This window comes from Gastrolobium bilobum, unplaced genomic scaffold (assembly GCF_033153095.1).
Source record: "Gastrolobium bilobum isolate Gb01-03AN ecotype WA unplaced genomic scaffold, APGP_CSIRO_Gbil_v1 utg2193, whole genome shotgun sequence".
NCBI classification, from domain to species: Eukaryota; Viridiplantae; Streptophyta; class Magnoliopsida; order Fabales; family Fabaceae; genus Gastrolobium; species Gastrolobium bilobum.
In genome coordinates this window covers 293,243-358,811 of record NW_026897609.1, presented here as the reverse complement: position 1 = coordinate 358,811, position 65,569 = coordinate 293,243, and the positions used below count along the sequence as shown (strand labels likewise).

Genomic DNA, 65,569 nt, shown 5'->3' with positions numbered 1-65,569 from the left:
GATTTCAAGAATTTGTCGACAGTAACCCACAAGTAGCCTCATGGATAGATCAGATTCCCAAAGAGAAATGGTGTAGGTCTTATGATGAGGAGGGCCGAAGGTTTGGTCATATGACGACAAACCTATCTGAGTGTATCAATAAGGTCCTACGGGGTGCACGTAATTTGCCAGTAACGGCATTGGTCAAGATGACGCAAAGTAGACTTGTTGAGTATTTTGTGAAGAGGTGTGAAAAGATCCAAAAAGTAAAGGACAAAGGCTGGAGAATTGCAAAAAAGGTTGAGGACTTCTTACAAAAGAATGAACAGTTAACTGTCAGTCTCCGTGTCCGTGTTTTTGATAGAGACTTGCAGTTGTTTGAAGTTGAGGATGCCTACAATCAATCTACGCATGATGCCGGCGACATTATGAGGGTTGACTTGCTAAATCGTAAATGTCAATGTGGACGGTTCACAGCTAGACGATTTCCTTGCAGTCATGTGCTAGCGGTGTGCAAGGTTGAAAAATTGAACCACTATGACTATGTCGATCCTGTGTTCTCAATTACACAAATTGAGAAGGTCTATGCTGCACATTGGTTTCCAATGGGTAATGAGTTGTTGATCCCAGAAATAGATGGTCCAACATTAATCCCAAATGCATCTTTGGTTCGTGCACAAGGAAGACCGAAGTCTTCAAGGATACAGAATGAAATGGATTGGGTTGAGTCCCAACCCACAAGCAGTCAAACTAGATGCAGCACCTGCAAGCAAATTGGTCACAATAAACGTACATGTCCTATGAGGATTAATCCTAGCTGAAGCAATGTTGTGCATGTATTTAAGGTCTTTTGTAAGAGTTCATGTATTTTTTGTAAGACATTGTGATGTTACTTTGTGTTACTGTTTAAGTAATTATGTAATTTGACATTTCATTTCTAAGTCCATTATCTAACATTGGTGATTTACTAATACTAGTATTACCAAAAAATGAAATCACCAAGTTTCGGTCGCATATTGAAAGATATTTTTACCTGAAACTCATAACAGTTCATTTCATAACCATAATATTACATAAGCTACAAATGTAAAATAGGAAGACCGAAGTCAATTACATTACAACATACACTAGAAACGTAAAATAGAAACATAAACCCTAAATCTAATCCTCATCCTCCTCGGATGTCGTCTCCTCGTCATCCTCATCTGACACATCAGCCCCCTGCCCTGCAACATCCTCAATCTGTTGTCCTCGTCCAAGCTCTAGACGAGCAAGCCTATCTTCAACACCCTTGAACCGTCCCTGTATATGTCTAAATCTTTCATTTCCCTTCTGCACGTGACTCTTCCTCCATTTTTTGTGTTTCAGCGCCATTTTTCCTATTTTCTTCAGCGTGGCATTTATGCCCTTCATGACATCACGTAATAAAAACCCACCCTCAGGCTCAGCTATCTCCTGCTGGTCACCCTCATCATCATCGTCATCATCATCCTCCACCTCGGGGTCAACCATGTCTACAACTGGAGCAACATCAGGAACCTCAACATCAGCCGCACCTGTGAACTGCCACACTCCTGTTTGGGGGTTCTTTGTCATCTTGCACTGCTCCAGTAGACGTTTTCCAAACTTATGATTATACCCTGTGGTCTTCTTCAAGGTCACATTACCCATGGGAACATCAAAATGCTCCAATATCCTCTGAACAAGACAAGCAAATGGAAGTGCACCCTTGTGTTTGGCCTTATACATCATCCAACACACGTAGTGCCTCCAGTTCACCGAAGTACCATGTCGGATAGCCCACATGATGGGAATGTCATGCTCCAACACCCTGGAATGATTGAACGCTCGCGGAAACAAAATGTGGGTGATGACATAGTGTAGTATGCGGGACTCCACAGTAAGCAACCCCACCGTATAGGCAATGTGTTGCCCACGGACTCTCCTCTGCTCCTGCACGGCATCACCGCGTGTATATCCTGGAAGTATGGTCCCGCTGTCTGCGTCATATTCCACAGTCTGCGCAGAATCAAAGTCATACCCCAGTAACTCCAACCATACCGGAGCCGTCATGATGATGTCCACCCCGCAGACCCTAGACCTCAGCTCACCGTGATGGTAGCTGAGATTATGGTAGAAGGCCCGTACATGCAGCTCAGAATATGAACACGACAGTTCAGCCAAGGTCCTAAGATGTGATTCCTCCAACCACCTCACAATGTTAAAACCTTCTTGTTCAAAAAAGGCTGTATCAAGTGATTTGGCCCCACAAATCGGTCGGTTAACAAAGTCACGGACAAAAGATTCATGAACCACCGGGTCATTCTCGAACAAGTATCCGAATGGGAGGTCCACAGCAGCGGGGTCTTCCTCTTGTGGCCTTGACGAAGACGGATGGTCTTGTCGTAGCTTTTGTCGTCTCTCATTTCCAGTGCTAGACGATCTTCTACGGCCAGCCATGGGAACAACTGTACCTACAATGCAAGTGGAAACAAAAATCAATGAACAATAACAATATCAAAAAATTTAAAATTCAATATAAAAAACAAAACCTAATCCTAAAATAAAACAGAAATCAGAAACCCAATCCCTAACCCTAAAACAGAAACAGAAACCCTAACCCTCAACCCTAACCCTAACCCTACACCCTAAAACAAAACACAAAAACCCATTCCTAACCCTAAACACTACAACCCAACCAAAACAGCAACGTAAACCCTAACCCTAACCCTAACCCTAACCCTAACCCTAACCCTAACATAACCCTAACCCTACGCCTAAGGCACCACATCAACCCTAACCCTCACCCTCACAACACACTTAGCACCCTACCCCTAACCTAAATCCACAAAACCGCAAACATAAATCAAATGCATGAAGAAAACCAAAATAAAAACTAAACTTAAAACCAAATGCAAGTCAGAATACGTTACCTAAATGTCGATTTCGCAAGTGTGAACCAAGGAAGCTTCAATCGCACCTTCAAGGGTTGAGATTCGGACTTGGTTGGAGAGAGGGGACGGAATGCAGCATTTTAGTCGATTAGGGTTTGAAAATAACCCCCTTTGCGAAATGGGGGGGTTTTAAAAAACCTGATCTGCGACATTTAGTCGACTAAATAATGTGCTTAGTCGACTAAAAGTGCAAACAATTTAGTCGATTAAGATGAGTTTTTAGTCGACTAAAATTCGCGTTTCATAATTTCTGAGTTTAGCCCATTTAGTCGATTAAAAGTGCAACATAATCGACTAAATGGGGGCAGGATGGTGGATAGTTCTGGGGGACGGGCAAATTGGTTATTAATTATTTAATTAAGGGCAAAAGGGTCAAAAACCCTAATGATGTGCATTAGTTTTCTTATATCGGTGACAGTGATGATAATTCATGGTTCCTACATACATAAAAATACAGGAGCTCCATATTTTTTGTCAAAAAATTAAATAAAATAAAAATGGCACAAGTTTCCATCTATCAATAGAAAAGGGAAATATTTTTTCCTAGTGAATGTTTTCCGATATAATAATAGATGGAAATATTCGATCTTAAAAGGGTAAAGAGTTTTTTCTTGGTTTTTTGTTTTTTGTTTTTTTTTTTGGTGTGGATCATTTTTTGTTTGTTTTTGTTTTTGTTTTTGTTTTGGTTGACGTTTTTCTTGGTTTCTTAAATATTTACTCAAAGTTAATGTTTAAAAGTATTACATTTTTGTTTAAAACAACAGAAGAAATAGTGAAAAGTACTAATAAAATTATTATTTATACGAAAATAAAATAGTGAGAATTAAGTAAATAACTTATATGGGATTTGACTCTTATCGTTTTATTAAAGATACAATAGTAATATGTTATGAGAAATAAAAATCGCATAAAATAATGTTAGCGATTAATATTTTTTATATTATAAGAAATAAAATCATCTTCTATACATATATATAAAAAAATATTAATTCTATATACTTTTATACATATATAAAAAATAAAATTATCTCAGAAATTCTAATCACATTATTATCATATCCATACGTTACATACGTAGATAATGAATTATGAAAATCTGTTTTGCACATCAACCTGTATGTATAATTAATAATATAATAATGAAAAAAGAAAATTGACAAGAAAGAAAACATAAAATCCGCGTGTTCCTATAAAAGAATAAAAAATGGTGGAACGTGCAGCGCGGAAGGAATTTAATAATATAATAGTGCTTCGAAGTACAATAGAACTTCACGAATCTCACGAGACCAATATTATAATGTAATATAATTACATGATGAGTCCTTACCCGTCTCTTTCAATGTCGTACGTGGAAGACGAGCATTCACAATCACAACATTACGTCGCGGATTTCATTGTTTTTTGCATGTGTTTATTTTAATACTTTTACATTTTATTTATGAAAAAAGTGTTTATCTTTTTAAATAACACAACTTATATTCTTTCACTCTCACAAAAAGGTGGGACCCACACTTTTATTTTATTTTTTTATCAATTATCTCTCCTCCTTTATCTATCTCTTTCTCTCTCTTAAAATGACACAATTTTACATCATTTAAAATGACACACACTTTTCCCTAATTTATATAAGGATAATGAAAGGGACATCCAACTATTGCATTAAAAACACCATTAGATAGGGTGTCGTGTGGTTAGGAAAAGGGTAAAGGTCCGTTGTCACCCATTCCCCTATAGAGAGTTGTGACTTGTGAGTGAGTGGAAGAAAATAAAGTTCTGAGAGATCGATATACCCAAAGAAAGGGTCAAGGATATTCTATAGTGATAGATACAGGAAACCAAAGAAGTAAAAACAAGTAACAATTTTAGCAAAGCACTCCATAATAATAAATGGCTGATCTGCGACAACTTTATTCAAGTCCATCTCATTCTTGGTGGCTATTAATTCGAAACATGCATCATTCATTAAATTTTCGAAAGAAAAAAAAGGACTTAATGTTCTATTTGTTTGTATTTAGGAATTAATTTATTTTGAAGTTAAAAAATTATAGAGATAAATAATGAAAAAAATAAATTGTAAATAAACACGAATTGTTTGGTAATTGGCACTTTATCGTCTTGTGCACCAATGCCCATTGTCAAAGACTAAAAGAGTGCAGCCCCCACTGTTCTTGTTTTCCTCTTCTCTTCTTTTTCTGTGATCAGTGTCGGTCACGCACGTAAAATCAATGATGATAAGAAACCCTATCCCTTTGACTTTTACGTTGTTTGACAGAGAAGAAATTATTTTTATAAGAGAAATATAATTATTAAGAAAATAATAAGAAAAGTGGAAAAGTGATTTTTTTTTGAAAAAGTTAAAAAAAAATTATTTGATAGCCTGAAATATTATCAAAAAAAATTTAGTATAAAATTGCTACCAATTTGAATTTGATGGAGAAATCAAAATATCACTATTAAAGTGATATTTCCAAGTGATCATTTTCCTTTATTTTTACACTACAAAAAATTTTCTATCAAAATTTTCTTTACTTTATATCAAATATGGTCATTTATAAATTTCATCAATCGCTTTTCTAGCATTTTCAAAAAAATTCATCTACCAAACAGCCTATTATTGTTCCTTTATTCTGGCGCAAAGGACAATGAACTATATGCCAAGCGCAACTAAATTATGTTCCTTTATTGTTCCTTAATTTTTTTTTCTTTTTTGTGATAAATTATGTAATTCTAAATTAAAATCAAATGGATCCTTTTTCAAGGTAAAGGATTCATTTGCCTTTTTAAAGTAGACAAATAAGTAATTTTGTTATTTAATTTAAAACATTATTATTTTAATTTATTAAAATGTACAATTAAAATATATTTTTTACTTAATTACATATCTACGAACCCGAATAATCACCAATATAAGTACAATTCTTTTAAAACTAATTATATAAGTTTTTGATTAATAAGTATAATACTATTTTTTTTGCAAAAAAATTATCATGCTTAAGTTCAAGTTACCTAACCATCATAAATGATAGGGATGAACTGTCTATCTGATAAACAAACTCAGCACTGCACTAGTAATGTAGTATAGCTTCTCTTCTCAATTAACTCCTAATTAAATCAAGGGTTGTTTACATTGTTGTCAAAAACTAGTGAAAAACATAAAAATTTACATTTTTACTGAAGTGATACTTATTAAAATGCAAGTAAAAACTCTCTCCGATAAAAACTGGTAAAAACTACATGTAAAAACATAAAAACGGTTTTTACGTTTTTACTTAAACTAACAAATTGAACCGAGTCAACATTTATCCCATGACCTAATTTAATTTATTTTTTTAAAAAAAAAACCTTATTTCCATTTCCCCCAAATCAAATACACAATATCTTCTTAAAAAAAAACTTGCGAGAGACCGTTGTATTTCTATTTAGGAGTTGTTAAACTTTATTCTTTTGATGTTTTGAAATTTGGTTATAGAAGTTGTTAAACTCTTTTTGTGTTTTTGGACTTATGTCTTATATAGTTATGCGATTTATATATTTTAAATATAAAGTTGTTCATTGAATTTTGAGTAGTGACTTATGTGATATGTTTTTTTTATATACATACATATATATATATATATATATATATATATATATATATATATATAGGGGTAGGATCGTTTAACACCAGTGTCAAATTTGAATTTGGCACCTCATCTGAGAGCCATTAGATCAAAAAAAGATCAACGACTTTGATTTGTAAGCATGTGACACCATTGATCTTTTTTGATCTAATGGCTCTCAGATGAGATGTCAAATTTCAAATTTGACACTGGTGTCAAATGATCTTGCCTCATATATATATATATATATATATATATATATATATATATATATATATATATATATATATATATATTTTATATCTTGATTTTAGGTAATAGAAACTTTACGTCTCGTGTCGCTTCTACGATTTACGTCTCTATCATTTCCTTCTGTTTCTACGTAAAAACTCGATTTTGACAATATTGATTATCGATGTATTTACAACATAAGATAACTTTCTCCTATTACACGAGAGAATAATTTCCCTTAAATCAATGCGGTGAGGTAACATGGAACTTTTGAGCAAATAATTATTATTTTTTGTAGAGTAAATACTCTTTTTGGTCCTCATCAAATTTCACGATGCTCGTTTTAGTCCCTAACAAATAAAAAGGCTATTTGTGATCCTAAGAAATTCAAAATGGACCTATTTAGTTAAAATCATGGTCCCTCACAAATTCAAAAAAGACTCACATTAGTCCCTCAAAAGGACTAAAATGGGTCGACTTTGAATTTCTTAGGAACCATGAATAACCTTTTTATTTGCTAGGGACTAAAGAGAATATCATAAAATTTGCTGACGAGTGAAAATTATATTTACTGTTTTTCGTAATACCTATTGGTTTACTAAAGGAAAAATAAATTGAACTCATGTGACATTAATTATAGAGAACCGTGTAGAATAGGTCCGTGTAGAATAGGTGAGTCGCTTTTTTCAACTTTAGCATGTGACGTGCTGTGTTTTCAGTCCTCCATGAATATTGAATTTTGTTTTTTTTCCTTTTTCACCAGGAGATGAAGAATGTTCATGAATTTAAATGTGTAAATTGAATGAAAAAATTGCATATTGATTAAGAATGAATTAAGTAAATATCATATAAGTAGAATAATTTATGCACTTAATATTTTAAAATAAGTTTGATTATGATATTTCAGACTCACTTAATATCGTTACTCACTTAACCTATAATTGACTATCTCTTCTCACTACTAGCTCCTCTTGCGCGGCCCAACAGAAGAAGATCTAAAAAGCTTATATTTATTAGTCATGTAATTTATCCAATATTCTAAAATCTTTAGTTGCAATTTATCAAGACAATAAATGAATCAACATGGAAATTAAAAGAAAGGTTAGAGTTAATAGCATGTGCAAGATAACCTTCTTAAAATTAGTTTTTTTTTTTTTGGTTTTCGAGAACAGAAATAGATAGAAAACTCGTTTGGTAAAACGATTTATTTTTTTATTCCCAGGATAAACCGGTTTAAATTTTGTGTAGGGGAACAACAAAAAGAATAAATTTTTTTTTGCTTTTTTGTTCCCAGGTACAAAATGAGAAACATTTGTTTCTTTCAATCACTTTCCACCACTACCATCAACACCACCACCACCACCATCATCTCGACACGACCACCGCCACCATAGTCGTCGTCGCCGTCCTCGTACCATCAGTGTCGTCGTCATTACCACCACGAGGCCACTGCCACCATTACCACAACCTCCACTCATCGCCTTCATCACCACGATGCTACCGCCACCACCACTACCATCACTGTCACCAACCACCATCATCATCGTCGCAGCCACTGCCGTCACCACCACCACCACCACCATACAACCGCTACCACCACCACTCCCAACCACTACCACCATCACTGCCGTCATCACCACCATCATGCTATCATCGCCACCGGCATTATATCATTATTACCACGCCATCACCATCGTCGCCACCAGCCACTGCTGTCACCACCATGCCATCATCACCACCACCATTGTCGCCACTACCACCACCACCACCACCACCTACCACTACCACCATCGTCGCAGTCACCACCACCGCCACCTACCACCACTACCACCGCCACCACCACCATCGCCGCAGTCACTGCCGTCACCACCACTATCATCACCGCAGCCACTGTCGTCGCCGCCGCCACCACCACCACCGCTGCAGTCACTACTGTCACCACTACCACCATGCCATCATCATCACCATCACCATCACCATCACCACGTTATTGCCATATCACTACCACCACCGCTGTCGCCACCACCACACCATATGGAAAGGAAAGTGATGATCTGAAAAAAAATTATGCATAATAGGAATTATTTTTTATTATTTTATTTGTTGTGTTATCAAACGCAATTCTCATTCTCGGAATAAAATTAGAACATGTTATCAAACAAATTTTTTTTCTCAAAAACTGTTCCAAGGCACAGAAATAAAAAAAGAATTATTTCTTTTCAGAAAAAATGTCAGGGAACAGAATGGTTGTCATGTACTTTCATAATCTCTCGGGAACACAACTTCTGCTTAAGTACCAGCTTAATGCTTCAATGTATAAATTACAAGTATCTCATATAGCATACAAGTATTTTTAAATTAAGGTAAAATATAAAAAAGAATATTATGAAGGAGGAAAAACAATTAAAAATATTTTAAATTATAAAGGAGATATGCATTATAGTTCATATGTTACAAAAAACAATATAAATTAAAAAAAATAAAATTATAAAGAAGACATGTATACTTAGTTTAACTTTAGAAAAAATACAAGTTAATGACATGTATCATTCCTTAAAGAAGAATAAACTAAGAGGTTTAATTACTCTCGACTCATAGAGAATATGTTCTAATTTAATATATAGGAATAAATTATTGATGAAGATGAAGTGATCATGTTCGCGCATACAAATTTAAAAAGAAAAAATTTCAACTTTTGCCATTATAGACTCATTGATTCTATTTTTGACATTGATTGGCATATAGTAAAAATATTTATGGTTGCTACACAATCTTCAGAATAACAACTATATGTTATTACTACCTACGCATATAACTGTTTCTCATAGCAATGCTTCAATACCAACAGTCACAAATTACGGTAGAGAGTATTGGGAGGAAATGACTTTTATACACATACATTCGGTAGCCAGGGAAAAAGAGCACAAAGATGTTTCATTTATTTCTTATTATTTATGATGGTTGGTAATTTGGGTTTGTTGAATAAAAAAAATGTTATTGTAATCAGGAAGTGTATTAAGAAAAAACGAAAATCAGTATTGATTAATAACGCCAATTCTTATTATTAAATGTTAACTCAATCTATGATTAATTATCTGTATTAAATCAAAGGTTCAAATGTACCCGCATGTGCTGCGTGCAAAGTAACAGATAAATGTTGAAAGTTCAATCTTCTTACAAACGTGTAAAATGAGATTAATTTATATAACGAATCTTCTATCTGGAGCTGTGTGGAGATCACATGCATGGGTCTTGTCGAGTTAACGTCATTCTTCAGAGAATCAAACAAGAATGAGTATATCCATCCACGTCTTAGTGTAATTATATATCTCATGGTCAAATCTATGGATGCACAACACGTGTTGGTGGGGCTTCTTGCAATGATTTATATATTCTAATTCTCAATGCTTGATGCATCAGAATTTAGAAGGCTCCATCGATCACTTGTGTCATGACTTATGACTCCTTTTACACAATTACATATCCAAAAATAGCCATATATATTATGTATCCATATTAGAATTTTTAGTAATACAAAAGCAAAGGTAACTGAATTTTGTAATAATGCTATAAGAATATTTTTAAAAAAATAATAATAATTAAAGCTATTGAATTGTATATAAATTCGTGTAATTTTTTTTAATTATGTACGCTAGTGTTTATAAATTAACACCAATAATGCTCCTATACACTAATACTGGTAAACAATATTCCTATAAACAATGTACCAAAAAAATACTGGTAAACATGACAGTAGTTAAACACAAACTAGAGATAGTGCTCTTATTAATTACGAACCAGAACCAGAAAGGATTCAAATACAGCACTTAAACACACACGAGATAATTTAAAACACTGATAAAGATGCATGTAGGATTTGGATTCCTACTCTTAATATACAATAGTAAAAGGAAACCAACCACAAGCTCCATTAGATAGAGATGCTATTGGGAATTCCTCTGAAAGTCAATCCTTCCCCACTGGTAGGATGAAGCAGAGTGTATGGCAATTGAACAGGTCCAATTCGGTTCCTCAGACTTGCATCACTGTTCTTCTTTGAGAGTTTTGCTTCAATCTCTGCCAGCTTGTTTCCAAACTTTTTAAAGGCTTCTAATGCCTTCGAATCAGAGGTCCAATATGGACTGTCCCTCTCTCCAAGGTAAACCTCATCAGAAGCATGTCTTGACAAGATTTCTATAACCGTAAGGTCAATAAGGGCCTCTTTCTTCCCAGTAATTGTTCTCAAATAAGCCTTTTGTGGGCTCTTCACCATTTCATCATATTGTGCAGTTCCTTTCTCTGGAAGCAATCTTCTACTAATAGTTGGACGGTTTAGGATCAAACCTCCATAAGGATACTGTCCAAAATTAACAGCTGCATGGAGAGCTGAAGCAGTCCATATGATAATAGTGCATGTTTCAACAAGCTCTTCAATTGTGTGCAACTTAGGCCACCATGGCTTATCTTTCAAATCACCATGACCTACCTCTACAACTTCTTTCCACCAACTTTGAAGTTCAGGGTCACTTTTGACAGCATTATCTGATGCATAGTACAATGAGACATAATCTTGAACCCATGATTTAATAGCAGCCCATATCTCTAGTCCATCAACAGCATAAGGGTAGTCTTCTATCAGAAGACGAATTCCATGTGGGGAAGATGAATCCTTAACAGCCACTCCTCTGAATTAAGCAAAACACAATCATATGTCAAAAATAACAAAGCACTAAAATAAAACTTTACCCCCCCTCCCCTTGATGCTTAATAGTTGACAATCTTTTAATATTTTTTTCTAATGTTATCCTTGTAAAGATTACCTCTTGATAAGATCAGCAGGCAATCCTTGATCAACAAAAACCCAATTCTTATAAACTGCAGAAGACATCTCCACAGAATATGGTCCGGGCAAAAATGATTTCTCTATAATGCCATCTGCTTGAATTAGAGAACTTCGGGCAAGTGCATTGATGTTCATGGTGTCACGGTAATGAGGATACAAAAGCTTATTAATAGGGTGAAGAACACTGAGTTGCCGGTTTGTAGCTATGATGAATGGCTCAACCGCTGCATGAGTATTCAACCTATGAACACACAAAAATAAAAAAATATATATTGAGAATCACTTTAACTTAATAAACTATGGATACACAATATGGATCTTTTGATTCCGGTGTAAGATTTAGAAGTCTTATTTCTCATCCTTACCGTTGATTTCTATCTATTTACGGTTGTCATTTATATGAAATTAATAATGAATTAATTAGTATAACTCAATAAATTATAATTGTTAGATTGATGGAAATCAACGATTAGGATGAAGAGTAAAACTAATACATCTTACACCACCGGAGTTAAAAGATCCCTCACCATAATAATAATTGATTTGTATATGTTGACTGAATGACCAAATTAATATATACCAGTGGCTCATGAGTTGATGATAGCAAGAATCATTTACGACCACATAAGCTTTGGCCAGTAGCCAAACTATACTTTCATCACCTTCATTTGCAGGGAGGATGACTTGACTCACGGCACCATACTTGTCTCCATCAGGATGTGGCAAACTTAATTCGATGGCCCTTGGGGACAATGTCCCGTCATCTTTCAAAAACAGAAATGTCCTTGTGGCATAAGCCTTTCCACTAGTATTATTGTTTATCTTCCTCAGATATGGCATAAATGCATCATGGTGATCTAATATGAATAATCTCTTACTAGTAAGTGCCTGTTTCCACAAAATTAATTTTCATCACCTTGGATTTTATGTAAGCACAAGATATAGGATTTTACTATTAAAAATAAATAAAAAATACCTCATCAACTGTATACCCATCTAGATTGAGGACTTCTGAGGTTATCATACTTGTCTGATCACCATAGACTGATGGATCAAGACTGCTTTTTGGTGGAAACTCCTACCATTCATTATACAATCATCATTAGGAAAGATTATAATCAAGGACTCCCCATTACCCCATTACATCAACACTTGGACTTACTTGAAGACATTGAATCATGACAGGATTTACACCAGCAATAATCTCTCTTGCAAATTCTTCATCAGTCATCCATGCTGACTTACTCACTGCTCAGATAATAAAGAACATCATTGTTAAGATTAATTAAACCCTTCCACAAATGCTTGAGTTTTGCTTTGGTGGAATTAAGATATATTTATTTTATCAAACCTTGAATGACATGAGGTGGTGGAAACTTGAGGACTTGTTCCCCATCAGTACGGAAGATTTCTTTGATCACTGGTAAGGGGCTAATTTGGCTAATTATATTTGTAGGCAACTTAATTCCACCTTCAAAGAGTCCACGCACTTCGTCGAAGCTATCAAACTCGGGTTGCAATATATTCAAATCGAACACAGATTGGAACAAAGGTAAGACAGTTTGAGACAGAGATTTAATTCCATAAATAAGGAAGTCAGAAGACTTCAAGTGACCAAAATTTTCATCTCTTGGAACATAAACTTCGACGGGTGGTGCCTCACATGTTAGATCTGTTCAAGAATAATTAAGGGCAACTTGTATACATTAGCAAAAATAACATAATCTTAATATTCATCATGTTTATTTAAACATCCCTTATTATTATGGTAATGGTATCATTTAACCAACTTAACCAACAATTCTCTGTTATAAATACATCAATCATTTCATTTGAAGTAAAATACACATGCCCATTTTTTCATATGTTGAAATCTGCTGAAAAAATATTATCAAGATAGAACTTATTACCACATCATTTAATTAATAAAAAGACATAAAAGTCTAACCTTTCCTTGTTGCTTTTCTACCAGTTCTTCCCCTACGAGGGTAGGGATGGGAGCTGGACCCTCCAAGAACAGGGCGAGCGTACTTTTCACCGCTATCTGGCTTGCCAAGATCATTGTAGACATCATAATCATAGATCCTATCATATTCTTTGCGCTCTCCTGTTCCATCTCCTCTTAAAGTCTTAAGTTCTTCTTCTCTGTACTTGACAAGTGCAGCTGGTGTTTCACTTGGAAGATACGTCTACATTACATTACATTAAATGAATTTTCTAATTATTAACCATGCAGTTTTAAATATACTTAATTTTATAAACTAGTTCCTAGTTTAATGCAAGGCTTACATTGTTGACAAAGAAAATGCGATCGGTTTTGTAAGTTTTTGAGTTGTAAACCCATGAGTTGCAAACAAAACGGATTGTTCCATGGTTTGGAATGTCTTCAAGTGTTAAACTCTTGAGGTAAAACTCAACTTGCATATAGTTCTTTATATAAAATGCACCGGGAATTCCCATGTCGCTGTCCCATTCAAAATGAATGTTGAATGCTGATTCCCCTGCTCCTAAAGTTGGTAACGATGCAATTATACCTTCCAAAAACGTTTCCTTTCCTGTTTTCCCCTTTCCATGTGCTACAAAAAAAAAAAAAATGCCACACAAATTTCGGAATTAACTTTAAACTATAAAATGTTTATATACTTGAATACTGAATGGCAAAAACAATAATGACCACACTTCACTATACGCATAAAACAATAATAAAAAATCTAGCCGTTGCTGTCAATATTAATAATTCAAAAAATATTTCTTATAATTTTTGTGTAAAGATCAGGATATTTTTAATTTTTTTTATAACTTGGAAGTTGATTTTATTTATATTTAATGACTTAATTTTTTTATTATATGAATAATTTAATACAAGCGAATCAAAAATAAATGTAAGATTTGTTATATATATATTTATGAAAAATAATCAGATTATACCAATACAACTTATTAGAGATTACTACAGAGAAGAATCATACCTCATCACGGATTAATAAATGACTTACTCTCTTTAGACCCATTAAATATAAGTAAGATAAACTATTAATAACAAGTGTAGTTCATATATATATGTATAGAACTATTAATAGCTATCATTCATTTTTGAGTCACAATATTTTAATTACTAAAAATTCTTACTACTAACTTACTACCTACCACATCATCATTGGATCAAAGAGAGAAAATGTTAAAAAGTTTTTGAAGAGAGAGAAAATATTAATCTAATGGTGATAAAATAGGTAGTAAGTTGGTAATGAAAAATTTTAGTAGCTAGAATATTCTTCCTCTTCATTTTTATGTAACTATATATATATTGTCAAATTTTTTTACCCGAATAGTATTTTTTATGATTGCCACATGTCAAAATTTGTTATTATTCGTGGTCAATAATTTCGTGACACGTGATATTATTCGTGTGCTACATAGCGTACCAAGTTCGTTATCACCGGTAGCGAATTTGATCCGATCAACTTTTCTTACAAAAATATGTCAACTATCAGTAATAGCAAATTTTGATGTATGACAATCTGATAAAAAGTACTATTTACGTGATATTTAAGTAAAAAATTTGCCCGTGACACTTTGATCACTGTTTCCTTCGAATTGTTTTATTATTGTATATTTTGTTGATAGGAAGTCATGTAATAGTTTAGAAGGAGGTGAAGAAAAGAGGAGAAAGTGTTGTGTGACTCTGATTGGGGGAAGATGAAGGAGAAGTGAGAAAGAAAGAAAGAACAAACCATCAGCCTTGGTAGCACTAATGAGCTGGAGGCCAATGCTACGGCCCAAGAAGGCAGTGAGGCCGTCAACAGTTGAACCAATGACGTTGAAGCCTGTGCCAATGATTCCCCCAACGTTTCCACTGGTAACAGTACTTGAGATGGTGTTGAAGTCCAACACATTCTTGCGCATCAACACCACTGTCCCTTTGATCTTTTGGCCTCTGTTTATGATCCCTGTTACCCCTGAAAACATCTTTGCTACTAATTATTAGCTCAGCTTCCAAACACTTCTAGATCATATGATGGAGGAAAAGAACTAGTCTGTCACTTGAGGAAACTAAGCAAACCATTCAGGGTATTTATAGAGAAAAAAGATGAAGAAGAATTGGATCACTAAGGAAGGGTTACTCCCATTATTATTTTCTCTTACCCACTTTCTTAATGTGGAAAATTTTTATTGTGCCAGGTATATCTTTTTTCAAAAAAAAAAAAATTCTTATACTTTTATCCATATTAAGTTAGGGTTTATCATTTATCATTTAACATGACCACAAAGATTTTCCTACACACACAACATTTTGTGGGGCCCGCAGCAAAAAAAAAAAAAAAACTCTTGCACGCAAAACGAATCTCTATAACATAACACAATCACTTTTCCTACAACATAACTCTTATAAAACCCATTAAGTTATTTTCATCTAAATCAATTTTTTTAAGTAAATATTCTTTTTTGGTCCTCAGCAAATTTTATGATGTCCGCGTAAATAAAAAGGTCCATTGTGATCTTAAGAAATTCAAAATAGACTCATTTTAGTCCTTTTAAGAACTAATATGGGTCTTTTTTAAATTTGTGAGAGATCACAATTTTAACTAAATGGGTCCATTTTAAATTTTTTAGGAATCACAATAGACCTTTTTATTTGCTAGGGACTAAAACAGATATCGTGAAATTTGTTGATTAACAAAAATGATTTTTTTTTTTTTTTTTTTTTTTTAGTTCTTTTAAACAGATCACAGATGTATGGAGCTGCAACAAGAAAAAAAGCGCTCTTTAACGTGCAATATGTCTTCTTGAGGACTGCAAACGAAAACGACAAAGTTAGGTACAAAGTATTCAGAAAATCTGAAAAGAGGATAAAATATGTAAAATATCAAATTTGATATATCAATAATAAATTTTATATTCAATTTTATTGGTTGAATTTAGTGCATTTAATAATTAAAATTATTAAGATATATTAATTAATTAATTACTAATCTATAATAAATTAATGTATACAAAATACATAAATTATATTTATTAGATAGAAAATGTTATACTTACTGCTATTTTAATCGTATTACTTGTTTAATTACCTTTTGATTAATTTTTTTTAATCATTAATTTCAATTTGATCTAACGGTAATTATATAAATAATAAGAGTAATAAGAGTAGTAAGATTAAAATAATAATAAATATGACCGCCCTCTATTAGAAACACGAAAATCATCAATAAAATTGAAAATAAAATTTATTATTTCTACCTCCGTGTGAGTTGATTTTGCCATTTTTCGTTGTTTTTCTTTTATACATTCATTTTTCGTTGTTATTTTTTTTTTAATAATTATAAAAAAATATCATTTTACTTTATTTTTTTTATTTTAAAATTTTACTAAAAATTATTAATATTTTTATAATTACAAATAAAATATATTAATAAAAAATAAAAAATGAACTAAACACTATGTAAGTATGTGACTGTCCAAAAAAGTTATATAGAAGGACTTACATTTACAAATACGGATAAGATGGAGAAAGGGACAACGCCTTGTTTATTCACCTATACAATAATAATAATAATAATTTAATTTATCAAAGGATTAATCTCGTACTAGCTTGTGAGGAAACTGTTTAAGATTTTAAAAAAGAAAAAGGACAGAGACGCTGGTATCGAACAGTATACTGAATATATTTGATTATTTAATGCGTTTGTTTTTATATCCATGGTATACCAACAAAACTTGTTCCTTTGTGTTATGATAATTTTGATTTTGTTACACTAGGAAATATAAAAATATCGTCTTAATATCTATATGATAGAAAAGGTGCGAGTAGCTGCCTTTTTTCTATATAAATATTATGGCAAATTACCTTGGATTTTGTTTAACAATTTTTATCTGTTTGAAAGTGATCTGGATAAAATATAATAGGCTTATTACGTGTGAAAATCCAAAAGATCAAGGCCCAAATACATAAAGGCTCATATAAATACACAATGTCTTCATCGCGCATCAAGAATCAGAGGACGCAATGGTCTCATCACACATAAATCACCTAAAACCTGACTTCAAGACTAAGGAAGAAATTTATAACACGGCAGGGAACCACCGCATCATGAGCCAATACTCTAAAGACAGCACTAGATTGCCACCCCTCTAGAAAGGTAGCTTGACATATAGAGGTATAGCCAGAAAAACACCAATTGAGAACAAGATAAACTTGCAACTCATAAACGGCCAATTAGAAGACACATCGTCTACCAAAGACGACATCAGATTTGCTATATAAACAAGGGGTACACACCCAGATAGAATAACCTAATTCAATAAGAATACAACATAAGCTTTGCTCTGATACTGACTTAAGCGTCGGAGTGTTTTTGCCGATACACCCCCGGTCAGAGTCATCACGCCAAGAGAGATCATCACCAATTCATCTCATATACGCCATCTCTAGCCCAATAATCATATTGCCCAACTGAAATCCTTCACTTTTCAACTGTGTGTAATTAGGTCCAATACACATTGGCTCGTCCATACTGTACTGGTATGATCAGAAAGCATTTTTAAATTAATTTTGGTATAACAAATTTTAATTAAAATATTACAGGGAATTCTATATTGAAAAATTATAAAACCAAAAATAGACCAAGTTAATTTGTTCTATAAGAAATATGAATAAAATTATTTAAAAGCTTATTTTAATTGCGGTGTTTAGATTTGGGAGATTTTCATAAAGCTGATTATAGTTCTTCTTTTGAAAAATAAACTTGGGAAAGCTAATTATTTTCTCCCCCTTATTTCATACCCAATACCCTGCCTATGTTAATTTCATCAGCTTCGTTGACAAGACAATCAGATGATAATGATTTTTTTATTTAAAAAATAAGGACAAGGAATGAAACAGCCGATGACTTTTTCAACTAAGAAAATTATATTTTAATATCTTGGCTGGCCACGCTCTCCTCGAGCAGCGCTTAAATAAAAAATAAAATAAAAAAATAGTTAAATGTGTTGCGAAATGATTCTTCTTCTTTTTCTCCTAACATTTTAGGAAAATATGTATATTATTAATTATTCCAGCACATTGGTTTTAATTGTGAATTTTTTTTGTCATCTTCTTCGTTTAAATTGTAGTTGTACATTTGTAAGATGGGTTTATTTCTTTATGTTTTATTATTATACACAGTTTCATTGAAAATTATATATAAAATAATAATAATAATAATAACATGTTTATCATATTATATATATATATATATTTAATCATTAATTTGTACCTGTGTAAATTTAAAAAGTTGTATACTTATTATTAGTTATTAATTTTAACCAATACCTCACCAAAAAAAAAAATTAACCAATAAATATCAAACGATTATAAATAAAATTACTTGAATTATTAATATCGAATAAATTATAATTATTAAATACAAATAAAATTATAACTAATAATAAATGTTAGATTTTTTATATTTACACTTGCATAAATTTATTTTCCACTATATTTGGGGCGAGTTAACTGGAGGTGTTAGATAGTGAAAATGAATTAATTTTAGTTATATAATTTTTCTTCAGTGGAATTAATTTTAATTAGATGTATCCAGAATCATTGATGTCCGACAAATGGAAAGGTAAAAGGTAGTGTTATAGGCTGGCAGCTACTGACCATAATACCCTGCGATGGGATGGGATCGTACCGTCTAATTTCACATTTGTACCTACTTTTCCCTCTTTTTTACTTTCTCTTCTTTTATTTTTGGATAATGCATCTACTTTTTGTGCAATGTAAGGTCCGTTCGAAATCCACAATTACATAAATTAAAAATGAAAAAGAAAAAGAGATAAAGAGAGAATAGACACAACGATTTACCTTGATTCATCTAATATAAGCTACGTTCAGCTTGTCTGTACTATATTCACCTCACCGCTACTCGTTACAAGTCACTCGATTTACCAGGAAAATATAAATAGGATTAGAAAACCCTAACAACAGCTATTCATGGGCCTAAGCCCAAATTGTTAAGTAAATTACAATAAAACAGAGACCCATAAAAGTACCTAGCCTCTACGGGCCTGGGGACGCTGTCCCCCAGACCCCGGCCCGCTTACCTGGGAGCAGAACACCAGTTGCCTTTCGACTGACCTCGATAACTAAAACTCTCTTCAGCATGCGAAGTATGAGCCGTACCCAACAAGACAAAAGTCCAGTAATAAAGTTTATATATGTCTATATAACAATATAAACGTTAATAATTATGTTTCGGTAATTTTAAAATGATTTAATTAAGTTTTTACTATTGGACCACCGTCAGAATTTTAAGGAAAAAGTTCGAGAACTCAATATAGTTTCTTCCATAATCATTTACCTTTTATATATATATTTTTTATCATTTATTTTCCCGTAAATTTTTTTTATCTAAATTCATTGTTAAAGCTGTTGACTATTGAGTTAATCGCTTTATTTTACACTTACTATAATTTTAACTTTACTTAATTAGTTATTATTGAATTAATTTAAAATTAACAGTTAAAAAATTAAAAAAATTAATTATTATTGATTTTAAATTAATCTAACTATAACTAATCAGGTAATAAGAGCAGTAAAGTTAAAATGATAATAATTATAATATTTTCATGAAAATATTACTACTACAAATATTAATTGAGGGAGATTATTTTTATAATTTATTTTTTTTACAACTTTTTATAATCACTTTTATGGTCGTTAGATTAAAGTTCAATCAATAATTATAAAATAATATTAAGTGAAAGTCATTAATTTTGTATTTAATCTAACAACCATAAAAATAACTGTAAAATTTTTTAGGAGATAATAAGTTATAGGGAAAAATTACTCTTATGCTACATGTGATAACTTTCTCTACTACACTTCCTTCGATAACTGTACCACCTTTTTCTTTTCTTTTCTTTTTATTTTTCAGATGGTGGAGTCCACAAATTTATCTCTATGACATGAGATAACTTATCTCCTTTAACATGAGATTAATAAAACCCAAGTTATAAATATAACCTATCTTATATTAAATTTAAAAAACCTATGCAATGTGAATAAGTTGACAAGTATCACTTCAGTTTTGGGAAGTAGACAGCGAAAGGCTCAAAGGTCACAATAATGGGAAATGGTCAGCATCTATTAATGGAACGGGTGGAAAAAACGTGGGTCGTACGGAAAATTCTATATCTTTACTGTATTATTTTCTTTTTTAACTTGTTATACTATTTTTAAATAAAAGAAAAAGAAAGAGGAAAAAAATCACACACATTTATTATTTGGTATGTTGGAAAGTTGAATGAATATAAAAGCGATTGAGAATTGTTTCTTAAATTTTAATTTGTAAAAACCAACTGGGTATAGATTGAGCGACCCAAAATCCCAAATGCTAAGCAAGGCCACCAAATTATTTTTTTAATAAAAAAGTACAATAGAAAGAAACCAAAGAGACTACAGGATCTTCGTCACCCGTTTATATCTAGTCCGTCACGAATTGGGCCAGCGCAAATTCGAATTGGGTCGTTAAATCTATTCATAGAATAAATATTATTTTTTAAATATAGTCATAAGTCATAAATATATATAATTTAAAATATCATATAATAGTAGAACAGTCAGGATAATATGAAATGTAATTTAAGCCCAACCTAGAAATATATATATAATGTATTTAATTTTTAGAACCTATGCCATATTTAGTTAATTTCAAGTTAAATCATATTATTAGGATAAATGAGTCTAGAAAGAGCAATACTAGGGAAATTTCTTGTACATAATGGAAGTACTGAGTTTGGTATTTCTTTTTATTTAAAAATAATTTTTATTTTCTTTTAACATTAATTTCTTTTTTATAATTCCCTTCATATCCCAATTTTTTTTTCTTTTCGATATTGCTTCGACACCGACACGGGACACGAGATAAGACACGACACAACATTCTCACGCGTTAATTCTAAAAAATGTTAAATTTTAACATGTTAGAACACTTTTTGATATTATATAATATTCTTTAATTTATGTAGTATATATTATATTTAATATTCAATAATTTAATAAAAATAAAGCTAAACTTATAATACCCATCAATTTTGCAAAGAAACATAAGATGTAAAACTAGTTGTGTCTCATGTGTAACGTGTGTCAATTGGTTTAAATAAAAGAGATTTTATGGTAATTGACGTTTCGCATTAATGATAATTGACGTTTTAACGTTTTGCATTATGGTAACGTTTCGCATTAATGGTAATTGACGTTTTGACGTTTCGCATTAAGGAAAGTTAATTAGAAATAACTGTGATAGGCCAGTTATATAATAGTTTATATGGTCAGTTTTCACATAAGGGTATCTGATAGAAAACAAGCGTCCTTCCGAGTCTGCCTAGAAAAGTTGTATTTTATCCTTATCAAAGAAGATAAAAGAACGGTAAAAGGGTTAAGGCTTAGAGAAAGCATTCTACTGTTAAAGATCTTCCGCAATTATGGACAAAGGTATGTTTATGTGAAACTCATGAATTTTAAAGATCCTGTGTCATGTTCTTGATTGATTACTGTTGAACATGAATCATGAATTACTGATTTATTGATTAAATTGCTTACATGTGGTATGAGAGCATGTGTTTAAGAATTTGTGTTTTTCCATAAATAATTATGAATGAATTCCTGATTCATAAAAAGTTACGGCTTTTTAAAATAAAAATATCAAAGCACTTCTCGATTTTACAACCGAAAATCAATTATGTAAAGCATCAAGGAACTGAAAAGAATAAAGGTAAGAAGCATGAAAAGAAAGGAGGAGGAGGAGGAGGACCCCTTAAAGTGAATGAGACCTCTTCTTCTAAAATCCACAAAAAAGAAAGTAATGCAAAGATGAGGTGTCATTTCTGTAAGAAGGAAGGGCATTTCAAAAAGGACTGCCTGAAACGTAAGGTTTGGTTCGAAAAGAAAGGTAAGCCTAGTGCTTATGTATGTTATGAATCAAACCTGGCTGAAGTTCCTTATAATACTTGGTGGATTGATTCTGGTTGTACTACTAATGTCTCTAATACAATGCAGGGATTCCTTATGACCCAAATCACAAAGCCAAATGAAAAGTTTGTCCTTATGGGCAATAGAGTGAAAGTTCCGGTGGAAGCTATTGGGACTTACCGTTTGATTCTCGACAGTGGTTTTCATTTGGATTTATGTGAAACTCTTTATGTACCTAGTATATCTAAGAATTTAGTTTCAATTTCCAAACTTGATGTTGCTGGATACTCTTTTAAATTTGGTAGTGGTAGTTTCAGTTTGTACAAGCACAATCATTTGATTGGTAATGGTACTTTATGTGATGGATTATATAAATTATGTCTTGATAATCTTTATGCTGAAACACTTATGACTCTGCATCATAATGTTGGTACTAAACGTACCTTAATTAATGAGTGTTCCGCTTACTTGTGGCACAAACGTTTAGGACATATTTCTAAAGAAAGGATGAAAAGATTGGTAAATAATGAAATCCTTCTGGATTTAGACTTTATTGATTTAAATGTTTGTGTGGATTGTATTAAAGGAAAACAAACAAAACACACAAAGAAAGGAGCCATAAGGAGCACTCAGCTTCTTGAAATTATACACACTGATGTATGTGGTCCGTTTGATGTTAATGCCTTCAATAAAGAAAAATATTTTATCACTTTCATTGATGATTATTCACGTTATGGTTATGTCTATTTGCTGCATGATAAGTCTCAAGCTGCAAATGCTTTGGAGATTTATATTAATGAAGTTGAAATGCAATTAGACAGAAAGGTGAAGATTGTCAGGTCTGATAGGGGTGGTGAATATTATGGAAGGTATGATGAAAGTGGACAGCATCTGGGCCCATTTGCTAAATTTCTGGAAAAGCGTGGTATTTGTGCTCAATACACAATGCCCGGTACACCACAACAGAATGGTGTATCAGAAAGGCGTAATAGGACCTTACTAGATATGGTTAGGAGTATGTTAAGTAATTTTTCTTTACCTGTTTCATTGTGGATTTATGCTCTAAAAACTACCATGTACGTATTGAATAGGGTTCCTAGTAAGTCAGTTCCAAAGACTCCTTTTGAACTTTGGACTGGAAGGAAACCTAGTATAAGACACCTGCATGTTTGGGATTGTCAGGCAGAGATTATATACTACAATCCGCAAGAAAAGAAACTGGATGCAAGAACAATCAGTGGTTATTTCATTGGTTATCCAGAAAAGTCGAAAGGGTATAGATTTTACTGTCCTTATCATTCTACAAGGATTATTGAATCCGGAAATGCAAGGTTCATTGAGAATGGTGAAGTTAGTGGGAGTGAAACACCACGTAAAGTGGATATTCATGAAATGAGAGTACAAGTTCCATTACCTTGTAGCTCTAGTAAAATTATTGTTCCTTATGCTATTGAACCAATCAATAATAATGAAGGACGAGTTGATGATCCCACTACTCATGAAGGAATCATTGTTGATGAACCGAATGAACCCATAGTAGAAGAACTACAACAAATAGCATTAAGAAGATCTCAAAGAGAAAGAAAACCTGCTATTTCTAATGATTATGTGGTATATCTACAAGAGTCTGAATTTGACATGGGTATTCAGGATGATCCAGTAACGTTTTCACAAGCCATGAATGGTGATAAATGGTTAAATGCCATGAAAGATGAGTTGAAATCTATGGAACAGAATAATGTTTGGGATCTTGTTGAGTTACCAGAAGGGTGCAAGAAAGTTGGTTGTAAATGGGTCTTTAAGACCAAACGTGACTCTCATGGTAACTTGGAACGTTACAAGGCCAGACTAGTTGCAAAGGGATTCACTCAGAAAGATGGCATTGACTATAAAGAAACCTTTTCACCAGTTTCAAAGAAGGATTCTTTAAGAGTTATTATGGCATTGGTGGCTCATTATGATCTAGAGTTACACCAAATGGATGTGAAAACCGCCTTTCTAAATGGAAATTTAGATGAAGATGTGTACATGGACAACCAATGGGGTTCATAGAAAAGGGTAAAGAGCACATGATGTGCAAACTTAAGAAGTCAATATACGGACTTAAACAAGCTTCACGGCAATGGTATCTTAAGTTTAATGATACTGTTGTTTCCTTTGGATTTAAAGAAAACATCGTTGATCGATGTATATATCTGAAGATCAGTGGGAGAAAGTTCATCTTATTGGTTCTGTATGTTGATGATATTTTGCTTGCAACTAACGATCTTGGTCTTTTAACTGAGACTAAGAAGTTTCTCTCTAGTAACTTTGAAATGAAAGATATGGGTGAGGCAGCTTATGTGATAGGAATAGAAATATTCCGAGATAGATCACAAGGACTGTTAGGTTTGTCTCAGAAAGCATACATTAATAGAGTTCTAGAGAGATTCAGAATGGAAAACTGCTCATCATCTCCAGTTCCAATTCAGAAAAGAGATAAGTTTAGTCTCATGCAATGTCCTAAAAGTGAATTGGAACGAAAAGAAATGGAAGCAATTTCGTATGCATCATTAGTTGGGAGCTTAATGTATGCTCAGACTTGTTCGAGACCAGATATTAGTTTTGCAGTTGGGATGTTGGGTAGATACCAAAGTAATCCCGGTATGAATCATTGGAAAGCTGCAAAGAAAGTTCTGAGATATTTGCAAGGAACTAAAGGCCACATACTTACTTATAGAAGGTCTAGCAACCTTGAAGTTATTGGATACACAGATTCGGATTTTGCAGGATGCGTAGACACAAGAAAGTCTACATGTGGTTACCTGTATTTTTTAGCTGAAGGAGCTATATCATGGAAAAGTGCGAAGCAGATTGTAATAGCTGCGTCCACTATGGAAGCTGAATTTGTGGCATGCTTTGAAGCCACGATTCAGGCTAAATGGCTACGGAACTTTATTTCAGGGCTTGGATTGGTCGACAATATTGAAAAGCCGCTGAAAATTTATTGTGATAATTCTGCAGCAGTCTTCTTTTCTAAAAATGACAAGTATTCCAAAGATGCTAAACATATGGAATTAAAGTACTTTGCCGTTAAAGAAGAGATTCAGAAACATAGAGTGTCTATAGAGCATATTAGCACCGATCTTATGTTAGCTGATCCCTTGACGAAGGGACTACCGCCCAAGACATTTACTGGTCATGTATGTAAAATGGGCATTATGTCAGCTAATGAATGATAAAAAATTATAGTTATGTATTAAGTGTTGACACTCTGAGCTCATTAATGAATATGTGTTTCTGTTATTGTCTTATTTTCAATTTATGTATGCATGCAAGTATATGTGATGATATTGAAAATAATTATGGTCCGTTATGAAGACATTATTGTTGGACATAATGTACACTTCCTATTAAAGTATCATGTTAGGAAGAAGAGTCAATATAGTAGTACATGGAAGGGACTGTGCCGACTTGATAGCATACAACCGCCATGACTCATGTTGATTTTATTTCTAATAATGAATTATGATGACGTCAATGTATGGAACCTCTAGCCTAGTAAATGCGCATTATAGTGAATGTTAATTAAATCATGAAGGGACACCTTATGACATGAGCCAAGTGGGAGAATGTAAAACTAGTTGTGTCTCATGTGTAACGTGTGTCAATTGGTTTAAATAAAAGAGGCCTTATGGTAATTGACGTTTCGCATTAAAGGAAGTTAATTAGAAATAACTGTGATAGGCCAGTTATATAATAGTTTATATGGTCAGTTTTCACATAAGGGTATCTGATAGAAAACAAACGTCCTTCTGAGTCTGCCTAGAAAAGTTGTATCATATACCTATCAAAGAAGATACAAGAACGGTGAAAGGGTTAAGGCTTAGAGAAAGCATTCTACTGTTAAAGATCTTCCGCAATTATGGACAAAGGTATGTTTATGTGAAACTCATGAATTCTAAAGATCCTGTGTCATGTTCTTGATTGATTACTGTTGAACATGAATTATGAATTACTGATTTACTGATTAAATTGCTTATAAAGATATCCTAAATATTTATATTAAACTCAATAAAATAATAACCATAATTCAATGAATCTAATAGTTGAAACTTAAAATGTAACACAACATAATCTTTAAATTTTTTAAAAATCTTTACAATGTCAAAAAGTGTCAAAATATTAATAAGTATTGAATATGACAAGTCAAAATTTTTGAAATATCGATGCGGAAGTATGGTATGTTTTCTCCAATACTAGCTACTCTGCTAGTTTGCTACTGCTACAACAACACTGCTAAGCTGCTACTTATATCCATATTCTTACTAGGACACGTCCTCATCTTCGTACTTTCACTTACGGCATGTCAGCCTAATAATTGCATTAGATGTCAATAAAATTGAAAATAACGCCACCTACGTAACTCACCAGTCACCAATGAGCTATGAGTCTATGACATACGTTAATGCAATATTTTATATATTGTAATTAGTGAATCGATTTTTTTTATGTTAAAATTTTATACATCAAATTTTTATGTTATCTCTCTCTTTATTAATATTAATTGAAACTGATCATTTTAATACATGTAAAAAAAAAATAGATACAAAAGTTTATCATAATCTTCTTTTATTAAATTTTAAAACGAGAACATCCATTCCAATTGAAACCATTCATTTAGGATATGTTTGGTGTATAATATAAATTAATGTCTAATAGTATAAGATCTTATTAAATTTTAATATTATTCAGCATTTGATATAGTATTGTATAAGATAGTATTGTCCAATATTTAGTAATGCACTGTAATAGATAGGATACAAATAAATATTTTTAACAAAAATGTCTTTAATAAAAATTTATATAATTCTTTCAAATATGTCATATAATATTAATTTTTATAAAAATCTATTGATCAGTGTTTCTAAGAAATATATTACTTTTTATAAAAATAAAATTTCCATTATTTTAAAAATTAATATATTAAAAAATTAATTTTTATTTTAATATACTAATATTAAAATAATATATTAATTATTGAGAATTGCATTGTTAGTAATTTTAATACATCAACCTCTTATCAGACCTAATCTCACACCCTTAGGGCCTGTTTTATGAGATGTATAAGGCCTGATAGTATAAGCTTATACTATACGTTGTGGCATTTTTAGTTGTTTGGTGTGACCATGGTATAGTATAAGCTTATATAGCAAGATCTTTTTATACATCAAAATGATGTATAACTTAATCAGGCCTAGGAGGGTTGGACTAGGCCTGATAAATGTTGATGTATTAATCAATACAATTATTTTAACATTAATATATTAAAATAAAAAATAATTTTTCAATATTAATTTTTTAAATATTGAAGATTTTTATTTTTATAAAAATTAATATATTTTTTAGACACACTGATAAACAGAATTTTATAAAAATTAAAATCATCTAATATATTTGGAAGAATTATATAAATTCATTATTAAAAGGTATTTTTGTCAAAAATATTTATTTCTATCCTATCTAGTATTATACAGTGGATTACCAAATATTGGATGATATTATCTTATACAATATATTATCTTATATAATATCATATCAAACGCTGGATAGTATTAAAATTTAATCAGATCTTATATAATTAAATCTTATACTATTAGGCCTTATCCTATAATGTATATCAAACATGTCTTAAGAACTGATTAAGTTATACGTCTTTTTGATGTATTAAAGAGTTATCCTATATAAGCTTATAAAATAGTCACGCTAAACAACTAAAAATGTTATAATATATAATATAAACTTACAGTATCAACCTTATACGACTTATTAGTTCAATTCCCAACATGCCAGATGAGCCACTAGTTTATTGTCATTCAGTGATTATGAAGTATCATGCATCCTCTTCCTAGTGAAGACAACAGCCTTTCCAGTACAATTATTAAGAATCTATCTGCAAGCACTGTACTACTGCCTCGTGATTCAGTTACTCTGAAGTGTCATGCATCATCTTCAACAATCTAAATGCTTGTGGAGTAAAAGTAACGATAAACATGGCAGGAGCCAATTAAACGCAAACTAATACTATTACTGTTAATCCTCATATTTATTTGCAAACCAGAACCAGATTGAGGACTTAAATACAGCACTTAAACACACATATGATTATTGAAACATGTAGGATTTGGATATGTAGTCTTGCATCTCTTTTATTCTAATGTACAATAGTAAAGGAAATCACACGATCCTTTAGATAGAGATGCTATTAGGAATTCCTCTGCAAGTTAACCCTTCCTTACTGGTAGGATGAAGCAAAGTGTAAGGCAATTCAACCGGCCCAAGTCGATTGCTGAGACTCGCATCATTGTTCTTCTTTGCAAATTTTTGCTCAATTTCTTTCAGCTTGTTTCCAAACTTTTGAAAAGCTTGTAATGCCCTTGAATCGGAGGTCCAATATGGATTGTCCCTCTCTCCAAGGTAAACCTCATCAGAAGCATGCCTTGACAAGATCTCTATCACTGAAAGGTCAATAAGAGTCTGAAACTTTGGTGTAATTGTTCTCAAATAAGCCTTTTGTGGGGTCTTCACCATTTCATCATATTGTACAGTTCCTTTCTCAGGAAGCAATCTTCTACTAATAGTTGGACGGTTCAGGATCAAACCTCCATAAGGATACTGTCCAAAATTAACAGCTGCATGGAGAGCTGAAGCAGTCCATATGATAATAGTGCATGTTTCAATAAGCTCTTCAACTGTCTGCAACTTAGGCCACCATGGCTTATCTTTCAAATCACCATGACCTACCTCTACAGCTTCTTTCCACATAAGTTGTAGTTCACAGTCATTTTTGACATCACTATCTGTTGTATAATACAAGGAGACATAATCTTGGACCCATGTCTTAATAGCATTCCATATCTCTAGTCCATCAACAGCATAAGGGTAGTCCTCTATCAAAAGACGAAGTCCATGTGGGCAAGATGAATCCTTAACTGCCACTCCTCTTAATCAAGCAAAAATACATGCATGCATGTAAATTATTAACATCAAAACTCACTTCTAAATTTACAGCACCACTATGGTTTTTAGTTCCATATATGGACAAGTTCATGTTTCAATAATATAACACAAAAATATAAATACATTTCAAACCTTTATTCCCCTTTAGTGCATACTGCTATTTTTTAGTGCTCTAAGTTTTTATGGATTACCTCTTGATAAGATCAGCAGGTAGTGCTTGATCAGGGAAAACCCAATTCTTATAAACCGCTGAAGACATCTCCACAGCATATTTTGAGGGCAAAAAAGATTTCTCTATTATGCCATCAGCATTAATTAGAGATTGCCTTGCAAGTGCATTGATGTTCATGGTGTCACGATAGTGAGGAGTCAGAAGTTTATAAATAGGGTGTAGCGCACTAAGCTGCCTGTTTGTTGCTATGATGAATGGCTCAATCACTGCATGAGTATTTAACCTATGAACACATGAAAAATAAAATAAAATTGAGACACAATATACATAGTGCATACAATTATATACACATAGGGAGAGATTGAATTTGTTTATGTTGATTGTAATAACAAGATTGATACCAATGGCTCATAAGTTGATGATAGCAAGAGTCATTCACGACCACATAAGCTTTGGCTAATAGCCAAATTGTACTCTCAACACCTTGGTTTGCAGGTAAGATGACTTGACTGACGGCACCTGATTGATCTCCATCAGGATGTGGCAAACTTAATTCAATGGCCACTGGCTTTAAACTCCCATTCTTTTTTAAAAAAAGGATGGTCCTTGTGGCATAAGCCTTGGCATAAGTCTCATTTACTCGTCTCAGATATGGCATGAATACATCATGGTAATCTAAGATAAATAACCTTCGACTAGCAAGTGCCTGTTCCACAAAATTAATTTTAATTACTTGTCACCTTTAATAGAAAGCTATTGTATTTTGTCCTTCAGTGGCTCCAATTAAGACACTAAAATATATTTACCTCGTTCAATGTGCACCCATCTAGCTCAAGGTCTTCTGCGTTTATCTTACTGGTTTGATCACCATAGATAGTGGGATCTAGATTGCTTTTTGGAGGAAACTCCTACCATTCATTAAAGAAGAATATCATGTAGAAAGATGATAAAACGTGACTCTCCATTATATATACCATTCAGTTTATTATTGTTATTAATATCAATAAACCAATTTAATATGGACAACATGATTCTGTTAAGCAATAAACACTTGAACTTACTTGAAGACCACGAATTACACAAGGATTTACACCAGCAAGCATCTCTCTTGCAAATTCATCATCAGTCATCCATGCAGACTTGTTCGCTGCTTAAGTATAATAAAGAAAATCATTACTGAATGGAATGACTTCAAAAATAGCATGAGTTTTGCATTTGTTTCAAATATGATATGATATGAATGATGATCCAAGTTGTCCAAGTATAATTGAACTACAAGTGTTCATTTAATATATATTTATCACACGTACCTTGAATGATGTGAGGTGTTGGAAACTTGAGCACTTGTTCACCATCAGTGCGGAAGAGTTCTTTGATCACTGGTAAGGGGCTAATTGTACTAATTACATCTGTAGGCAGCTTAATTCCACCTTCATAGAGGTCACGCACATCTTGGAAGCTATCAAACTCATTCGGGGTAAAATTCATAGCAGATTCGAAAGCTGGTAAGACTAATTGAGACAAAGATTTTATTCCATATGAAAGAAAGTCCGAGGACTTCAAGTGGCCAAAATTTTCATCTCTTGGAACATAAACTTCTCCTGGTTTCTCACATCTCGGATCTATTAAAAATGAAACAATAGCAATTCAGAATCATAACACAACATTACTAATGTTTCACAAATAACTCTTACCATTTAAGCAATTATATTCACACAATTTATATAATAAAAGGGATTAATGTTTTTTATTTCCTACAAAAATATAAAAAAGTACGGGCCCGTGTGAGGTTATGTGAAGAGAGAGAAAAAAAAAATTATGGATCGTACACATTTTTATATGTGTATAATCTATGAAGCACTGACACTTTAAAAATCTTGACGTGTCGTGTCCGACACTTCCCGACACTCTCGGACACTCCGAGACTCCCCGACACTCCAACACGTGTTATAGAAATTCAAAAAAAGGTTCAAAGGTTGCGTTGAGATTTTAGTTTCAATTATTAGATTCGTTGAATTACGATTACCATTTTATTGACTTTAATATAGATATTTGAGATATCTTATGTTTCTTTTCAAAATTTATGAATATTAGAAGTTTAGATTATTTTTTTTGTTAAATTATTAAATATTACATAAATTAAAATTTTTATGTAATATCAAAACGTGTCCTAACGTGTCGAAATCAAACATTTTTTAGAATTAACGTGTCAGAGTGTCGTGTCGTATCGTGTCACGTGTCTCATGTCCGTATCGGTGCTACATAGTGTATGATAAATAAAATTATCTCCTACAACATGAAAAACACTAATCCCATGATATAGACACAGACACAGAAGACTAACCTTTCCTTGTTGGATATCGACCAGTTCTTCCTCTGCGAGGGTAGGGATAGGTGCTAGACCCCCCAAGAATTGGACGAACATACTTTTCACCAAAATCCGGATTGCCCAAATCATTGTACACATCGTAATCATAGATTCTATCATATTCCTTGCGCTCTCCTGTTCCATCTCCCCTTAAATTCTTCAATTCTTCTTCTCTGTATTTGACAAGTGGAGCTGGTGTTTCACTAGGAAGATATGTCTGCATTATATTAAATGAATTTTTTCATTGATGGCTTAAAGTTCAATAACTCGCATGAATAACCAATATTATTAGTTGGGGACACGTCACTAGAAAAATAATATAGTAATGTTTAATAGATTTGATAAATTGCTTGGTTAGGAAAATATAGATTACCTTGTTGGCAAAGAAAATGCGTTGGCTTTTGTAAAGTTTAGAGTTATAAACCCATGAGTTGCATACAAAATGGATGGTTCCTTGGTTTGGGATGTCTTCAAGAGTTAAACTCTTGAGGAAAAACTCAACTTGCATATAGTTCTTTATGTAAAATGCACCAGGAATTCCCATGCTATCATCCCATTCAAAATGAATGCTGAATGCAGATTCCCCTGCTCCCAAGGTTGGTAACGAGGCAATAATACCTTCCAAAAATGTATCCTTACCAACTTTCCCTTTTCCATTTGCTACAAAAGTTCCACACATGATTTAGTCACCAAAGTCAAACTATATAATATATAAAGTAACAAAATATGTTTAATGTAGAAAGTGAAGTAGAATAAGAAATTAAGAACAAATTAAATTGACCATCAGTGTTGGTAGCACTAATGAGCTGGAGTGAGACGCTACGGCCCAAGAAAGCAGTGAGGGTGTCAACTGTGGAGCCAATAACGTTGATGCCGGTGCCAATTAGTCCTCCAACGTCTCCAGTGGTAACACTAGCGATGGAGTCGAAGTCCAACACATTCTTGCGCATTAGCACCACTGTCCCTTTGATCTTATGGCCTCTGTTGAGGATTCCTGTCACCCCTGAAAACATCTTTTGCTACTTCGCGAAGCTATACCAACAATTCTATTTGCAAAGTGAGAGAGTAAGAAGAAAAATACTATGTGAATTGCAAGCAAACCAAGCAAGCTATGCAGTGTATTTATAGCTATTCGATCTTCTTGTTTTTTTTTTTTGGAAATTATTTATAGCTATTTTTAGTTACTTTTTATTATTCAATGTGTAGTAACTTCATTTTGTAAGTGATAACGGTTGTTTTGATGGATATTGAGATATATAGAAAATTTTAGTACAAGTGTTTCATTCGGAGAATAATTTTATTATTTTTTTTTTGTGTTGTTAGTTATTTGATGATGGATATATAAGATTAAAAGTTTAATAACATTCATGAATGGAATAGAATAACACAAAATTTATTATAATAACCTATATGTATTATACATTATTTGAACTGTAATAAAACTGAGATAATTAGTAAGTCATGGAGTAAAAATAATTTGTAATATGATTTAATAGATAATATAAATATAAAGATTTATATTATTTCTTGAGTTACTTTTTATATACTACTTATATTATTTGAAAAAAATAAAATTATTAGGCTACATAATCTATCATTTCTAACATTTTCATTTTTATAATAAAATGTCATATATTAAATGAGATAATATATTAAGTCAAACTTTTTTAATGTTTATTCTATCTATTCATCTTTAATATTATTAGATCAGACTCTCAAGTAACTTTTTTCATTTTTTACTTCTCTTAAAATTCAGATATAGTGATATTAAAAAAGAGTAGATAAAATAAACATAAAAAAATAGATATAAAATTACGTCCTATATTAAATGGTATAAAATAAATTTTGTCCTTCGAGAATCTTAGAATTCATCAGAAATTTATCCAGATACCGATGAACTCAAGACTCAAAGTGCAAGGTGTCACACAGATACCATGCAAAAAAATACAAGAGGCATAGAATGAGGAGAAGAATAATAAATGTGCATGTGATATTAGTTTGACGCCAAGCGCATGTGTCATTAGGACTGCATGCAAGAAAGACACGTACATCCCAGATACATGAAGGCAATGTAATAATATTTATCATTTTTCATATTTAATATAAAAATAACGTATGAGTGTTTATTTTATTTATTTTTAACAAAATTCTTTTAATAAAATAACTTGCACAGCATCTTGATTTTCTTAGCAGTATTACGCTGTTCATCACCGGTTCAGTCTTGTAAATTTGCTGGAATAAGGGACAGGTTGGAGTGTTGTTTATGTTGTGCGTGTGACAAAGGTTGATTGTTTTTGGATATGCTGATTATCCAATTCCGTTATTACGAGTTTTAACGTCAGAGCGTTAATGACAAGTGGAGAGGGTGGAAAATCGTCCCGTTCAAATTCAAGTATTCAATTGTAAAACCCAAAAGTTGTTGCCCCAACTAGATATAGGATTTGGCATGTGAACTGTTTGGATATGCCGGAGGAGAAATCTTGTACCCGAGCACTTTTTAATCGGTGGGGTGGAGGAGAGGAGAGAGAGACGAGAGAGAATTTTTTTTTTATCCCACGTGACACCTCTCAATGGAACGATTATGGTGGTCCGGATAGGAGTATTTATCAACCGATCCGAACTGTGATGACCGAACTAAAAATTAAAAACTAAATTAAATAAAAATTAAAAAATCAAAGACCGAAAAAAGAGAGGCTGAATTTAATTGGATTGGATCAGTTTTCGATTTGATTGGTCAAAATTGATCTAATTAAACCAATCCAATGATTCCCCAACCCTACCCTCTACCTACTTGGGCATTTTTCCAACCATAACCCAAAAATCATATAGAAAAATTCAAAATGCAAGACCATTAACCCATCATGTTGGAGAAAATGGGTTGTGCTTGATCTATGTTATGCTTTTTTGTATCTTATATTTTTATTGTAGGGGTTACTGTTATACAACAGTTCCTCTATAGGATGAAAATTCAGGATACTCTGTATCTAACGCAATCACATTGTAAATTTTTTATTGGAGAAAAAAGATGATAATTCAACTTTTTGTTGTACTATGTTGAATATTATATTATCATTTACTGATGTTTCTAGATTGCACAATAATCATCATACAAATTTTAGGCTTTTCAAAAAACTGAAAATCGATCCAATCCAAACCGAATAAAATTGGATTAGATTGGATCGAATTTGAAAAAATTTCAAACCGAATAGATAATTACATGATCAAACCGAAGGGATCGGATCAGATGATTTTTGCTTCCAAAACCGATCCAATCCAGATCGCGAACACCCTTAGTCCCAGATCGCTTTAAATGTTTCCCTCCCGAAGCCACGAATATATCATTTGCTGCCAAAGCACTGTTGAGTGTTGAAGCTTCCCAAATGTTGTATATCAAAAGGGGGAGTGGATGTAAATGATAGTGGTGACTCTACCTTTATGCAGAGTAACAGCTCATAAATGAATAGAACAAAAGATGCCCCTTTAATGGGAGGAAGAGGTATTTAGAGAAGAAGTCCCTCTCAAGCGTAGAAGAGAAAACATAGAGATATACCATCTAGCTAGCCTTGTCTCTTAGACCAGGCATGCTGCACTTACTGTCAGTGTACAATGGGCAGCAGTGCTGGGGAAAGAGAATTCCCAGTGGTGAGCCTCTATAGCTTATCATGGGTGCCCTCTAGAAGATTTTAGGTGTGAGCTTTTAAGACTGGACCCAACTGGTTGAGCCTGTAAAGTTGGTAAAGCACCCCAGCTTGGTAGCCTACGAAGTCAGGGTGCCAAGGTGTATGATAACTTAGGCTGGCCATCCGTAGTATGTAGTGTTTCAAGTAGGATAAAATGATCTAACTGGTCGGTAATACGTCGGCTTCAAATATGTAAATGTGTATGTCACACCTGGTTAGCTAGGTCCGAGTGTTGTACGTTGGAGTCTTTAGTTTTTGACTTGTAAATGTATTGAAGTTTTGGTTGGTGAAGCATTATCTTATCGAATAATGTTGCAAGAGAGAAAAGATCGAGATTTTGATGATAAATATGTATCCCTTCTTCCAAAATAAGCATTGTTGGTGGTATGTATATATAATAAATAATGCACCATGACTTCGGTCTTTGATGACCAGTTGCTCTTTACTCACTGATCATTAACTTGCAACAACTAATATAATAACAATTTAATAATAATAAAAACGTGCCTAGTCGTGCTAGGTCTTTAAGAGAGTCTGAATGACGCGCTAACCATTCGGGTCTTTTGCCGAGGGGTTTGCTCGTGGGTTGCACATCCCGATCTTCTGCCAGGGGTTTTCTTGTCCCGATCTTCGTTGCCTAGATGGAGAGTTAGCCATCTAGGACTTGTGTGGTCTTCTACTTGGGGTGGAGACCTGCTCGACCTTCATTGTTACTAAGGGTGAGGACCTGCTCGGGTTTAAGTGTTAGTGTGGGGTGAAGATCAGCTCACACTTTTGGGGAATATTTTTACCCGGTATAAAATGTTACTAGGGGTGAAGACTGATCCAGTCTTTTATTATTTCCAATGGTGGATACCGACTTGATCTTCATTGTTACCGAGAACGAATACCTGCTTGGTTTTCGTTGTTACCGAGGGTGGTTACCTACTCGGTCCTCATTGTATACCGAGGGTGGAGACCTACCCGACCTTCATTGACATGTAAATTATGGTCGAATAAGCAATGTGATGGCTGGTCGGATGGACAGTGTGAAGGCTGGCCATCTTGTTGGCTGGTCAAGTGGGCAGTATGAAGACTGGCCATCCTGTTGGCTGTATGTTCTCGATGGCTAACTCTCCATCTAGGCAACAAAAATCGAGATGAGCAAACCCCTGGAAGAAGACTAGGATATGCAACCCACGAGCAAACCCCCCGGCAAAAGACCTGAATGGTTAGCGTGCCATTCAGGCATTCTTAATGACCTAGCACGACTAGGCACGACATGGCTTTTAACCATGTGGTCGTGGGTTCGATTCCCACAGACGACGCCAATGAACTGTTTAGATTAGCTGGAGCCACAGAGGTATCCCATAGAGGGTAAATTATGTCAATCTAGGGGTGCTCGTAGTTACAACGGTAAAGACCAAGACACTGTTAAAGCTTTCCATAATACTATATATCAAAGGGGTGTGTAAATGGCAATAATGACTTTGCCTTTATGTAGAGTAACATCTCATAAATGAATAAATCAGAAGATGCCCCTTCAACGGGAGAAAGATGTATTTAGAGAATAAGTCCCTCTCAAGCGTGAGAGAGAGAAAGCATAGAGCTATATTATTTAGCGAGCCTCGTCACTTACACCAAGCATACTGCACCCACTGTCAATGTATAGTGAGCAACAGTGTTGGAAAAAGGTAATCCTTAGTGATGAGCCTTTATGGTTCATCATGTGTGCCCTCTAGAAAGTTCTATATATAATCTTTTAAGATTGGATCCAACTAATTGGCCCTACAAAGTTGGCCTGCCAGAACAACATGTATAAAGGATAATGGGTTGGAATTATAAGAATTGTAATTCTTAATCGAATTCATTGAAACTTTGAATACTGTTTAGTATCTATAAAAAAAACATATTTAATTATAAATATTATTTTTTGTTTTTTTGTTTTTTCGTATAGATAGTATTTACTTATTTATTTATGTCTCTAAATTTATATTAGCCTTTAACTTTAAATATCATATTTTTTTGGTGTAATTTCAAGAAAAATTACATTTACAATTTTATTCTTTTAATAAAATTTTCTGGCTTCTCTAATATATTTTTAATATAATTATATCATGTGAAAATTTCATTTATTCTTTCATAAATCATCAGTTAATACTTAGAATACTACATATTCTCCTTTTCATTTTATGAATTTTATCATTTAAATTTGTAACCATTAACTCATCACTAAATTTTTTCATATAATGTGAATAATTGTCTTCTTAGCCAACATACTATATTGAGTGAGTAAAACTCATTTTAATGCCAATCACTCAATATATGATAATCTATGACCCCCACCTTTTTTTTATTGTCTAGGCTTTTTCCCGACCACATTTGTTGTGCTCTGCTTACATTAAAATTGGGGCATTTGGCTTAATTTTTTTCCTATCTTTCCTTTGTACACACATCACACTCATTGCTTGGTTTTAATTGGTCTGTCGACTTTATCCCGCTGAATGAATGGTACTCTTGAAGCACGTTAATAATTTCCCTTTTTCCCTGCCTTTTTGATCTAATGATACTTGACTCAACTTTATAAATAAAATTTCTTAAATCTCATTTGATAAAAATAAAGAGATGATTAACTAGAAAATTTATATTTCTCAGAAGATTACAAGAGTACTATAAAATTTTACGAAGGTAATAAGATCTAGGCCCAATAGCTAAAGCTTAGAAGTTAAGAAAATGCATCTATCCTGCATCTCCATCCTTTCGCAGGAATAGTGACACACGACATTAAAGCCGCATAACATCAGCAACTCAAAGCTTTACAACCACCATAATAATTAATGGCCAAAGGACAAATACTTGGCTCCAGCTAAACCTATAGGGCGTAGCTCGCAAGTAGATATTTCGCACGTGAGATAGTCTGCAACAATTACTTTAGCTGACCATTGAGGTTAAATGCCATCATACCAAGGCAGCATAAGCATGACAATCAACCATTACATAAGACTGGCTTGAAGCCCGTGTATGATCATATAATCCATCTTAACAAAAGCTCATAACTCACGTACTAATTTATGCATTGAAGTGCCTTGTAGGTACCTCTCATTTTTATCCCAGACAATCAACATGTATGTCCAGCCTAAAAGTCTTCGTATTGCATATTATCCCGCAGAATTCTCATCTTACACCCACTCCAAAAAAGACCTAATTAACTATTGAATCAGACTCAACTGTATATGATCTAACCCAATTGTCATTATTGTTATACTAGTCTGTTTGGAAAAGCTTAAAGCAAAACTACCCTTGGAAATTAAAGCATTGTTTCTATTTAACCGTTAGACATCAATTTTAGGAATGTCTTGTTGTTTGTACTTATTAGAAATATAAATATTTTTTTTTAATTGAGATATTCTAGATCTTTCTCATTTCTAGTTTTGCTTTTCTATATAAGAGCCCCATATGTACAAATGAATTAACCAATCAATGAAATCAATATTTTCCATTTTTTTTCTCTCTTTTACTTTCTAACATGGTATCAAGAGCAATTTTTCATCCTCCATGAATGGAGGTTCGTTGCACTCATAATATTTTTTTCCCTTGATTTTTCTCTTCATTGATCTTCCCAGCATCCTTCTCTCTCCCATAGAATTTTGAATTTTCCATATCTAATGGGTTTTCGTCCAAATCTGTGTCTCTTTTCTTTTCTCTTTCTATATCGGGTTTCTCTCTTAACTCGGTGATCATGGTTCGCATCTTTCTCTCTTCTTATGCTCACAACTCCATGAGTCTGTGAACACAAAAACAATGGTGGATCTTCAAACCGTTTGCTGCATGTGCGGTGATGTTGGATTCCTTTGACAAGCTTTTCCATTGTGACAAATGTCACCATCATTTCCAGCACTTTTATATATGCTTTCTATTACATTTGTTCTCCTTTCAGATCTGTTTCATTTTTATTTTTTTGCATTTTTCGTTTTCCATCGTCCCTGTTCTCAGATCTATTTCATTTGTTTTCTCTGCCATTTTTCGTCTACCAGCGTAGTGTTTTTGTCCACCGACGTCGTTAGTCTATGATCCTGTTTGCTGGTGCTCTCTCTCTAGGTGCGCCGCCACATCTCCATAGTCGCTGCACCTGCGCGTCGCTGATCTCATTTGCGCCATCCAACCATCACGCGCTGCCGTTCGTGACCCCTCCCAGATCTCGTACTGCCATCGAACCAGGGTCTTGCCCCTTGCGTTTGTGTTCTTGTTCACACCACCCAATTAACTGATTGTGGTGTTTGCCATTTGTGTCTTCTGCCTCTGCTTCTCACCATTGCCTTCTATGTACCTAGTGTTTGTTCAAAGTCTCTATTGAAGTTATTTGGATGAGTGGTTCTATCTTTTGATTCTGATTTTTTTTCCTGGCTTGTATTTGGCCAAATTAATTTTATTCTCACGTATGTTTGTGGTGTTATTCAAGTCTGATTTGGTTTTGCCATTGTTTGGCTTTATTTTGACCTTCCATTCAGGGAGGAGCATTTATCTCGATTGTTGCCTAGTCCGCGGATTATTCCAGGTACAGTGGCACTGTAGGCTTTTATCCCAGTTGCATCATTGATGTTCAGGCTGATGTCCATCCCAGCCCTTCCTTTGCTGATGTCCATTCCAACACATTATAGCTAATGTCCATTCTAGCACTGTCTCTTTACCAGCTCTCCCGACTGATGATCATTCCAGTTGATTTGATGTTCTATCGATTTCTCCGGTTGATATTTCGTGAAGCTTTTATTTTCTTTCTTCCCAAGATGGAGTGTTCATGTTTTTCACCCCCATCTTGAGGGATAGTATTAGAAATATAAATATTTTATTTTATTTTTAATTGAGATATTCTAGATCTTTATCTTTTCTAGTTATGCTTTTCTATATAAGAGCCCCATATATACAAATAAATTAACCAATCCATGAAATTAATATTTTCCATTTTTTTTCTCTCTTTTACTTTCTAATAGTTAATGACAAGATTTAATATTTTTGTTTTTGCTGTACAAATTTTTTTCTGCCATATTTATATAAAAGTAAATGGGTCTCATCAATCTTTTTTCTCTGTATAATGAAACCCGTTCACTTTTATGCGAATATAGCATAGAAATTTTTTATACAACAAAAACAAAATTATTTTTCTCTTAATGATATTTATCAAATGAAACTAGGGATTTTTTTTAATTATGAGCTAAGTGTCATTTTCATCTCCCTCGATCGAATATTCATGATCCTTAGCTCTCTTTGTTTCGCAGTAGTTACAATAATTTTTTTGTTGATAAACACTAGTTATGATAATTCACTAAGGGGGTGTTTGGTTGAGGAGAAATGTTTAGAATAATAGGGAAATGTGATTGATAGGGAAATGGGGGGAAAGTAAATTTGGTAGGAAAATGTAAAAAAAAGTTGTTTGGTTGTAACAAATTTAACCGGGGAAATCAGGTAACATTTATAAAACCTATATTTGGTTGTAGGTAAAATATAGATGGGGAAAAAATATGATATTACAAAAATATCCCTGTATTAAAAGTTGAAATGAATCCAACAACGAAAAAAGAGTTCAAATAACCCTGTCAGCCCTAACGACCATATGTAAAACAGAGTTGGAACTGGCAACGACCATATTTTATATCCTCCTTATCAGATTTGCTAACAAGTTTCCTCTTTGAAATGGACTTGCAAGCATATTGCAACCCAGTTTCCTCTTTCCCAAGTGTATAGAACAATTTCACATCCTCAAATGGCTTCCTAAGGATTATCTCTTGCTTAACCACATGTGTTGGATTTGGGGCAGGAACAGAAGGCTTCCATGGTACCTGAGGCACTGTTTGAGTAGATGCAGCATGTTTTTCGGGTAATTGGTAAGGTTGATAAGCTTGTCCTCTTGATTGGTTGACCAAGGAGGGTTCATGAGTCTTTTGGTTATGAACACCAGCAGAACCAACATGTCCGTAACCATTGTGTTCTGGCTCTGAATCTTGGGGGTACGCTCGTCAAATGGTAAGTGCATAGTGAAATCACGTAAGTTGATATCTTGCAATACCACCTCTGATTTGGGAATCAATGGCCGGCTATCTCCATGAGAAAGACATGCAAATGGGTTAGATGGTTTAATCACTTAGGTAGATAAATATGTCAAACCACTCGTCCAAACAAGGACATCATGCAAACCCACTTCTCCATTTCCCCATTTATCTCTCCAAAATCCTCCAACCAAACACCCCCTAAAGGAAATGTTATACATATTACCTTTATCACTCTTATTATTTTTTTCGTTGGATCAATTTGAAATCAACGATTAAAAAAGAGAAAAAATTAATTGTCATTAATTTCAAATTGATCCAACGGTAATCAAAACTCCTAGAACTAAAATGATAATAAACATAGAAAAAAGTGACCATCATGTAACTGGAACTAAACCAATTTTTCCTGCTGAAAGAACAATTCGTGTGGGTCCCATTCATGTAATTAAAATAAAAAACAAAAAAGGCTGGTACGAAACCAATGGGTGAGCTGGTAACATTTTTTACCTCATGTTACAGAATACTAGTTTTCCCCGTAAACATAACCTTTCTTTATGAAAAATATAATAAAGAAAAAAATAAAATAAAAGTAGTAGCACACGCACCAAACCCTAAAGGGAATCTAAATCCACCTAACCATCTACAACGATCTTTCAAATTTCAGTTACGTGTTACAACCACCGATCTACTTAGTTTCATTTCATTACTCTTCTTCTTTTGTTTTCCGATAATTTCTTCAGCAATAGCGAAAATGTCTTATGCTTCTCTTATACTCAATCACTCCAAAAAGGTATTCATAGTTACTGAATTGCAGCATAATGTATTTTAGCTTTATTCCATGGTTACTGAATGCTGCTTAAAGAAATTTAAAGAGGTAATACATATTTGATTTCTCTGCAGTTGAGGAATGCTCCAAACTTTCTGCATTACGAGCATGCCCTTTTGGTTCGTTGGTTTTCCAGTGATACTCAAACCACAATCAAAAGAAATCAGGGTACTTAGTTGATTTGTATTAATTTTCTATTACACTGTGTAACTATGAACTTGGACTAAATTAATAGCAAAATTCATTCAGTTTTTTAGGCTTGGTCATTTGAGAGAAACTTTGTTCAGTGTTCTCCTTGCATACTTGGAGTTTGGGGTCAATAATATGTCTTACTTACCGTGGATTGGGTTGAAAAACACTAACTTATTATGGCTGTGGCAAGTTTTATTTAGCTGCTCCAAGGTCTATTCAGTTTTCTGTGTGCAGTTTATGGTTGATGAAGGATTTACTGTATTGGGACAATGTAATTATCCATTTATGCTATGCTCTGGTGGGTGGTGTTTTGAATAATCTGTATGTGTGTGAACGGGAGGTGTACTGATAAAGTTGATATAGGAGAAAATTACCTTATAGACAATTTTTCATCATATTGCATTGATAGCATATCATTTGACTTCTAGTTGATGTTCCTTAAATTTTATTTTCTGTGCTTATATTTGAGGTTGATTGATTTTAGATATGTGGAAAACCGAATTCTGTGGTTACGAGTATTCAACAAGAAAGAGTGTTTCTGAGCCAGCCTACTCTACTGTAAGTAAAGCTCATTTTAGATGCTAATCAATCAATGTATTATAAAAAGTTTTCTCTCTGCAGTATCACCTCACCTTTTCTCATTGCCTACCGTCTTTTTTCCTTCCTATTTGATCTAATGTTCTCAGCTGACCCAAATTCTCTTTGCAGAAACTTTCATTTGGTATACAGAAGAGAAACATCTCTATGGCTGCTGTGAAAATGGGTTCCATTGCTGGATCCTTATTCAACAGCGAGATTTCACAGTATGTCTTTTATTATGGTTTTTCCCCCCTTCTGTATTTGCCTTGCTTCAATAGTGCAATGCCTGCAACTTATTTCTCCTGTCCATCCTGACCCCCAAAAGAAGTTCACAGGTACAGCCAAGGAGATGTTATGCATCAGCTTCAGGTACAGTTCATCATTCTTTGGGTTTCCTTAATTTTTTTCTCTGTTTTTTGTGTTGGGTATCTCGTAAAAGTTGTTGTTTTAAAATATAGTTGTCTGGATATGGGAATTTTTTTTTTTTTTCCAAGAGTTAAGAGGGTCTTACACTTTTTCCTGAACCATTCTTTTTTAAAATTGGTAAATGGTAAGTTTTGAGAAGAGTAAACTTCTACTTTGGTCAAAAGAATTTTGGAACATCAACTTGGTTCTTGAAATATTTTTACATCAATTTGTTCCTCATGAATTTTTTGACATAAAAATGGTCCAAAAGTTACTCTTTACTAGGGACCAAATTAATGTCATTCGATGGCAAAAAATTATCATTTGAGAATATCAGTCTAAATGATTGAAATCTTACTGATTTCATCACCAACATGGTGAATCTCTTTTAGATCTCCCTCCGCACCAGGAAATTGGAATGCCTTCTCTTTCTCCTACAATGACTGAGGTTTGTATATTTCTGAGGCTTATTAAGTTGTTATATTGTGGGTTATGGTTTCTGCTTCTGCCAACCGATTCCCAATCATATGAAGGGTAACATTGCAAGATGGTTGAAGAAAGAAGGTGATAAAGTTTTTCCTGGTGAAGTCCTCTGTGAAGTTGAAACTGTATGGTTCTTGTTCCATTGAAATAATTGACTTGGTATTTATAATATCCCAAATAATTTTCTTATGTGAATTTTGACTTAAATTCATTTTATATGAAGGATAAAGCAACAGTTGAAATGGAATGCATGGAGGAAGGTTATCTTGCCAAGATAATACGTGGGGATGGGGCAAAAGAAATTAAAGTTGGTGAGGTATAGAATCTTCTAGCTGGAAGCAGTGTAAACCTTGTTTACTCCACCCTGCTCTAAGGGGAGGGCTTTTCATTTGTTGTTCCATAAAGTTTGAATGCACAACAAAATTTTATTCTTGCTTTATACTCCAAACTTTGTTATCATGTGAAAGGCATCAATGTTTGTAACATGAAGAATTTCTTTAATAGGTGATTGCCATAACTGTTGAAGACGAGGATGATATTTCTAAGTTTGAAGATTACCAACCTCAAGCATCAGATCCTGGTGCTGCCACAGCCCAACAGTCATCACCAAAGAAAGAGATGGTAGAGGAGCCTGCTCAAGAATCCGAACCAAAGGTTTCCAAACCAAGTATATCACCTTCATCTGGAGATCGCATATTTACTAGTCCTCTAGCTAGAAAATTCGCTGAAGAGAAAAATGTCCGTTACTAAAATGCCATGGTTGAAAGTTTTTCTATAAAAGAACTGAATTAAGCCATTTTTACACCATAGATAATCAGTTTTCCCACAATGTAGGTCCCTCTCTCTAGCATTAAAGGAACAGGACCTGAAGGTCTCATTGTTAAGGGTGATATTGATGATTACTTGGGTATGATATATCTTTCTTTATGTTTCTGTAGCTTCTTCCTTTTGCAGGATAAATCCTCTAGCTTTCTATCTCTCTTGCTAGCTAGAGGAATTCCTGTTGCCCTTTGGGTGATTGAATTGATTTAATTAAGATTTTTGACCATCTGATGCAACTTCTGATATTATAGAAGTTTCAGCACCCTCAAAGGCGAAGGTTACAACAGATGCACCACTGGGTTATACTGACATTCCTCTCTCTCAGATAAGGAAGGTAGTTTATCAACAAGTTTTGAATTTTTTTTTTCTGAAATTTTATTAGATGATACATGTCCTCAGTGCGTGCAAAAATCATAGACCATTCTTTAAGGACCATATCTTCTATTAGACTTGATAAGTTTTATCTAATGCCAAAGATAGAAGCTCGACTCCTTAAGATTTAGTCCACTACTGTCGTTTATCCTGGAACATATTTTTTTCTTTTCCAATGTACCCGCTGACAAAAATTAGTTCTATATCTCTTGCGTACTTCTGATAATGTTGTTGGCCATTTGTATCTTGTGGGCTCATAAAATTTGTCATGATCGACATGTCATTTATTGCTCTCCATTTCATATAAATGAGTTTTGTAAGCTTCTTGCTTCTTTTGTTTTTTCACTATTGGCACATTTTATTTTCTCCTTGTGTGTTTACTATTAGAGAAATATAAAATCATTAATGTAGCTTTTCCTAACAGTTTAAGTTTTTGGGTTGAATTGGTTCTTTATATAATATCAGAATCTCGGTGTCACGGGTTCAATTCTCAACGCCTCTCATTTAATTAATAATTAATTAAGTCTTGTGAAATTCTTAGCACAGGTAGATGAGCATGTGCATTGTCCACCCTTCAAGCCCAGTGGGCTCTAGTGTGAAGGGACATGTTAGAGAATAATATAAACCATTAAAAGATCCTTACCCATAAACCTAAACTTTTAGGTTGAATTGGTTCTTTACATTTACTTTTATTTAATGTTCTGCTCTATATATATCTTAGCATAAATGAGTTTTTTAACTAAAAGTAACTCTATATAATTTGACAGGTCACAGCTTCACGCCTATTATTATCAAAACAAACTATTCCTCATTATTATTTAACAGTAGATGCATGTGTTGACAAAATCATGAGGTGAGTTTCTCTATCACCAATTGGCTTACCTATGATACAGATAATTTGTGACTATTTGGACTTTGTCCACAGTTTGCGAGCCCAACTCAATTCATTGCAAGAAGCATCTGGTGGGGCACGGATATCAGTAAATGACCTTGTCATCAAGGTAGCATATTTTTCCTTTGACACAAAGATTTGTGCTTGTATCTTTTTTTGTTTTTTTTTAATACAATAATAACACTGAGGTTTGTACCTATAACCCTATACAAACTATCCAAAGTCCCTCACTAGTCACCGCTAGCTCACTCCTAGTGGCTTGTGCTTGTATCTTTCTTGCATCCGATCTTTTGGTTGTCATTTTAAGATTTAAAGTGCTCTTTAAGAATAGGTACTTGATGAGCATAAGCAAGTGAAATGTTTTGACCATTAAGATCACATTGAATGACTTTCCACTTGTTTGCTAGTTTAGAACATAATGCCAGAGTGTCAGACAAATTGTTGCTTGGGTGGGTTTTCCCTTATATACCTCTGCCGTGTGTTTTTTAGGCCAAATTTTAGAACACGGACAGCATATGAAGTTAGAGAACTTTAAATATTTCAAGCTAGAATCATTCTTAGATAATTTTTTCTAATAGCAGCACATTAGTTCGCAAGCACATCGGCAACACTCAACAGAAAAGAGTTCTTTAGCTGGAAAATGCTTATATACACTGTGATGCGAGAATATAGACTTTTATAGCTTAGGCTATAAATTCTGTTTAGGGACATATTAACTTTGTTTTATGCCTATATTTATTTCAGGCTACTGCTCTGGCTCTCCGAAAAGTTCCTCAATGTAACAGTTCATGGACAGATGATTATATTCGCCAGTAAGTCAACAATTTTAATGTAATTATTGCCATTAAATTTGTATGCTACATTCAACGTGATACTAGTTACTTAACTTTTATGCAGATATCATAATGTGCATATTAATGTTGCAGTGCAAACTGATCACGGGCTCTTTGTTCCTGTGATCAGGGTGAGTCATGGCCTTTTTCTATTAATGTATACATTTATGGTTTTAGGTCCTATTGCAGATTCTAACTTGACCTTATATTGATAATATTTTCAGGATGCAGACAAGAAAGGCCTCTCTGCAATAGCTGAAGAGGTCAAACAATTGGCAAAGAAAGCCAAAGAAAATAGCTTGAAACCCGAAAACTATGAGGTTATGAAGTTTCATATTTGTTCTTATTCCCGTGAATGATAACCTTTTGTGCTGGATTATCGATTCTTGAGTTGATTCACTTTGCAGGGAGGTACGTTTACAGTTTCAAACTTGGGAGGGCCATTTGCTATCAAACAGTTCTGTGCCATCATCAACCCTCCTCAATCAGGCATTCTTGCTGTTGGATCTGGTGAGAAGATTGCTGGTCTTTATGTCCCTCTTTAATAATTTTTTAAAACTGCTGTCAATGTCCTCTGATCTTCATAATCATAATCTTGCCACTTTGCCTTTTACATGAGCAGCTGAGAGGAGGATCATACCAAGTTCAGGTGCTGAAGAATATAAGTTTGCTTCCTTCATCTCCGTAACCCTCAGCTGTGATCATCGTGTTATAGATGGTAATCATTCTTTTCAAGTCTAAGAGTTGAATTGAGATTGTTTCTTAACTTCGTGGCATGCTAACGGATCACTTCAATATCTTGTTTGTTCAGGTGCAATTGGAGCCGAATGGTTAAAAGCATTCAAAAGCTATATTGAAAATCCAGAATCCATGTTGTTGTAAGAATAAACAGAAGGCCTCCATGACATAATTCCTTTCTAGTGATATTAAGGCGGGGGATGAGAACTGTTGACCGGGCTGTATTACCAAGGTTGATTGTAACCCTGACCATTTTTTAACCTCTTAATGCAAATTTTGCAATTTTGTATTTTTTTAATAAGCGGGGCTGATTGTGAGGGAATTTAATTGACTGAAAGTTTGTTCTTACAACTTTCAAGAGAATGCACCCAATGATTCAAGATAGTTTACGTTTTTCAGATTTTCTTGTAGATGGTGTGAATAATTGAAAGTCCGTTTATTTACTTATTTCTATATGGTATCCCAGCATTTCCTATGTTAATTTTGTTAGCCTAGCCTTCAATTTCTAGATGGGTTTAATGTTTTCAAAGAATGTGTGTAAATTTTGAGACTATCTCAATGTCATCATTGAGTATGGTTAAAAATGAATAAAAATAGATAGGATAATAGGATCTGTTCACCAAAAACTAACTAAAAAAAAACCCCTGCGGTGATGAACTCGGTTCTTGTAACTAGTAATATTACCTTCGTCTTGCATGCTTATTATAAACCAAGCCTGTTGCTTTCTCCCAGTTTAGTAGATTTGGCGTAAAAAGAACTTACTGAACAACGAGAGAGGACAACGCTAATAGTTTCTTCCAGTTTATGTTTTTCGTCGGAAGACATTCAGTGCAAGAGCAGATAGAGTGAGCAGAATTGATTGCAAGTCTTCGCCACGGATGGGTCCTTGGTTGAGCTCAAATCCACTTTGGAAAGATAGATGTTTATTTATTTATTCCTTTATTTTTAAATTACTATTGTTATTCACTTCATTACCATTTCCATACCAACCAACAGTGAATTCAATGAAATATTGAAATTTCAAGATCTTGCAAATGCGCAGATAAGCATAGCTGGCATATACACAACAATACTTTCTCTGTTGTCCTCAATTCTCCATTTTCTGTTTTCTCGCAGTTTTGCATTCAGCCAATATTACATCCTCCGGTTAAAATGAAATTAACTCGTTAATATTACATTACATCTTCCGGTTAAATTTCTTCTCTATCTTGCATCTCAAATCGGTTCCTAACAATCCTGCTAGTAATTGAGACATTTCCTATGACAGTGACCACATTTCATATTAAGAACAAAACCACATCCCCGTCAAACTTCTAGTTCGCCAATAACATTCAGTAGGACTATAATACCAAAAGGCAAACTGTAATAATAAATCCAAACAACAACAACAACGAGAGCTTTTTCAAACTAGGTAGGTTGGCTACATGGATCAAACTATAATAATCAACCGAAGTTGAGATGACTTTCTAAATGAAAAGAAGCATGACAATATGCTAAGAAGGAAAAAAATCCATCACATTTAATTCTCTATCACTTGCTAAAACAAATACAACAATGTTTATATTTGGGAGTTCAAATCTCTAAGGCCATGCAATGTCATAATCTAGCACGGGGATACACACAATGTTGTTAAAACGTAGAGTCTACGTAGAAACGTTAGGGGTGAGCAAGAACGTAAAATCATGAAACGTAAACGAAACGTAAGAGTTTATTATTTACCAAAAAAATAAATATATCCAACATATATATATATATATATATATATATATATATATATATATATATATATCAAAAACACACCAATACATAAGTCATCACAAATTTAAGTCCAAACACTAAAAGAAATAAAATGAAAAAAAGGTGGAAGTAGGATAATTTAAAATCTAATCTGTTAATTATTAGAGCAATTGCAATTAACAGATATTATGAAAAAAAGAAAATCTACAATGCTTCGATTAATTAAGTTAAAGTGTGTTTAAAGCCGAATTAAAAAAATGATTTAGACTTCAAGTTGCGATTGCAGATTACAACACAAATTGTGCGATAGCTCAGGCCCAAGATAAAAACGCAATTCCATTCAGACATTCAGTCATTAGTTTCAAATTTTAAAAAAAATGGTTAAATGAATGATAGGCAATTAGGCACAAAGAATAGAGAACTCTATAAATAAAACGTTACCTTGTTTTTTCGAAAGATTGTGGAGAGAGAATATGAGATGGCAGCGAAGAGGGTGAAGAAGCAAGCAAGGAAGAAGCAAGCAAGGAAGAAGCAAGAGCACCTGCTGCCTGCTTGAAGACAACGATGAAGAAGACACGATTTCGTTGTTCCTTACTGCCTGCTGTCAAAATTTACAAGGAAGGATGACAGGGAGGATGGAAGAAGCAAGGAAGGACGCTGCTACCTGCTTGAACACAGCGATGAAGAAGACACGATTTCTTTTTGTTTTAGACGATGAGGAATGACAACGATGACAGCAAGGAAGGACGCTGCGTTTTAGACAACAGCAACACACATGATTGGCGAGGTGGGTTTTTTTTGTTTGTTTTAAATTGGGGGAAAACATGATTTCTCAAACATACCCCTCATTTCTTTTTTTTCTTTTTAGAATTGAGTCAACTCGGTAAACTCAACGAGTCAACCGAGTTTACCGAGTTGACACGACGTTTCAACCGTTTCGACCCAAAACCCGTTTCAACTACCGTTTCGACATGTTTTTTGTCATAAAACGACACTACGTTTTTACAACACTGGATACACATGCCAAACAGAGGTTTCACAGATAAGATATAAGAACATATACATAAAATAAAATATCCCCAAGAGATACCAGGAAATATATAAGAACACAGATACAGGATACCGTTATCCATCTGTTCAATAGAAAACAACTAACACCAACCATTTACTCAAAAAAATTTCTTTCAGTCAACTCTAGCTCTAAATAATACCTTGAAAGACATGCAAGAAACCTTAATGTTTAATTGCACATAGGAAAGCTCAATGAAAGCTTTTATTGCTTTGGTTTGAGCAGTAAAAATCTACAAATAACAATGGCATCAATAAAGAGGTAAAGGATTGAGGTGAACTTTTGACTCTAAAGTTGTAGTAGTTGCTTGTTCAAGTGCTCATTGCACCATAAGAGTAAGCCACATTAGCAATCAGAAGTTCATGCATAATACGATTAGAATCCGTAGTCATTATCTATGAAAGCTAAACTACAAGGATGGAAAGAGAAAATCTATATATGGTGACCAAATTCAAGTAAAATGTCACATCGACTAGCTACTAAAGTCCTTCAAAACACTAATTATGTATGCAAACATTCTTTTCTTTTTTTTTAAACTGTTCCTTGGAGCAAGTAGTGGTTTAACAATGAAGACAGTTCATTTGATTGAGCAGAAGCAAAATCTGCCAGTTGATAGCTTCATAAGATAATATGTAGTCAAACTAGAGTACAAAAACATGTTTTATTATCTCATATAGAGAACAAATATCTTCTTCCAACTAAACAGAAACCACTGAATAAATGAAATACCATTTATTGACAATACACTAGGGGCTATTAAAAATTATTTAAATAAAGATTGGACACGAGATTCTTTGCTAGCCTCCCTAGATATACCAAGATATAAGTGCACCAAAACATGAATATTCAGCCAGAAAAAAATCATGGACATAATATGAATATACCCAAATTTGCAAAATAAAAATCATCAATGATATTCTACCAGAAACTATCAAATGATACATAATTTATACTGAGCCAAGCCCCACAATCGGAAATACTAATGCATTAGTCTAATATCAGAGAATAAATTATAGCATACACATGCAAAATCCCCTGAATTCATAAATCCTAAGAACATATATATAATATCAGCATCCTTACGCACAAAAGTAAACTAACCACTCAGCTTCTATCAAATCATATATCACAACATTATTGTACAACACCGTTTACACAAATCTTCCATTCCCATGCACTGGCAGGGGAAGAATAATTTTTATACTATATCCAGCATTAAAGCGGTCTCAATTATTCATTAAAGATGATTCGACGAATTACATTAGAAAGGTTAGCCATTATCAAGCTGAACAAAAAATATGCAGTAAACACAATTGTTTGCAACAGCAGCACTGCCACATACAGGTATAATACTTTATACCTCAATAATAGCTCAAAATTGATAGTAACCACTAAAAATGAAATAAAATATGAAAACTCACAAAAAGTGATGTTCTCATATAGGCACGTAACGTTTCAACGCCTGCTTCGCCGTGACAGCCACTCCAACCACCACTCCGCCAACTGCACCCGCCACCGCAGCCGATCTCACCCCTCTCGCCGCTCGATACAATGCGCCGGTGCCGAGCCCCGCCGCCACGCTGTTCCACACATCATCCGTGTCCCTCGCCGCCTCAATCCCGCTCTCGATGCCGGCGTAAAGCAACCCGATGATACCCAGGCGGTTACCCCACGCCCGACCCGAATGTCCGGAGGAGTTCAGGACCCTGTTAATTCGGAGCTTCATGGTGTCTCCGGACTCGAAGGATTTGACGCCGTCAACGAGGCCAACGGCGGCTCCGCCAACGGCACCGGCGAGGTAGCTGCAGCCGGTGTAAAAGGTGAGGTTCTCGCCCCAGGAACGTCGCTTACGGCGAGCCTCCTCGTCGAAGAGGTACTCGGGGGAGGTTGGGAGCTGGTAGAGGTTTCGAATGGGGACTTCGAGGTCTTTGTAGGGGTTGTAGAGGCGGGTTTGGTTCTTGGATTCGGGATCTGAATCTTGATCTGGGGTCTGGTACGCCATGGGAGAGGCTTCCAGACTCTAGGGTTAGGGTTTCGCGTGTTAGAGAGAGAAACTGAGAGTTGCACAAGAACGACGCTGTGTAGTTTCTATTTCGAACCTTTGAGATTTTTGGGTGAAAAAATCGAACCGCTATGGCGGCGAGTTACGGAGCCGGTCCAGTTAGATTCGTTTTGGAATAAGGACCGGGTTCTGCGTCGAACCGGATGTGATTTTTTTTCTAGCTTAGAATAAAAAACGGTGTCGTTGTTTTTGACACGTGCTTACACATACAGAAATAAGCGCCGTCAGCCAATGACACTGTCCGTTTTTATTATCCGGAGGCAGAACAAATCTTCCATGCATCATGCCTCAAGTACAGTGTTGTTAAACTCTACTCTGGGCATCGATCCGGTCAGAGTACTGGGTCACTGGTTGGACCGGTGGGTCATTGGTCAGACTGGTTGACCTGAATATATATAAACATATAAAGATATATATATAAATATGAACATATAAATTCAATTATATTCTCCATATCTAAAATGAATTAAACAAGGTTCACTAAATAAGTTAAAAAACATGAAGCATAAATAAATAAAAGTGCATGTTATTACTATGTCAATTTAAATTGTAACTCAGAATCCTCATAAACATACCTCTCAATGACATTGAACTCATAGTTTTCAGATTCAACTACATTAAAATAACACATGTCACATTCTCTGTTTTATTATTTCACAAATTACTTCAGTATTGAAAACTAAGAGGTCATTGTAGAAGAGTATACTAGCAAATAAAATTACAAAAAGTTTTTAAAACGAGTTTTACATTTTTTTTGATAAGATGAAACAATTTTAATTTTTTTTTTAAATGCATGACCCGACCGGGTCATCAAGTTTGGCTGGGTTTGTCCGGGTTTTGACCAGGTCGATGCATGACCGGTCTAATGCTTGACCCGAACCGGTCTGGTGACTGGGTCACCGAGTTTCGGGTCGACCCGGCCGGGTCAGACCGGGTTTTACAACACTGCTCAAGGGTACTCAAGTGGATATTTTTTTTTCTAAATGAGAAAAAAAAATTCATTTAAATTTAATTTTTAATTTATATTTTCAGTAAAGCTTAATTTGTTTTTCCTTTTTAAATAAAATATAATTACCTCCCGATGCACCGAAGATTTGTTCACGATGACATGACCATGTCGTTAATTAAAATTGTAAGGGAAAAAATTATTCTGATATGCTACATGAGATAATTTTTTTTTATACATTCTTTGATAATTGTGTCATTTTTTTTTCAAATGGTAAAGCCCTCAAATTTATATCTATAACATAAGATAACTTATTTTTTTAATACGAGATTAGTAAAACACAAGTTTAAAACCCTTTGTTGTTTTGTTTTTTTAAATTTTTTCTTGACGGTACTTTTGGCATTTTCGATGCTTTTCTCTTCTTCCTTTAGAAGCACATATATAATACATTTTCTGGGTGATTATGTATAAATTTAGTTATAATGTGTTTGATTTCATTTTAAAATCTCAAAATTATAGTTTGGATGAAAATTGTAACAGGTAAATTCGACGATTAAATATAACAAAAGACAGTGCATTTTATCTCCATGTTTTCATTTAATTTTAGACAAAAAATTTATTTTTTGTTTGTTATTAATTTTTTATCCTCAAGTTACTTCCTCAGTTAGTGAGGGATCAAAAATAAAGTTTGTCTTTAAACTCAAAACCGAAAAGCTTGAAGTAAGATGTATTATGTTTATTGCTTAATTAACCATTAGATTTTGTCCTTTGAAACAAACTAAATTACTAATGGATTTTTGTCTAACTTTTACAAAGAATAAATATTTTATGAATACAAAATATAAAACAATTTTTTTTTTTTTTTTTTTGTATATCAATAAAACAATTTCTGATTACTACAAATCTTGCGATTATATATAATTGATAAATATGTTCATTTGATCTCAATTCATATCTATACAAATAAACATAAGGTGACAAAATTTCAATGGCGCATAACACTCTGGAAATTAAAGATTAGATTAGAAGTGAATGTACAAAGTAAATAAGGGTAAGAATGCTGGGGATTACGGTTCTCCTTTTTGTAACTTTTTTTGATTAATTAGACCCCAATATCTTAAAAAATAAATGAAAGAGCATGAAAACGGGTCTTCTGTTGATGTTGCTTGCTACAAATTTCCCAGCTGGTTATAAGAAACAAGACTTCATAGAAACTCTCGATTCATGACACACGACTCATGAGAAAGACATTTCTTTAAGTTGGGAAAAATAATTTGTTGTGACAAGAGACTTGAGCAACTTACAAACCAGCACCCTCGACAAACATCATTCTTATTCGTTTTCCCAACATGTTTCCTAGTTGGTGACAAGAGGCTTGGTCTCCATAATTGTCGTATGATGCTCCACATGTTGCCTCCGGACTTGGGGAGTTGATACCTTCTTCTCATATGGATCTACGTTGAATTTTCCATTTCCACATTAGGATTGTTACTCATTCCTTCCTGATTATAATGATAGAAAATCATAATTTTAAAGGCACTTCATATATATGACATGGGAAGTTATACTTTTATTAATTTAATCCTTCAAGATTGCTAACATTATGTTCCTGCATTGCTGTTTTTCTATATTAATAATAATCATGGTTGAACTTTTACAAACTAGAAGAAATCTAGATCAACACCTCAAAGCACATGCAAGTTTTTCATTAATTAAATTCAGTGAGTTCAATTCAAAGGTTGACTAACCTGTCTCGCAGGTAAAATATCATAATCAGTGGCTCCTCCCAGATTTCTGAGTCGATTCAGCTCAGGCAAAATGATAGAACCAAGGTCTGGTCTGTCACGTTTTCTCATCTCACAACACTTTAAAGACAACCTAGCATAAGATAAAGTTTCTCCAACAGGCCAATCTGTTACATTTGGATCAAGAACCTCTGAGAATTTACCATTGTTGATAGCCTCATCAACCAGGTAGGCCACACCAATAGGAGGCTTTCCAGTAATAATCTGTAGCAGAACTATGCCTAATGAATATATGTCTGATTTTACACCCAATAATCCTGTTTGTTGATACTCCGGGTCAATATAGCAAAATGTACCAGCTGCAGTTGTCTTGTGGTATTGAGTGGTTTTGTTTGGTACTTTAGGGGGAACAAGCCTTGCCAAACCCACATCAGTGATCTTGCTCACATAGTTCCTGTCCAAGAGAATGTTTGCTGGCTTGAGGTCACGATGCACAACTGGCTCTGGTCTTGTCTGGTGAAGATAAAGAAGGCCAGTGGCAATTTCTGATGCTATTTTGAATCTAGTCTTCCATGGAATTGGTGGAGTATTATCTTTCAGGAAGAGGCGATCTTCTAAGCTTCCATTTTCCATGTACTCATACACAAGGCATCCGTACTCTGGACATGCACCTAGAAGTGGAACCATGTTCGGATGTCTTATGGTACTCAAAACATTAACCTGCATTGGAGCCATTAAGACTCAAGACTCTAATTTTATATTATAATCCTTATATATTTAGAGGTAAGATACTTTGATATCAGTGTCAAATTTGAAGTTTGACACCTCATCTGAGAACCGTTAGATAAAAAAAATCAATGATGTCACATACTTACAAATCAGAGTCGTTGATCTTTTTTTATCTAATGGCTCTCAGATGAGGTGTCAAACTTCAAATTTGACACTGATATCAAAGTATCCTAACTCATATATTTAATATTGCATAGTTACTCATGTGATGTGACCATCACTCCTTTTTATTTGCAAAAATTATGGTTACCTCTTGTTGAAATTGCCTCTCCCCTTGGGTTATGTCTGGTTTCAAGGCCTTAACGGCAACAACAGTGTCATCAAGCACCCCTTTAAAAACAGGTCCATATCCACCTTCACCAATTTTGAGAGAAATGTCAAAGTAATTTGTTGCAACTTCAATTTCTTTAATATTGTATCTTCTCAATTGAATATTGTTATGTGCACTTGCATTCAATGCTCTCCTCCTCTCTTCTTCCTCATGCATGGCTCTTATTTCTTCCTTCTTTCTCTTCTGGGCCTTCATTTCTTCTAGGCGTTTTGACAATATTTTGGTTTTCTGCAATGCAGCCTCTTCAGCAAGCCTTGCTTTTTCAACGTTCTTTTCTTCTTGCCTTAACTTTTCAATCTCAATTGCCTAAATGACAAACACCAGTCTTTTTAAGTTCTCTTTTCCAGTGCATTATTCTGAAAGCCATTGGGGTAAGGTAGAATTTATAACATGACATTACCTTATGTTTTGCTGCAACAGCTTCCCTGTAGGCCGTACTATTCTTCTTTGATGTTCTCTTTGGTTCTAGTTTTAATTTCCTTATTTCTGTCTCCAAGCTTTTCTGTAAGATAACTCAAAACAAGGGGGGAAATTTAATTATCCATTTATGAAGGGGGAGGTTATTTTGTGCTTATCTGCACATGTTTTCAAACTACTTCATAAATGGAAATGGATCCTCTCATGTGCCAAAAAAACATGATATGGTCATGTGCGAAGATCACAACCATACAAAGGTAAATCAACGGTTATGATTTCGTAACTACTTATTTTATCATTTTTTCTCTCTCCTCCTTTTTTACCAGTAATCCATCTTTGTATGATTATGATTCCCCACATGACATAATCATGTGAATTTTCACGAGGATCCAGATCCTTCAGAAATAGGTTTTGTTTTTGTGATAGCAAAATAGAGGGGGTATATATATCTAACACTCAAGCCTCTTTCTGTTTTATATATATGACAAATTATTGTTACCAAAGATGTCAAATTATGCAGTACTTACTGAGGAATTTGTAGAAGATTTGTTCCTAGAAGTATTTGAGTTCTCTACTATATCTTGGTTTTCATGTGACGTCTCAGTCAATTGAGAACCAATTGGCCTTGAAGTATCACCGTTGATGGAACTTCGATTTGATGAATTTTGTGAGGAGCAGTTTTCATCTGATGGTCTTATTAGTGAAGTAGTCTCTCCATTGGACATACGTGGTGCCACCTGTATAGCGTCGTTGTTTTGACCAAAAGATGCCCCACCATTGTTTGAGCCTTGCCAAATTCTATGTTTTAATGATTTTCTGTATAAGTGATCGTTAAAATGCCAAGAACATATAATCAGTCAACGCCGAATTACATGTTTGAATGATTTTTTTGTAGAAACAAACAACAGACTATCAAAATGCTGGTGCGGGAGAACCCAGTATTCTCCTGGGAGAAGATAGTGTAATTTGTAAAAAAATTTATAAACAGATCCTTCCCCGTATATATATATATATATATATATATATATATATATATATATATATATATATATATATATATATATATTGTTAACAATTTTTCTCAAAAAAAAAATAAACATATTTAAGATACCTAAACAGAATAGCTGAAAGGACTTTGGAAGATAATTCAGTGCCAAAATTAATGTAGTTATAATACTACAAGTAATACAACTAGTTTGCATACCTGTTTAAATCTTCAAGCAGAGATTTTCCCTTGGGACCAGAAATGTCTTTAAGAGATTTTGTTGGTGTGATACTAATATTTTGAGGACGACCTGCTGGTCGAATATTCTGGACTCCTCCTTTTGATATAACATGCACCATGCAAGACTCTGGCAATGACCTCACTAAGCTTGTTGGCACATCGAAATCTCTAAATTTCCTGTGGTTGAAATTTGGCAAGACTATTTTTTCAAAGAGACCCAAAAAATATTTTCCTCAAAGCTTATCAAAATAGAGGAGAGATATACTTATGAACTAAAAGTTTTTACAACCTCTCGTCATCAAATCTTAACCGTTGATTTTTGCAATTTCAACGATTATAATTTATTAAAAATTAATAATTAATTAACAAGTGTGATTCAATAAATTATAATCATTAAATTGACAAAAAATCAACCGTTAAGATTTGGTTATAAGAGATTATAAAACTTTTAGGTAGTAAGTATATCCTCTTTCGTCGAAATAACCTAACTTTTTACAAGAGGTAAAATATGCTAAAATTATTAGCAGTTTGAATTACAGGTGCAATTTTATACTTCAGCAGTGATCAAACTAAGAAGGGTGTCGTGTGTATCACCAAAAATTAATTGCATGTGGGTGTGAGAAAGAAAGAGGACCTTATAAGAACATTCCAGCGGGAAGCACCGACAACAACATTGCTTATAGAGTTGTCAATGATGTAATTAATAAGCACGCTTGGAACATCAATGCTATGCATGACCAACTCCTTTGCTATAATCTGAAATACTCCATTAATGTCAATGAAATGCTATGGTATTAACACAAGTCCTTTCTAATAATGCTCAAAAACCAATAAGCAAATGCTAGGATTGAATAAGAATTTAAACTTTTGAACTTTAGCAGAGAAAGTATAAATTAATTTTAGAACATGATTGACTCCAAATTTGATTTTTAATAACCAGATAATCCTCATGGCACTCTAGTCCTATAGGTAAACAACAATATATAATCATGGCCATGGAAGGAAAAACTCACCCCCTTTCGAGCACAAAATCCTCGGAAGGGAAGAAAAAGCTGGTGCAATTCTTCTTCGGTTGGTGGACGACCTTGTTTAGGGACATCATCAAAATTATCTGCATAAATCAAATAAAAAACAATATATAAATTAAAAAGTTAATTGTCCATAGAAAGCTCCTATATTTATATATGAAAAATTATAGAAGCAATAATATAATTAATGTATTGATTGGATAAATCAAAATCAATTGTTACAAATTTAAGAGGCATAGGCAATATAATTTCAGCAACCCATAATAGGAGGGTCTCAGAGAAGGGTACCTACGGGGATACAAGGCCTTGGTTCTAACGTGAATGAGGGTGCATGAGGAGTTCTTCTTCAAAAGGTGATCGACGGCCCAAATGACAGCGCATTGGCTGTTCCGGTCTCTATCGATGGCGATGACGGTGGACCCTTGTTCATCATTTGAAGCCATGGATAAGATATTGAAAACGTTGGTTTGAAGGGATTCTAAGAGCAATAATCAATGAGGTTTATCCCATGTATGAGTCATGGTTTTGACCCCTTTTTACTATTTTTGGTGGGAATATAGGTTACACCAAAAGACCGTTGTATAGTTACTTGTTTGAAACATGTTCTCCTCGTCCCAAACAATACAATAGTTGACCACTTCTTTACTAGATATATACCTGAGTTGGATCGAACTGTAAACCCAATTTTAGCAATTTGAAACTGCAGTCATAAATATATATACACACCCATTATTAATTGGAGCATAATGTTTGGAATGAGAATAACTGGGTTAACAATAAGGCAAAGATTAGTTTCAGAAGAGAAATAATTATATTCGAACCTTCCTACGGTGTGTACGGTAGCAAGATGATAAGGAACATTGTCTCCCATCACATTTTACCAATAAATGTTACGAAGTTTATATGCGGGCAATATTAATTAATGTTTTTGTATTTTTTAAAATAATTGGGTTAATGAATATTTCAATTTAATCTATTGTGATAAGCCTATTATGATCATATTGAGTTGGGCTTTTGGCATCTTTTGGTATTGGGCCTAGTTGGGCAGCACAATGTAGGCATTAGTGTCTGATTAGGCTTCTGTGATTGATGGACCCATCAGACACACTGTTCATTAGGGTTTTGCTATGTCTCCTCACTAGCCTATTTATATTGGGGGTAAGCCTCATGAGCTGAATTGGTTCTTTACATGGTATCAGAGCATCGGTGTCCCGGGTTCGATCCTCGTCGCCCCCCACTTTCTTTCAGGTGAAATTTCTTTGTTCGCACAGGTAGGTGGGCATGTGTATTGTCCACCCTTCAAGCCCAATGGGCTTTCGTGTGAGGGGGCGTGTTGAAATATATAAAATCATTAAATGTAGCCTCACCCAACAGCTTAAGCTTTTGGGTTGAATTGGTTCTTTACATGGTATCAGAGCTTCGTGTCCCGGGTTCAATCCTCATCGCCCCCCCACTCTTTCTAGTGGAATTTCTTTCTTAGCACAGGTATGTGGGTCTGTGCATTGTCCACAAGTCCAATGGGCTCTCTTGTCTCTTGTGAGGAGGCGTGTTGAGATATATAAAATCATTAAAAAGTCCTCACCCATCAGCTTAAGCTTTTGGGTTGAATTGGTTCTCCCATCGCTGAGGGCTGCCATTTTCGGAATAGGTTATAGAGAGGAAGATATGGCATGTAGTTCCCTCCTTTTTTCCGCTTTGTGATGATCCAACTTTAATTTCATATTGTTTCGGTATTTTATAATCATATACACGATCCAGTGTTAAAATAATTCTTACATTTGGTATCAAAGCTTGTGCATATGATTATAGAATCCATGTAATCAAGAAATTGAGATTTTTTTTGGTACAATGCATTAATTGATGAACTATTTTTTATTCGATTAAATTGAGAACCTTAGAGTTTTTGTTTTACACATTGAGATCTTTTCATTAATATATGTTATGTGTATTTTTGTATTGAAGGGGAATTTCTATTCCCAAATTTTAGGGTTCATAAAAATAAAAATAAAAATTGACATCGTTACGTTTCGGCTTCGACGAGATGAAATTTGAAGTATGTTTTACCCAAATGTGTGAAGCATATGGTTGCACCCTTTCTCTTTCTAATCTACTTAAGGCTGGATAATCGAGAAATTATGATATGCGGAAGGGTCTAGAACTTTAATGGAGATCATGAGATCATGGAGTTGAGAGATTGTAACAGGGCCCTTTTACCACATTTTAAAACGGTTTAGTTATGGATACCATATTAAAACGGTTTAATTCAAATTAATTATAGAAAAAAATGACACGAAGCAGAAATTCGTTACACTGTGTAGCGAATTATGCTTAGATTCTGTCTGCTTGACACGTGTTATTTTTGCTGATTGTGCAGCCTAACATGACACATTTCGCTACAGTGTATAACAAATTATATGCAAACATATTTCGCTATACAGTGAAACAAAATATGCGCGTGACATTTTGAGAAAGTTTACTGTTAAATCGTAGTCTTTTAAATTTTTTTTGCACATGATAAAATAGTCACTATTCCATCACGTTGAGCTGATAGTAAGGGGAGGAGGGTAAGGGTAATGGGTTTTGTGTATAGGCATCAGATGCGGCAGCCAAAATACTGCTTTTAAGACGCAGTACTACCAACTTCCCGTTCCAGTCGGACGGTGCAGCTTTCCCATTGATTGGCCAAACTCGTCATGTTTAGATTCGCGTTAGCTCTGGCCTGCCACTGATAAAAATTATAGTTTGTATACAATGTCTCCTAACAATAAATGCAGCTCTGATTCAAACGCTTTTGACCATATGAAATTGCGCGTAATTCGTCGCTGCAAATGTTGTGTCTTAACGTGGTAACTTTGGTACCGCATCATTATGCATTACAATAATAATAAATTTGGTTAGAAAATTAATTCGGTCAAATTTTTTGAAAAAAATAATTATTGATAAATTTGATTTGATTGCTGCAAAAAATTATTGAAAAAATAAATTAACATATTATATATAATAGTAGGAAAAAATGTAATTAAGCCTTAAAATGAAAATGAGCGTAATACAAATACAAATGATTATCCGAGAAGGAAACATATGCATTAAAAAATCTGCATTTATCGTTTACCGAAAGAAAAAAAAAAAACTGCATTTATCAAAGCTTGCTTTATTAAAGTATTCCACGGTGGCCAACGCAAATACGATCATAAAAAAGGTGACATCACAAATTCCGTGGTGGCAATTAATAGCATAAATTTGATTAAAAAACAAAGGTGGTGTCAGACTGTCAGCCTACAATAAAAGTATTCTCTATTATGTTTCAATTGTTTTGGTTGATATGTTACCATTTTTTTCTGGGTAAAACGTTACGATTCAGTTTTACGGTAATACCTTTACGGATCTAACAATTAAAAAATTAGGGGGAGGTCAAAAAAGAAAGGAAAAGATACGTTTGATCGGAGGTGAAGTTAATAATTTTCTTCGTAAGTATTACTTTTATATTTAAAGCTAAATTTTAATTTTCTATTTCAAGGGTTACTTCTTATGTGATGTTTTGTTTTCTTTCTCATAGAAAAGAAGTAAATATATAATTTAACCTTTCTAGTTCTCTTTCCTATTGATACTAGGCTATCACTATTCTTCACTTTAATCTTTTTTAATATTGCTATTAACTATTGATTTTGATATTCAATACAAATTTAACAAAATTCAAATATTAATTTAGAATTAATCGAACGCTTCAAGTTTCAACTTTACCATATCTATGCTTATTTGTAAAGTTTTAAAAAAGGCTTTACGATTCTTAACTTTTTAGTAAAAGTCGATTTTTCCCCTTTTCTTTTTTTCGCATTGGAATAACAACAATATAATTTAAAAAAGAGAGAGGTGAGTTTAAGGGTGTCCGCATGAGATTCACAGGGAGAGAGATGGGAAATGAAAAGGAAAAATAAAATATTATTAAGAATCGAACCCATACATTATTTTTTAGATTTTATAATTCTCATTCAACATGAGAATTAAAATTTTTCTACACATCTTTCGATTTCCGTGCTGACATGGGTTCTACATATAATTTTTTCTAACATATGAGTCTCACATGTTTTTTGTCTCTACAACATAAAATTTCAATTCTTATTCAACATGAGAATTATAAAACCCTTATTTTTTATGTCTTTAATATTACCGTATTATTTGTCATACCGAGACCAATGCACATCACTTTTATTATATTATTAATTACTTATTTTTTTAGATAATAAAGTGAGATAAATACATTTTTAAAAATATTATCTTTCTTTTTTTAAGAAGGCAAGTTTACCAAGAGAGTTTCTTGCATTTAGGGTAACAGCAAGCTGGTTAAACTAGAAGGGTAACAGCAAACTGGTTAAACTAGAAGACAAAGTCAAATATTCTGTCTTAAGAAAGAGAACATGCTAAAAATATACATCACAAACTGAAAGCTTGCGGCCAAAGAATTGAACACTGTTCAATATTTATAGACCATGGTTAACATATTTTTTTATTATTTGATTAATTGTATATAAATTTCATGAATAACTTATGTCTATTTCTATAAATGAGGCCAATATAAAATTTTAATTGATTATTTTTTAAAAAAAAATATACCAGAAAAGTATGTGCGTAGTATTTAATATAAAGAATAAAAAACTAACACGCTGTTCGACGATGACTTGAAACAAACTTTGCATAACGCGTTTTCCCTCAACATCTATGAGCTCTATTCACAATTTTCATTACTTGTCATTGTCTTTCCAAGTTTATGCAATTACGTCACCCAAATTTTGAAGTTGAGTAATCTGTGATTGTCTCACGCGGAAAGCATGGCCATGACCGCATCATCTTACTGTCTGCTAGAACCTATAACATTTTTTTATGCTCATTAGTCATTACAGGCTACATATTTTAATAATATCTTTATGTAAATCATGTTCACAAGTAAGAGCAAGAAATACAATATTAATAGCAAAATCCAGGACTTGATGGAAAAAAAGGAAAGGAAATAAAATAAAATAAAAAAGCATTTGTGGGAAATTCCCAATGAAGATATTATGATGTGCTTGATAGATGAGTAACGTGATATGGGGCATGAAATGAGTTAGTCCAATGATTGGTCCATTGTAATAGTTTGCAAGTATCAAATAATTAATATTGGGGAAGCTTATTACAAGGCTCAATCTGACCATTTCTAAAGGGCACATGGACATGGTTTACCACCATTTTCTATTTGGCTGTCATTCCCGTGAGACAGCCAACAGCACTGAATTGCCAACAGCTTTTTAATATACATATTTTCAGACCACGATTCCCATTCCCACCCATCCCATCACTTCATTCACAAATATAGTTGTGTAAAATTTATATAAATAATTAATATATTTTATCTCTTACACATATATAAAAGTATGTAATGTGAAGAGAAAAAAAAAAAGTGACTCCACACATTTTTATATATATATATAAGAGATAATTTTATTTTTTACGACATAAGAAACACTAATCCCATTAGATAAACTAAAACAACCAATAACAAATACATTATTACTTTATATTAAATATTCATGTCCATTGTCACACAAAAAAAAATATATATATTCATGTCCATACTATATAAGCAAGCAAAGAAACACAAAAAGCAGAATCAAACCAAAGCAAACCATTCCAACAGCCATTGAGAAAAACACACAGAAAACAATTGTGTTTAAGAAAAAGATCACTTTCATCCAAATCAACTTCAAAATACCAACCACTTCACATCACACCAAAACCAAATGGAAGAAGAGGAAGACATGTTGCCACCCTTCTGGCAGCAAAACGGCAGCACCGACAGCCGTGGCCGCCGCCGCGCATACTCTGTGTTCCTCAGCTCCGGTGCTCTTCTCATATTCCTTCTTGTGACAGCACTTGCATTCACCTTCATCCTTGTTCCTACATTGCACTCTTTCACTTCCAACATTTTCAAACCCCATTCAGTGAAGAAGAGCTGGGATTCCCTCAACTTACTGCTTGTTCTCTTTGCCATAATCTGTGGATTCCTTAGCAGGAACACAAACGAAAGCCCACGTTCCTATGAAGACCAAAGCTTCTCAGACACAGCACAAGACTACACTAAACCATACCCAGAAACACAACAGCCATGGTATGAGTACTCAGATCGAACCCCTTATAAATCGCATAACAGGCTGAGGAGTTTCAACTCCTACCCTGATCTCCGGCAAGAGTCTTTGTGGGCCGCCGCCGATGAACAACGGTGGCGATTTTACGATGATACCCATGTTA

At 33.8% G+C, this 65,569-nt stretch overlaps 7 protein-coding genes across 8 annotated transcripts in view; 2 read left to right on the top strand and 5 right to left on the bottom strand.

Moving 5' to 3' along the window:
* Window positions 1-10,565: 10,565 nt before the first annotated feature.
* On the bottom strand, window positions 10,566-15,572 carry LOC133308523 (seed linoleate 9S-lipoxygenase-2-like). Its single transcript, XM_061509145.1, has 9 exons — window positions 15,338-15,572; window positions 13,896-14,182; window positions 13,555-13,795; window positions 12,958-13,278; window positions 12,769-12,854; window positions 12,583-12,684; window positions 12,187-12,494; window positions 11,584-11,847; window positions 10,566-11,448 (listed from the first exon to the last, which is right to left on the bottom strand). The coding sequence occupies exons 1-9, from the start codon at window positions 15,570-15,572 to the stop codon at window positions 10,695-10,697; spliced, it is 2,598 nt and encodes an 865-aa protein (XP_061365129.1). The 3' UTR covers window positions 10,566-10,694.
* A 13,213-nt stretch (window positions 15,573-28,785) lies between these two features.
* Window positions 28,786-33,109, bottom strand: LOC133308524 (seed linoleate 9S-lipoxygenase-2). The gene is made up of 9 exons (XM_061509146.1): window positions 32,878-33,109; window positions 32,470-32,756; window positions 32,073-32,313; window positions 31,039-31,350; window positions 30,790-30,875; window positions 30,535-30,636; window positions 30,130-30,434; window positions 29,748-30,011; window positions 28,786-29,539 (listed from the first exon to the last, which is right to left on the bottom strand). The coding sequence occupies exons 1-9, from the start codon at window positions 33,107-33,109 to the stop codon at window positions 28,786-28,788; spliced, it is 2,583 nt and encodes an 860-aa protein (XP_061365130.1).
* Window positions 33,110-42,479: 9,370 nt separating this feature from the next.
* On the top strand, window positions 42,480-48,265 carry LOC133308536 (dihydrolipoyllysine-residue acetyltransferase component 2 of pyruvate dehydrogenase complex, mitochondrial-like). The gene is made up of 19 exons (XM_061509163.1): window positions 42,480-42,586; window positions 42,697-42,790; window positions 43,299-43,372; window positions 43,523-43,617; window positions 43,719-43,762; window positions 44,191-44,246; window positions 44,332-44,406; window positions 44,505-44,597; window positions 44,786-45,019; window positions 45,116-45,188; window positions 45,355-45,437; window positions 46,243-46,328; window positions 46,401-46,476; window positions 47,112-47,179; window positions 47,265-47,331; window positions 47,425-47,520; window positions 47,608-47,710; window positions 47,823-47,918; window positions 48,012-48,265. Exons 1-19 carry the CDS (start codon window positions 42,548-42,550, stop codon window positions 48,080-48,082), a joined length of 1,623 nt encoding a protein of 540 aa, XP_061365147.1. The 5' UTR covers window positions 42,480-42,547; the 3' UTR covers window positions 48,083-48,265.
* A 3,570-nt stretch (window positions 48,266-51,835) lies between these two features.
* On the bottom strand, window positions 51,836-52,833 carry LOC133308538 (mitochondrial import inner membrane translocase subunit TIM23-2-like). The gene has a single exon (XM_061509168.1). It carries the CDS (start codon window positions 52,744-52,746, stop codon window positions 52,180-52,182), a length of 567 nt encoding a protein of 188 aa, XP_061365152.1. The 5' UTR covers window positions 52,747-52,833; the 3' UTR covers window positions 51,836-52,179.
* A 2,373-nt stretch (window positions 52,834-55,206) lies between these two features.
* Window positions 55,207-59,730, bottom strand: LOC133308556 (U-box domain-containing protein 52-like). Its single transcript, XM_061509190.1, has 9 exons — window positions 59,580-59,730; window positions 59,273-59,370; window positions 58,894-59,015; window positions 58,239-58,436; window positions 57,562-57,850; window positions 57,018-57,119; window positions 56,537-56,923; window positions 55,501-56,217; window positions 55,207-55,254 (listed from the first exon to the last, which is right to left on the bottom strand). The coding sequence occupies exons 1-9, from the start codon at window positions 59,728-59,730 to the stop codon at window positions 55,207-55,209; spliced, it is 2,112 nt and encodes a 703-aa protein (XP_061365174.1).
* A 4,234-nt stretch (window positions 59,731-63,964) lies between these two features.
* LOC133308530 (threonine synthase, chloroplastic-like) overlaps window positions 63,965-65,569 on the bottom strand; it is a 6,734-nt gene continuing 5,129 nt past the window's right edge. For both annotated transcript variants that reach the window (XM_061509156.1, XM_061509157.1), the window contains exon 2: window positions 63,965-64,150. Coding sequence is in view for 1 of the 2 variants with exons in the window: in XM_061509157.1 (XP_061365141.1) it covers window positions 64,134-64,150 (17 nt within the window). In the remaining variant the exon portion in view is untranslated. The remainder of the gene's footprint in view (window positions 64,151-65,569) is intronic.
* LOC133308531 (verprolin) overlaps window positions 65,062-65,569 on the top strand; it is a 1,608-nt gene continuing 1,100 nt past the window's right edge. Inside the window, exon 1 of the mRNA XM_061509158.1 lies at window positions 65,062-65,569. This exon is cut by the window's right edge and continues 1,100 nt beyond it. Coding sequence (XP_061365142.1) covers window positions 65,062-65,569 — 508 coding nt within the window.

Bases quoted from the DNA above. Each gene is read 5' to 3' on its own strand.
- LOC133308523 (XM_061509145.1), bottom strand. From the start codon at position 15,572: ATGTTTTCAGGGGTAACAGGGATCATAAACAGAGGCCAAAAGATCAAA. The intron at 14,183-15,337 runs GTTTGTTCTTTC...TTTTTTTTGTAG, and splicing joins TAGTGCTACCAAGGCTGATG to CACATGGAAAGGGGAAAACA. The intron at 12,685-12,768 runs GTAAGTCCAAGT...AATGAATGGTAG, and splicing joins TCATGATTCAATGTCTTCAA to GAGTTTCCACCAAAAAGCAG.
- LOC133308524 (XM_061509146.1), bottom strand. From the start codon at position 33,109: ATGTTTTCAGGGGTGACAGGAATCCTCAACAGAGGCCATAAGATCAAA. The intron at 32,314-32,469 runs GTAATCTATATT...AATATAATGCAG, and splicing joins GCATTTTCTTTGCCAACAAG to ACATATCTTCCTAGTGAAAC. The intron at 29,540-29,747 runs GTAATCCATAAA...TGCTTGATTAAG, and splicing joins CCTGCTGATCTTATCAAGAG to AGGAGTGGCAGTTAAGGATT.
- LOC133308536 (XM_061509163.1), top strand. From the start codon at position 42,548: ATGTCTTATGCTTCTCTTATACTCAATCACTCCAAAAAG. The intron at 44,407-44,504 runs GTATGGTTCTTG...TTTTATATGAAG, and splicing joins TCCTCTGTGAAGTTGAAACT to GATAAAGCAACAGTTGAAAT. The intron at 47,332-47,424 runs GTGAGTCATGGC...TAATATTTTCAG, and splicing joins TCTTTGTTCCTGTGATCAGG to GATGCAGACAAGAAAGGCCT.
- LOC133308538 (XM_061509168.1), bottom strand. From the start codon at position 52,746: ATGGCGTACCAGACCCCAGATCAAGATTCAGATCCCGAATCCAAGAAC.
- LOC133308556 (XM_061509190.1), bottom strand. From the start codon at position 59,730: ATGGCTTCAAATGATGAACAAGGGTCCACCGTCATCGCCATCGATAGA. The intron at 58,437-58,893 runs GTCCTCTTTCTT...TTTCAACCACAG, and splicing joins CGCTGGAATGTTCTTATAAG to GAAATTTAGAGATTTCGATG. The intron at 57,851-58,238 runs GTATGCAAACTA...TCACTTATACAG, and splicing joins CTGCTTGAAGATTTAAACAG to AAAATCATTAAAACATAGAA.